This window comes from Periplaneta americana, chromosome 4, assembly GCF_040183065.1.
Source record: "Periplaneta americana isolate PAMFEO1 chromosome 4, P.americana_PAMFEO1_priV1, whole genome shotgun sequence".
NCBI lineage: Eukaryota > Metazoa > Arthropoda > Insecta > Blattodea > Blattidae > Periplaneta > Periplaneta americana.
Genome location: NC_091120.1, coordinates 109,776,920 through 109,843,587, shown reverse-complemented (window position 1 = coordinate 109,843,587; position 66,668 = coordinate 109,776,920). Strand labels below are relative to the sequence as shown.

The window sequence follows — 66,668 nt, the reverse complement described above, 5'->3', positions numbered from 1 at the left end:
CAATTAATCTCGATCATTCGTCATAATGAAAGCATATCGCACAGAATAGATTTTCCTGCAATATTTCGCATTATTACGTTAAATCTTAGTAAAATAAACTGCAGTAACAGAAACATTGCGTTCACAATACTCCTAAAAGTGAAATTTAATTAATTACCTTCTGCTTGTTTCTCTGTCATTAGAATCACGTCCAAAAATTCTAACCTTCCTGAAATTTTACACGTGAATTGGCTAAAGCCTAAAATCATATTATTATTATTATTATTATTATTATTATTATTATTATTATTATTATTATTAAAGTACTGGGTTTTCTCTCTTCAATTAAATACATTATAATGAATATTAATATTTATTAACCAGATCATTTTGTATAACATATTATGCTTACTTCTGTAAAATTCATGTTGGACAGTATACTGAGTGCTTCTCGGCTACCTCCAATGGGAGCCAATTAATAAAACAAAATAAAATTTAACTACGATATGATTTGCTTGGTGTTGACGTAAGACAGAGTAGTGCGCTCGGGAGTGAGTTCGATTTTCGCTTTCTCATAATCTAGTTCAGGCATATCAAGGACACGGGCAAGGTTACGAACAGTTGTCAGAGTGCACTGTTGCGAGCGATGTGGTTTGAGTGAGCGTAAAGCCACGTTTCCATTTTGCAACTGCGCAGGAATAATGAGAGACACACAACAGTTGTCAGTTAAAACTGCAGATTCTCTTGCGCACATCTCGTTTCTATTTGCGCACATATTCATTTTGGATAAGGAAATATCACAAAGGACTGGATTAATTAATTAATCTTGCTCAGGATAGGGACCAATGGCTTATGTGAGGGCGGCAATGGACCTCCGGGTTCCTTAAAAGCAAGTAAGTAATATCACAAAGGAAAGGATGAAACTAGAATCATGATTGAGGAAGTGAGCTGGCAGAAATATTACTTTTTTTTTTCAATTACGTGGATGTCAAGATCACATTTTGAAATTAAATTACAATTGATTGTAGCAGGAAGATTTTTTTTTTTCGTGAAGCAGTTTCAGCAATTACCACAATGGCCATGTGTGTAATGTTTTCAACCACTGGTTCCATATTTAAGATTCACTTTCAAATTGTCAGGTCCTACTATTTCACGCTATAAAATAAATTTTACCGACGATTGTGAAGGTTCTCTAAACTCAAGTAAAAGTAAGATTTTAAAATTATTATTATGTTACTAAATTAATTTATTTTGAAACATACCAATAAACTAAAATAAATAAGACAATAGAATAAAAGTCTTTTTTCTGCAATCAAGCTCCTTTTTTCAAAAGGAACCCAATAATTATATGGTTGAAATTATTTATGATTAATTGGATTACCGGGACAGAGTATAATACGTAACGATAGGGACAGGAGGGCAAATATACCATTACTTACTTACAAATGACTTTTAAGAAACCTGGAGGTTCATTACCGCCCTCACATAAGCCCACCATCGATCTCTACCGTGTTCAGGATTAATCCAGTCTCTAACATCATATTCCACCTTCCTCAAATCCATTTTAATATTATCCTCCCATCTACGTCTCGGCCTCCCAAAAAGTCTTTTCCCCTCTATATGCATTTCTAGATTCGCCCACATGTGCTACATGCCCTGCCCTTCTCAAACATCTGGATTTAATGTTCCTAATTATATCAGGTGAAGAATGAAATGCGTGCAGTTCTGCGTTGTGTAACTTTCTCCATTCTCCTGTAACTTCATCCCTCATAGCCCCAAATATTTTCATAAGACACCTTATTCTCAAACACCCTTAATCTCTGTTCCTCTCTCGAAGTGAGAGTCCAAGTTTCACAACCATACAGAACAACCGGTAACATAGCTATTTTTTTTAATTCTTACTTTGAGTTTTTTGAAAGCAGACTAGATGACAAAAGCTTCTCAACCGAATAATTTCTGACATTCCCCATTGCTCCAAGATATTTGAATTTTTTCACCTTTTCGAAGGATACATTTTCAATTTTTATATTTCTATTTCGTAGAATGTTCTGGTCACGAGACATAATTTTATTCATTGTCTTTTCGAGATTTACTTCCAAACCTAACTCTGTACTTGCTTCAAGTGAAATTAAAAATGAATGAATGAATTAGTAATTGAGTGAATAACTGAGTGAAAAAGTGGATAGATAAATAAATAAATAGATAAATAGATAAATAAATAAATAAATAGATAAATAGATAAATAAATAAATAAATAAATAAATAAATAAACAAGCAAAAAATAAATGACTAAGTAGACAAGCTAATGAACAAGTGAATAAATGCATAAATAAGTAAATAAGTGAATAATTAAGTGATTAAATAAATGAATAAATAATTAAGTGATCAAAGAAATGCATAAGGGAATATATATATATATGAATATATATGAAGAAATAAATATATGAATAAATAAATAAATAAATAAATAAATAAATAAATAAATAAATAACACTAGGGAACAACTGTTCTGCGTTAAAAGTGAAAGTTGGTTATTTGTATGGAAACGAATGCCCTGAGTTCGAAAATAACTTCGTTTTTTATGTATCACGTCTAGTTTTGTCTCGCAATTTCATTTTTTGAATGCGTATCGCCGCGCAGTATTTGCTATACATTAAGCCGAGGTGCCCCCTCGCTGATGGCACTAAAATCCACAACCAAATATTTTTGTTCTAATATTAATTCCAGAATGATGTTTCATCATCCCATGCCCATTTACCCCATTCCCTTTCTCATTTTCCCGGGAAGTTGTTTACAGAAAACCCTAACAATTATACAGTTCTTAAATCTCGTCGGTTGAGCAGTTGGCTTACTTCTGTGAACACGTATGAATTTTATTACAGTAGTGTCCTTGGAATCGTAGTGTAAAAGCGTGATTTAAAACCTGAATGTGGTGAGTATATCAAGAATGCGTAGGAGACAGTGTGTACAAAGTCCTCTGAAGTTTTGCTATATTTGTGGGTGTTATATGTTCAGAAATCTACGTCTCGGCCTCCCTAAAGATCTTTTTCCCTCCGGCCTCCCAACTAACATTCTATATGCACTTCTGGATTCACCCATACGTGCTACATGCCCTGCCCATCTCAAACTCTGGATTTAATGTTACTACGAGTAATTATATCAGGTCAAGAATACAATGCATGCAGCTCTGAGTTATGTAACTTTCTCCATTCTCCTGTAACTTCATTCCACTTAGCCCCAAATATTTTCCTAAGAACCATATTCTCCAACACCCTTAATCTCTGTTCTTCTCTCAAAGTGAGAGTCCAAGTTTCACAGCCATACAGAACAACCGGTAATATAACTGTTTTATAAATTCTGACTTTCAGATTTTTTTACAGCAGAGCAGATGACAAAAGCTTCTCAACCTAATAATAGCAGGCATTTCCCACATTTATTCTGCGTTTAATTTCCTCCCGAGTGTCATTTATATTTGTTACTGTTGCTCCAAGATATTTGAACTTTTCCACCTCTTCGAAGGATAAATCTCCAATTTTTATAGGTGCACTTCGTACAATATTCTGGTCACGAGACATAATCATATACTCAGTCTTTTCGGGATTTACTTCCAACCCTATCGCTTTACTTCCTCCAATTAGAATTTCCGCATTTTCCCTAATCGTTTGTGGATTTTCTCCTAACATATTGAGTCATCCGCATAGACAAGAAGCTGATGTAACCCGTTCAATTCGAATGACTACTCATTTATGAATAAATGCGCAGTAGGCTATGTCCTGACAACTTTTCAAAATGTTTATATATTGAGGAATTTTTATATAGAATTAAAATAATTAAAATTTATTTTGTTTTTATACATTTAGCCCAAAATCATTCGAGTTTGTCCTTATTCGTAAAAATTTAAATTTTCCACTTTTTTATGATTCACTCACCATTCACTCAATGTTCTGCACAAGAACATATCTTTCATTGCAAGTTCAGCTTTCTTCGATCTTTCCTATTTTCTGTCTTCCTTTTAGTCTCCTCATATGTTCCGAATATATTAATGTCGATTATCATATGAAATCTTCTTCTTCCTCGAACTCTTCTCCCGTTCATCATTTCTTCCAGTATATCCTTCAGTAGGCAGTTTATTCTCAGCCAGTGATGTGAAGTAATTGCTTTTATTTTCATTTATATACATTATTATCATAATGTATAGTGAACATATTTTCTATTAATATTCAATTGTATACTGTATGTATCTGTAACCAGTGTAAAGGCTATATGCCGCCCTTTTGTGAACCTCACGCGTGATGCAAGTCTCTGATGCAAGATTCTGCAAGTTTCGAACAAAGCATCGCCACGTTCAATGTGTCATCATCAATTGGTAGCTTCTAGAACATTTTGGAACGCGTGCAAAGATTTCATCATCGAATGTTCGAGAAGCCCAGAACAAAAGAGGCATGTGACTTGCCACACCCGAATTAAATCATATAAATAAGACTTGCATCTTGCTGGGAGGTATACTTGCATTTGCACTTCACCACTGTCAAGTTGGGCAGTGGGAAGCTCTGTATCAAATTATTAATTTCATTATATTATTCTCTTTGATTGCATCTTGTACTTCATTCAATTTTCATCGGAATCAAGGTTCCAACGAACCCTTCAACTACGTATCCCTATGTGGTTCCTGATCCAGTCATTACACCACATAAATCTGGTGGCAGCGTGCGGGGATACTCATCACGGAAATTGAAGCTGATTAACATCAACAAGCAAAGAGAATATTCTTTCAATTACTACGTCGTCGCTGGACATCATGATTGTTTCCTGAGCCAGATCAACGTCGACCCTGGTTGCGCTGGTTGTTCCAGTGTGATCGTCGCCTGGTTGTTCCTGTGTGACGCCTTCCTCTTCGGGATGCCCGTTACTCACCAAGGTTTCCGGTATCTCCAGACATCACTGATCCGCATAGAACCTCCCTGTTCGACTGCTAGTCGAAGATCCGAGGATCATCGCCAGAGTGCACCTGTCGACAACAAGTCCTTCACTTGGGTGAGTTATTCTATTAGTCCCGAGGGATATCAGTGATCCTTCTCGTTTTTCCTGTAATAGTGAATTAATTTTGAACAGAGAGTATCAGTTAGATCATGGCCGAGGTTAGAGTAGAAGGAGAAGATGTGACTGAACACGATCAAAGACTGCAAATACTAGAAGATCAGATAACAACCCTTCTGAGACAACAACGAATTTCCAATGAACTATCAGTGACTTCAGCAGCTAAATTGTTTGAAAAAGGTTTTTCAGGTGATCCGTCAACTCTGACTGAATTCTTAGATAATGTTGAGTCAGCTAAATCCTTAATTGATCCAGATCAAGAACCAATTTTAGTTAAATATATTTTGGCAAAATTCACAGGTGATGCTAGACGTACTTTAAATATACATGCAAATCATGAAACGACTTGGGCTGATATTAAGGAGAAATTGGAAGCACATTTTTCGGTGCAAAGAACTTTCATGCATTACACGACTCAATTATGTCAAGTTAGGCAAAAACCGATAGAAAGTATTACACAGTGGGGTGCTCGAGTTGAACAGTTGATACAGTCAACTCTAGACAGTACATCTCGTTTCATGGATTCATGGTCTGAAGGAGAACAAAAAGGGGGTCAAAAGATTATAATCAAATTAGGTAAAAATGTCTTTGGAAATGGAATCGGAAATGATTGTGTAAGAGAGGCAGTAAAAATGACATCAGAAAATATGTCTCTGAAAGAAGTAATAGATAAAGCAGTAGTAGAAGACTGTGATAGAAGATCTAACGTTAAAAAGGAGTTTAATGGTACCCACATACCAAGAAGGTTCCCACAAACCCACAATAAGATAAAGAGAGAACAAGTACATGTAGTGGATACAGTGCGGTGTTATAGATGTAATAGTATGGGGCATTATATGAAAGAGTGCAAAGTTCCAATATGTGACAAATGTAAAAGAGTAGGGCATGCAACAAGAGATTGTCAAGTTGGAAATAGAGGTAGAGGTATGAGAGGTAAAGGCAGAGGGAATATGGCAACAGGTACTAATGTTTCAAGTACGGAAAACTAAATCAAAACACTCCTGAGCAATCGAGGTTGTGTTGTTGTACAAGTATGGACTGCATTCAAGACAACAATTTTATGGTAAAGTTAGAAAATGAAAAAATATAAGGGGTATGTAATACACTAATTGATACCGGATCGGGTATATCATTAATAAGTAAAGACAAATTGAGAAATGAAGTTAGAATAGAAAGCGAAATGATAAAAGTTGTAGATGTGACAGGAAACATACTCAAAGAATAGAGGGATGGGTAGAGATGAATTTGAATAATGTAATGACTAGAGTGTATGTGATTTCAACTTTACCTAATTCTAATATTGACATGATTTTAGGAAGAGATTGGATAGAGCAGTCTTCCATATTGCGAGTACGAAAACATATGATTCCAAAGTTAAGTGAAACAGTTTGTTCATTCCCAACCAATGAAGTAGGTGTACGGTACTGTCCAAAACAGCAATTGTCAGAAAATACTTTTGTTGCGGAAAGCATAGTGAACTGTCAGAATAATCAATTTATGGTTAGTGTTATAAATATGTCTGAAAGTGAGGAAACTTTAACAGAAGTACCGTTATTGGAGAAATTGTTATGTGCTGGAAATTTTGAAACACAGAAAGGCCCAGATAGAAATCAAACGTTGAAACAAACATTAAGAATAAGTCACATAAACGAAGGGAAAGAAGACATTTTGCAATTGTGTTGTGATTACAATGATATATTATGTCTCCCAGGAGATAGATTAACAGAAAGTAAAAGTTTTACGCATTCGATTCCTACTCCCTGTATATATCCTAATAAACCGATAACTTAAAAAAATTATAGATTACCGAAGGCTCATCAGGATGAAGCTGAAAACAAGTAAAGATAATGTTAGAGCAAGATATTATTCGACCTAGTAAAAGTTCTTGGAATTTTCCATTATTAGTTGTGCCAAAAAAGATGGATGCATCGAATAAAAAGAAATGGCCTATTTGTATAGATTTCAGGCAGTTAAATGCGCAAACTGTAGGGGATAGATATCCACTCCCTAATATCACTGACTTATTGGATAAATTAGGAAGAGCAAGGTATTTTTCAGCCCTTGATTGCGCTAGTGGGTATTGGCAAATCCCGCTAAGTGAAGAAGATCAATGCAAAACCGCGTTTAGTACACAATCCTGACATTATGAATTTCGAAGGATGCCTTTTGGACTAAAGTCAGCTCCTGCGACTTTTCAGCGGATGATGATTACAATTTTGTTTCCTTTAATTGGTATACGATGCTGTGTTTATTTAGATGACGTCATAATTTGGGGCGAAACGTTAGAGGAATATAATAGTAGGTTAAAGGAAGTATTCAATATTTTTATAGAATATCAGATACAGATAGAACCAGATAAATGTGAATTTTTAAAAGAAGAATTAAAATATTTGCGACATAAAATTACTGAAGAAGGAATTCAACCAGATGAAGAAAAGATAAAAGTTATACAGCAATTTCCAAAAAAGAATCAAAAAGATATTAAATCATTTCTAGGCTTAGCCGGATATTATAGAAAATTTATGCAGGATTTCAGTAAATTAGTCAATCCTTTAAATACATTATTGAAAAAGAATACACCGTGGCAGTGGACAGAACGAGAAGAAAGTAGTTTTCGTGAATTGCAACAAAAATTAATGCAAGCGCCTGTTTTACAATTTCCAGATTTTTCTAAGCCGTTTGTTCTTACAACAGATGCTAGTAATGTAGCTATAGGTGCTATACTGAGTCAAGGAAAGATAGGACAAGATAGACCAATAAGTTATGCTTCTAGAACATTAAATGGTGCTGACTTAAACTACAGTACTACCGACAAGGAACTGTTAGCGATTATTTGGGCTTGCCAACATTTTCGTCCTTATCTTTTAGGAACTAAATTTACAATTGTAACAGATCACCAACCACTAAAATGGATGGTAAATGTTAAAGACCCAAGATCAAGAACATTAAGATGGTGGTTGTTATTAGAAGAATATGATTTTGAGTAATTCATAAGGCAGGAAAAAGAAATGTTAATGCGGACTGCCTCAGCAGATTAACGTTATTTGCAAAATTGGAAACAGACTCAATCGACGAAGATAGAAAAATGAAGCTAATAAAAGAACTGCATGAATGTCCTATAGGAGGTCATCAGGGAATACAAAGAACGTATGAGAGACTTAAACTTTTTTGCAATTGGCCAAATATGTTTCAAGATGTGAATGATTACATTAAAAAATGTAGAATTTGTCAACTAAATAAAATTCAAAAGCCAATTCCTAAAGCTCCTTTACAGATTACAGATACACCAAGAGAAGTATGGGAAAAAATAGCACTGGATATAGTAGGGCCCTTGACAATTTCCTTGGAAGGAAATAAATATATTCTCACTTGTCAGGACATGTTGAGTAAATACCTGATAGGAATACCAATGCAGGATATGACTACAGAGACAGTAGCTAAGAAATTTGTGGAACACATTATATTACAATTTGGAGTATGTGATGTTATTCTAACTGATCAGGGTAGTCAATTTATAAGTAAGTTATTTAATGAAATTTGTAAAGTGTTGAAAATTTCTAATATACATACAAGTGCTTATCATCCGGAATCAAACGGTAGTCTTGAAAGGTCACATGAAGTCATAGTGGAATATTTAAGATGTTATAGTAGTGGTAAACAGGATGAATGGGATAACTGGTTACCATTTGCCATATTCGCCTGCAATACTACGCCTCACACAAGTACTAAATATACACCATATGAGTTGATGTATGGTAGAATTATACAGTTGCCCAGTAGCCTAAAGGAAAAGGCTAGAGTTATATATAATTGTGATGACTACGTGAGTCAGTTTAGGCAGAGGATGCGCCTGACGTGGGAAGAGGCTAGGAATGCCTTAAAAGAAACTAAGGAAAAGAGAGCTCTCAATAAAGAAAATAACAGAAATATAAAAGTTGGTGATAAAGTTCTTCTGCAGAATGAACAAAGAAAGAAATTGGATCCTATGTGGGTAGGACCATATGAGGTAATAAAAGTAAATGATGTGAATCTAGATCTATGCAAAATAGGTGGTAGGTAAGAAGAAGCTTACCGTACATATAAATAGAGTAAAAGAGTTCAAAGAGTAAAATAGATCCTGTGTGGGTAGGATCACATGAGGCAACAAAGATAAATAGGTCTAATGTGAATATAGAGTTAATAAAGAAATGTGAGGCAACAAAGATAAATAGGTCTAATGTGAATATAGAGTTAATAAAGAAACAAAAAGTATACCCAGTGTGAACGGGTAAATAAAGAAGGTATCATTTGTAAAAGTATGAAATAAGTGCTGAAGTAAATTGGATTTAGGTGGTTATAATTTAATTATTCACAGTGTGAAAGGATAAATAAAGAATCCTTTGTAAAAGTATGAAATAAATGCTAAAAGTAGTTGAATTTAGGTGTTTATACATATATATAAGTAAAGATACATGGAGGAATTTAATTATTTTTTTTAGAGCGTCGCTCAGATGACTCTGTTAAAGACGTTACTAATCAGCGTGCTTTTTGCACACATGCAGTGCAACATCATCAGTAATGACGAAATAAAAGGAAATGCAAGTATATACTTTGATTATGTTCAAGACGTATGGTTTTCACCCCATACATGGGAAGTTGTAACATATATTGATATCAAACCTATTCAACACCTATATGAAACTTTAGAAACAGCTGTTCAGGTTATTGAAAAAGAATGTAAGGAATTAAAGATATTCACATGGTTTCATAAAACAGATTGTGAGCAGGGTATTGCGTATATTTTAGCAAAACGAACAAGTGTGTCCAGATTAAAGGAAACACTTGAGGAAATAATTGGTCCTGTTGAGAGTCGTTCAGAAAGAAATAAGAGATCTGTGTTAGGTTTCGTAGGAGAAATCTCGAGAATTTTATTTGGAACCGCAACCGAATCAGAAACTGATACATATAAGCAAAAAATGGATAAGATGCAGCAAGAACAATTAAACTTTTTACATATTAGTTCAGAACAACTAACACTTTTGAAATCAAGTTTAATCATGATTAATGAAACAACTACTGAACTTATGCTCAATCAAAAAGCTATTGAACAAAGTTTTAATATATTTTTAACTCAATTTCAGAGACATTGGGAAGGGAAAACCCATGAAGACAGTGCAATAGTGTCAATAAATTTAAAAATAAAACATGTAGAATTGGGTTATCAAGATTGTTTTGAATACTATGATTTATGAATTATGATGGCAACGAATGCTAGGTTGCGAATAATTCAACCACAAGTGGTAACTTATGAAAAGATTAAGAAACATTTACAGCAGACAATTCCGGTGGATGTGCAGCTACCGCCTTTTTCGTCCTCTCAAGTAGAACAGTTAATGAAAGCGACAATTTTCAAAACGGAGACATCGCTTGTATACATAGTAAAGATACCATTACTATCACGAGAAAAATTTAATTTATTTGAAATGATTCCTTTACCAGTTGTTATGCGTAACAACAAGACAGCAAAATTTCTACAACCACATACAAACTATCTTGCAGTAAATACTTTGAGAACCAAATCAGCATTTCTCACACAGTGACAAGTTGATAAATGTCAAACAGTAATTCAAAACATGATCTGTTCTGAGAACATACCTATTACGCATATAGGAAAAGATGAGTGCCTTACTAGTTTAATACATCCTACTACACAAAATTATTCAGAAGATTGTCAAAATTTGGAAGCATATATGTTGTTTACTGAAACCATTTGGATACCTCTTACTCATAGCAATGAATGGTTATATGTTACTTTACGAAAAGAAGATATTACAATTTTTTGTGACAATGAAGTAAAAACCAAGATAGCTTTGCATACCAGAGGTAAAATTATAATGTCAACTAATTATAAAGGACTCACCTCTGTCGGTATGTTATTTCCTTTACAACATACTACTGTAAATCATAAAATGAGTGATGTTATTCCTATTGCTCCTGTAAACATAGATTGTTGTTTAACACAGAATGAGGAAAAACTGGTATCAAATGTAAAAATGCATTTACCCTTTCCTAACATCCTATCATCAACAAGTGATTTAAAATACATGGGAATGAGAGTAGATGATATCCAGGATCAAATAAAGAAAGAGGAAGAAAAACTAAAGACTCAATCAATTTGGTATCGCTATTCTCCATGGTTTTACTCTAGTACTATTTTTGGTATAATGTTATTAATATGTATCTGCAGTTGCTGTTGTAGTAGTTGTCGAAAATGTGGTCTATGGGCCCTTCGACAATGTAAATGGAGAGAAACTTGTTCAGAATATAGAAAAGGTTGTGTTGCTTGTTGTCACCCCATTATCATTAGAAACAATCAGTATAACCAAAATACAAAGGGTGAATCGAGACAGAACAAGGATGATGTTTCAGATGAAGAACTGGAAACGGTTCAATTACAATTGAAGTATAAAGAAAACGTTACTGAAAATCTAGCACTTGACAGACTCAAAGCCCAATCATTGGAATCTTTAACCTCAAAAGAACACAATAAATACAAACCAAAATCAGGCTTGGATTGGGGGAAAGTAGAAGTTTAACTTCTTGAAGAATAGTCAAACTTTTTATAAGGGGGGAAATGTGAAGTAATTGCTTTTATTTTCATTTATATACATTATTATCATAATCTATAGTGAACATATTTTCTATTAATATTCAATTGTATACTGTATGTATCTGTAACCAGTGTAAAGGCTATATGCCGCCCTTTTGTGAACCTCACGCGTGATGCAAGTCTCTGATGCAAGATTCTGTAAGTTTCGAACAAAGCATCGCCACGTGTCAATGTGTCATCAACAATTGGTAGCTTCTAGAACATTTTGGAACGCGTGCAAAGATTTCATCATCGAATGTTCGAGAAGCCCAGAACAAAAGAGGCATGTGACTTGCCACACCCGAACTAAATCATATAAATAAGACTTGCATCTTGCTGGGAGGTATACTTGCATTTGCACTTCACCACTGTCAAGTTGGGCAGTGGGAAGCTCTGTATCAAATTATTAATTTCATTATATTATTCTCTTTGATTGCATCTTGTACTTCATTCAATTTTAATCGGAATCAAGGTTCCAACGAACCCTTCAACTCCGTATCCCTATGAGGTTCCTGATCCAGTCATTACACCACAGTGACCCAACCAATTCCTTTTCCTCTTCCTGATCAGCTTCAGCATCAAACCTTCTTCATCCACTATTTCCAACACAGCTTCATTTCTTATTCTGTCTATTCATTTCACACGTTCCATTATTCACCATATCCACATTTCAAATGCTTCTATTCACTTCTCTTTACTTCGTCGTAATGTCCATGTTTCTGCTCCATACAATGCCACAGTCTCTTCCTTAGTTCTTTTCCCAGAAGTTCTCATAAGATGCTCTTTTTTCTATTAAAAACTTCCTTGGCAATTGCTATTCTCATTTTGACTTCCTGGCAGCAGATCGTGTTCCTGTATATAGTACACCCAAAGTATTTGAAGCTGTCCACTTTCCCTACTGCCTCGTTTAGAAGTAGCAAGTTTACCTACCTTATTTTTCTTCCTATGACCATGGTCTTCGTCTTATTTCCATTTATCTTCATCTCATACCGTTCACAGCTATCACTTAGCTCCTGTAGCATATCCCTTAGTATCTCCTTCTCTTCTGCTATCAACGCCATATCATCAGCAAATCTTATTCATTCTATTCTTCTTCCTCCTACTACCATTCCTCTCATTTTTTTATGATTTAAAATATTCTCTATAATTAATTCTTCCTACGTCAGTCTTGCTGGAAACTATCCTCATAATTGAGTCTATGTGAGAATCTGTCCAACGTGATCTTCGCCTACTTTTGTTGAGACTCATTTGTGAAAAAAAAGCCGCTTGCTCGACTATTAGCACGGAGAGCGAAGTATTTATCGCGGGCTTATGCTGACTTGACTGATCTAGTTCATGTTAAAGAGGTTTTCTCCCCTGAAAATTTAATTTCAGTTCATATCTTTAGCTTCATATTTGGGTTACTTAACGATATAAATTAAAATATTCAAAATTTATATCCTAATAACTTTTAAATAATAGCAGTTCTGTCAAGGTAATTTTTTCTTGACCATACGTTCCGTCCCGTACTTTTCTCCATTGAAATATATTTTTCTCTCCTCTCTCTCAACTACTCTAACATGTTTTTATGCTAAAAAGAAGAAATGGAAAAATTGTTTTGTTTTTTATTTGTTCAGTTGTCAAAAAGAAAGTGGCCACACTCGTGAACAGCGAATATTTTCTAAGTCCACTTCGGGTCACGGCGATGTTACACATTGCATGTGCTTGTATAAGCAGTTTCGGACCTATAGAAGTATTCTTATCTGCGTCTAGTAGACCAGACGTAGAGTGCTTGCTTAATGATTCGAAGGTTGTGGGTTCGGGCCTTCTTCAAGTTTTCATTTTATTTTTAATCGTTCTTTAGCGATATAGCCTAAATAATATTCAAGTTATCATTTATATTCTGTTATCGGTCTTTATTGATATCAAGTTATTTATATTTTGTTATCGTTCTTTTAGCCATAGCGTAAATAATACTCAGGTTATAATTATTTGTATTCTGTTATCGTTCTTTAGAGTGATACAAATAATATTCAAGTCATCATTTGTATTCTGTTATCGTTCTTTAACGATATGAATAATATTAAAGTTTTTTATATTCTGTTATCGTTCTTTAGCGATATAAATAATATTCAAGTTATCATTTATATTCTGTTTTCGTTCTTTAGCTTTATAAATAATATTCAAGTTATTTATATTCTGTTATTGTTCTTTCGCGATATAAATAATCTGTATTTTATGTAAGTAATTATTATAATACAAATAACCATTTTGCTTTGTAAAATAGGTTATTTTATTTAAGTAATTAAATATATATTATATAAAATCTTATATTAATTAAACAAGGCTACATTTATCATTTATATTCTGTTATCGTTCTTTAGTGATACTGTATAAATAATATCCTAGTTATTTATATTTTTTATCGTTCTTTAGCGAATAAATAGTATTCAAGTTATAATTTATATTCAGTTATCGTTCTTTAGCGATATAAATAACATAAATTTAATATTGGGTTTGAAACAATACTGGTGTTAGTTTTTCTTTTTATATTATTACATTATACTATCTTGAACGACAATAAAATGAAAAGGAGTGACGAGGAATTGAAGCTGAGAAGTTGACATCTAAATTCCGACGTTCTTCCGCTGAGCTACGAAGGCACAAGTGTGGAAACATTGGTCCAATTCCCCTCCAAGATTTTCTGATGATTTGTAGAAGCTAGTCTAGGATGCGGGAGGCAAAGGCTAATTGGGATTTCCCGGTCTCTGATCGGGTCAAACATCCTGATAAAACTAATATTTAACCCTTGCGGTGTATTTCGGTGAAGTCCGGAGCGCCCAATTATTCAAATCCACTCTCCTCATCTCCACGCTTGGACTCCCTGGAATCTAATAAGATGCGAAAGAGACAGTGGTGTGCGGAAAGCAACGGGGAGTTACCGCATTTATCCTACCCAAGAAGAACTGCAAACATGTGCAAATGAAGCTTTTAATAGAAAAAGTAGCATCTTCTGCGGACCTCTGGAAAAAGAACTAAGGAAGAGACTAGTGAAGTGCTTTATGTGGAGTGTGGCATTGTATGGGGAAGAAACATGGATAATACGACGAAATGAAGAGAAACGAATAGAAGTATCTGAAATGTGGATGTGGAGAAGAACGGTGCGTGTGAAGTGGACAGACAGAATAAGAAACAAAGCTGTGTTGGAATAAGTGGATGAAGAAAGAATGATGTTGAAACTGATTAGAAGGAGAAAAAGGAATTGGTTGGGTCTCTGGTTGAGATGAATAATAGACGACATTAGGATATGTGGATCATATGCGGAGACTAAGAGGAAGGCAGAAACTAGGAAAGATTAGAGAATGCGGGTTTGCAATGAAAGACCTGCCCATGGGCAGAACCTTATGTATGTATGTTCAGAAAACCTGGAATGTCGTGTCTAAGAACAGTAGCTATTTGCAAAGACTAGTCGATTCCATGCCCACTCGATTGCAAGATGTGATCGAGATAAGGGGAAAATAGACCAAATATTGAATCGTGGCTTTTTGTTTTGTTTTTTGAACGCTTAATTGTTTGAATGTTCTAAGGCAGACGCTAGTAAGTTTGTTTTGTTTATGCCACGAAAGATATTTTTGTTGAGAATGAATTTTTTTCCATTTGCATCCGCAATGTCATAATGATAAAGTCATGGCATAATACAGTAATGAACCTGATGTTAATTACTAAAATAATCGTAAAAGAGAAAGGAGGAATTAGGCGTATGTATATTTTGTTTCTCTCTCTTAAAAACACAACAAAAAAGGAAAACATAAAAAGCACGAGGTTGTATTCGAACGCAGGACTTCACGAATACGAGGCCGGAACGCTACCATTACGCTATCAAGTAACACAAAGAATACTTTCATTATAACTGTAGATATCAGGTAACGTGGTCCAACAACATGTAACATCGCCTGTATCCAAATTATTGTAGCGAAGATACCCGAAAGGTACTTTGCTTCAAGAGAGAGGCCACTTTTTCTTTTGACAACTGTACAACAAAATTGATTTAAAAAAAGATCCCATGAAACTCGCACATTAGAGGCACGCTTGTCTTTACGAATCTTGGAGCGTGTATGTGCAGCATGACGGGTCTTTTAACCATCATTTTCGTAATTCTCCAGAAAATATATAAAACAGAAAGCATAATTTTCCATTGCTTCACTGACTTCTGAGTGATATATATATATATATATATATATATATATATATATATATATATATATATATATATATACTGATAAACACGTGGTTTTAATTTGCAGCCATAAAAATAATTTCAACATAAATATCGTTCAATACTTATCTGTACAGTAGCTATATTCTAACGCACTGTTGCAGCCCCCCAGTTGTTACAGGTATGACAGTCGAGAGATGCAGGACGCAATACTAGGGAAATATAGTATTTCCCTTGTAATTCGTCCTGGACGTCTTCCATGTTAAGTTGGCGTTAAAATAAACAGGTAAGTATCAAACGATTTTTATATATTGAATGCATTTGTGGCTGGAAACTATAATAATGTGTTTATTATTATATACATCACATAAAAGCCACTGAGTCGAAGGTAGTGTGTGCCTACTTTGGTGTAGCTTTTCTGGATAAATACGACTTAGAACCAATAAGACCTATGGGCAAAATTCTCGCTTCTCCATACGTTTCATTCAAATATTCTAGGTTCCCTTGCGCCATATAATCCCCATGACAGCACTGAGTAATAAACAAATTTTTGTAACACGAGACGAACGAAAAACAACAAAAATATCATAGAGGTCTACATGTAAAACAGAGACCTGGATTTAGCTGTTACCACTCTTGTCAGATAAAATGCAGTAAAATACTAAGTGTTCCATTGCTGTGGAAATGCCGGAGTAAAATTATTTGCAGATATTACAAGAATTGTGGCAGCGTTTCTTTAGTTAGTGCTTCTGTTAAATAATCGCTTTCTTTTGAAACTTACGTTATATTGCGCCTACACTGTAATCATATTATCTAATGATCTTGAAACAACTTCTGGCAGTTCTGAAAATTATGTTAGAGTAGTGTAAAACGACTCAGTGGATCGCTTTGTTAACCCTAGCTGGACCAAGCTTTTTTTGGTTACGCTGTGGACCAAAGGGGGTTAAAAGTATCCACCAGGAATAAATTGCACAAAAAATGTGAATATAATGCAAATAGATCAATTTTATAATTCTATTTGACATCTCTGTAATACAAATTAATTACTGGTGTGTTTATTTATTGATATAATTAAATTATTTTTATTGAAATGAAAAAAAAATAAGCAAAATATTGTAGCCATCACCTGTTAATTTCACTCAGAATCTTAGAAAATACATGACGCTACAGCCCATGAAGGTCCAAGACCGACGAGCCGGCTGCTGGCCTCACGTCCACAAGCCGAAGCAGAGGTGGACGATCAACCAACCAGAATGGAGGTATCATGTGGTTAGCACGAAGATCCCCCCAGCCATTATAACTGGTCTGAGAAACCAGATTTTCGCTATCGTAGCTCTCCAAGTGCATCACGATACTGGGTGGGGACCGGTCCCATACACTGGACGAAATTTCATGAGAAAATTTCTTCCCTCACGAGGACTCAAACCAACACGCATTCCGTAACGCGAGTCCTAGGCAGAATGCCTCGCGGGACCAGCATCTTATTACTACTACTGAAATAAAAAAATCTAATGTTTTCTTTCTATGAAGTTTACCTTCTAATTTCACTCATCATCACATTAGTTCTATTGAAATATAAGAAAGTAAAAAAACAAAAAGATAAAAATACTAAATCTTTGGTATGTTATGGTGTGTACCTGTTCAATCATCACGTACAGAACTGTAACACATTTTTTTTAAACAAAATATTGTATACTTGTTAATTTCACTCAGCATCTTATTGCTACTATGAAATAAAAAAATTGAAGTGTGTACTTTATATGATGTTTATCTTCTCATTTCACTCACCATCACATCAGTTCCATTAAAATCTTTTTCAGTCGAATGATTTGGAGTCTCACTTCTTTTCCTAAGTTTCCTCCCAAGAACAGCATCCTTGGCTGCTAATATGTTGTTTTGGAGCCCAGTTACGACTTCAGCCCATTGTTCAATTTGAGGTTTGATGAGGTCTAATCCTAACTGTTGGAGATAAAGACGTCGCCGGTTTGTCTTAGTACTGTTCCATTCAGGAAAGTTTATGGTGTACAATGCGTATGCATTTATGCAGGCAATACTGTATCTATCAAAGTGTAGAATACAGAGAGAGGCCATCGTCCGGTACTTCTTCTTGTACTGTATTTTCTCGCCATTTGGTCGATGGTGTCAACTGCCCATTTTGTTGAATTATAAAATAAATTAATGTCCGACTTCTTAGTTCCTTCATCAGAAACAGAAGCATCACAATGTTGAGATGATAGCATAATTAGGACCTTCTTTGGTTTTGGTATATGTGATATCAAAGTCACAGGTGTTTTTCCAGAGGATGAATTAGTAAAGACGAAGATGCTGGAATATAGTTCTCTTCCTTTTACAGACTTCAGCTCTTCTGGAATGTGCTTTCGGTTATTTTTCATAGTCCAAAATAAAGACAGATTCTAGTCACTGTAGAGGTCCTCCGCTAGATGAACAGATGTATAGTAACGGTCTGTTGTTACATCTCGGCCTATATTTTTGATAGTGGCAACAAGCCGTTTCACAGTCTCTTTAGGTCCTCTGTATTCAGAAGTTGTGCCTTCCTGCTTACCGGAATACACTTTCATGCTGTGAACGTATCTTTATTTACAGTCTGCAAGCATACTTTCCCGGCTTATCTTTCATGAAAACCCAGAAGGGTCAATTCCCTCTAAAAAGGGACAGCATTTCGTCAACAGTGGTATTTTTGTAAGCACAATAGAGTTGAAGAAAAATTTGCATTTAGGAGTTTGGAATATTTCATGCAAAGGGTCAAATTTGTCACTTTGTCTTCGAATTTCCCGTGTACCTTTATCATAAAATCTGATTATCCTCAGATAATCACAGAATCAGTTCCGGCTCATGACTGCAATATATGCTGATCTGCCAAGTTCTGCAGACCATAAATCATGATAGTCCAAGCATTGGCGCCTATCAATATCAGAATACTTAGAAACGCAAGAAATTCAGTCATTCAATATTATTCCTTCTTCCCTCTTCATTTGTGTGTTGTTTTTGAGACTATATATCATCATCCATGAATTTCATAAAGAATTCATATAAATTGTCTACTTTACCTCCTGGTCGTAGTTCCTGTTTGCCACGATTATATTAGCAATGGTTATTCGAGCAGGGCGAGGTGGATTGGGTATATACAACCTACCACTTTTTGCCAAATATGTAACTACATTGCGAACATAATCGAATCGTCAGTTGTACGTATCACTTTCACCTTCGTTTACATTTATCTCTTCAAAATCATGCACTGTGTCTTCATTTTCACTTACATTGTCATCTTCACTTTGATCATAATTTTCCTCCTTTCCTTCTTCAGTACCAACACTTAGGTTTTTATCACTCATAGTTTCTGGATATTTATATTATCATACAACTAACACTGCTCACAGATCAAGAGCAACTGAATTACTAAAAACGTTACCTGCTATCAATAATGGTAAAACATGTTCTTATGTATTATACAGGCACTATTGTTGTCGATATTTAAATTTAAAACGTTATGACAGCACCATAATTAATCGTTGATTAAAAATTTGGTATATTAAAAAATAGTTACATGCTGGACCAAGGGGGATTAGGTTGTTTCCACATAGATTTTCATAAAATAAATAAGGCAGATCAATTGAAAATATTTTTGTTTTCTTATAGATTCATAAAATTTGAAGTTTTTCTGACAAAATCATGGAATATGAACTTCAAAATAATATTATTGCAATTTTAATAGCCAAATTAAAACTGTGTGGACACAAAATGATCCCCCTTGGTCCATGGATGGTCGTGCATATCCAAAAATCAATAATAGATAATTCTTCGAATTTAGTTATTTTGATTTTCAGTTAATATTAGGAGACTTCTGGGTTTATATATTGCCCCTCGGTCTAGGTCCATTTCAGGATTTTATTTGGCGTTTTAATTTAATGCATACCTCATATTAGTTTGTTAATTTAATTAATATGTAATAAAGATTTTTTTAATTTGTAATTCTGGCAGCCAATACTACAAGAAAAGATGTAATTACGTAATTGTAGCTTTTAATAAAATCTAATAATAAGTATAATTGAATACGGTATTTCAAGCAGGATTCAACAGACACTTTTTTTAATTTTTCATTTTATCCTGATTTTGTGTTCATAATATGGAGGTTCATCTGTGTATGGAAAGTACGACCCGACATTCTATTCGGAACACTATGCAAATGGCGACTAAAAATGCCGGATATTTCATGAAGGGCCCCACTATCGTAATAAGCCCGTTATTGAACTATTTGATTTACGAATGGAATCGTTCTTGAACTCTAACGAGTACAATACTTTTTCTGAAATGAAGTAGTTTCAATGATTTTTCATTATATAGAAAATAGCATACCTCAAACTGTAAAACGACTGCACGTTTTCACTGATGGTAGTCGAAGGCAAAATCAAAATATAATCATCGTTATTGAACTCTAACGAGTACAATTCTTTAGCTATAATGAAGTAGTTCAGTCACTTCCAACTCAATGCTCTGTGACGTCATAGCGAGCTTCTCTCGTTCTCCGTAGCAATCCAGGTAGAATTTCGGAGTCCACACCTGTGGAGTAACGGACAGCGCGACTGGCGTCCAAACCAGGTGCCTGGGTTCAATTCCCGGTCGGGGCAAGTTACCTGGTTGATATTTTTCCGGGGTTTTCCCTGAACTCATTATGAGCAAATCCTAGGTAACTTTCGGTGTTGGACTCCGGACTCATTTCACCGTCATTGTCACCTTCATCTCATTCAAACGCTAAATAACCTAAGCTTTTGATAAAGCGTCGTAAACTAACCTACTAAAAAAAAGACTTACTGAGCACACCGCAACGCCAGCTCATATCGAAGCAGTGGTGTATGGCAAACCAATTTAACTTCGCGTTTACAGTACCTAATAATAATATATCAGTTTCTTAGGAACGAGATAGCCTACGTACACGCTACTATACTTAAATAATTTTGGTACCTTTCTCATATATATATTTAATGTACTCTAAGTTCATGTGGACTTATTTTTAGACTGCACGCTTGGCCTTTTATTAAAAACCCTTTCTGTCAAGACAAGCTAAATGCAGTTATTTCGTAGGTAGACACATTTTACTTATGTAGAATGTCACCTGTCGTAACCTAGATATCAAAACTACACGTCTTTAAATAATTTTATAACTTATTTTCTAGGTTGAAGATATAAATGAAAATACACGTAATTGCACCAATCCTGAAATTTGTGCAAAGTTTCCCAAAATAACTGTTTTTGTTAGAAGTGAAGTTGAGTTATCAGCTCACAATCAATAGGAAAGAAAGATTGAGGGAATTAAAATGGCTTAAAAAACTGCATGTACAAAGTAAAGTATCTTCATTGTCATCTGTAGGAGAAAATAGTCGTGATTCTCAACTTGCGGGTGAAAATAGTGACAAATTAAAAATTTATGTAATAAGTTTTTAACTACCGTAAAGATTTAGCACACATTGTGAAAATTCAAATGGATTTACGGGTTCGTAACAAGAAAAGACTGTGATACCGAGAGGAAATGAAAACTGTGGCTCTAACGATGTTTTTCAATTCTAATATTTATAAGTTTATGCAGTCCTACAATTGTCAACAACGTGCTTAAGACAAATGACAGAAAAATGGCAGTACTCTCCTGTCCCAAATGAATTTATATTTTCTGGTCTAAAGATTAAAGTGAGTAATTTAAGTGACATAGAGAAATATTGCCGTAATTTTAGATGAAATGTCATTTTTTACTTCTTATCGAATGATATAATAGTAGGATTAGGTAATACAGGCACTGTACGATGAAATGTGTACTCTATGTTCGGCATGAACGGGTAGGTCTACAATGTAGATTCCACATATTTGTAGTTGCCTCATAAATTAATGGGAATTTAAAAAATGAGACAAAAGGCATTGCTCGTTTAACTATGGTATTCCTTGCATACCTTATATTATATGATAATATGTAAATATAATTAGTATCATTATTATTATGCTGCTGCTACTGCTATTACTACTACTACTACTACTACTACTACTACTACTACTACTACTACTACTACTACTACTACTACCACCACTACCACTACTACTCCTGCTGCTGCTGTATTTTGTTTCTATTATATATAGTAAGTCTAATTCTGTTCCATATACTATTTCATTTTTGTATTTCTTTATATTACTTATATATATATGTATGTATATATATATATATATATATATATATATATATATATATATATATATATATATATATATAGCAGGCCTGGCTACCAGCATGGGTTCATAATAATCAAAGGAACCGATATCTACTTTCCTTTCTGTATATTACTTATTCTCTACATTATACTATTAGACCTATACATTCAACTAGAGCTAGTAGCTCTGACAATCCACGACCCGCCACAGCTCCGAGCTCGGCTCTGACTGTTTCTCCGGGCCTCTTCTCCCAGAGGAAAAGCGTGCTCCGACGTCACAACTCGTTCAGTTGGAAATTACTGAAGTACTTTCAATGCTTTATCATTAAGTTATATAGAAAATAGCAACCTCAAACTGTAAAACGACTGCATGTTTTCACTAATGGTAGTCGAAGGCAGAATCAAAATATAACGATTTTGAGATTTTGGCAGTCATTTGTAATAAATGGGGGGTTCACAAAAGTTCTTCACTATCTCCTTGAAAGGGGACATAGTTACCTGCCTTGTGATAGACACTTTGGCGTGAATGAGAGAAATTTAAGGAAAATAGAAGGAGCTGAAACTTCAATAGAAAAACAAAATCTGTACAAAGCAACTAACAACACATTGTTAGCTTCAGAATACTAACGATTTAAAAAAAAATGCCTACTTCTGAATAGTTCATTCTATATTTGTAATATTTTTTTACCTTTAAAACTAAAGAAAAATTGTATTTTACAAACAACTTCTAATTAGTGTGACTCTGAAAATATTGAGATTAGGACAAATGTTTTTATGACATTTTTGCTCAGAATGTCTTTGGAAATAATCTCCGCAAGTGACGATAAATCCTCGTGAATCACCCTGTATAGGAGAGTTGATAGAAGAGAGTTATTCTGTTGTAAGAGTGGGAAGGGACATTACTAAAGAACTTTAGTGGAGCACTTACATACTATTATAAACAAAATTGAAGGTAAGAAGTTTATGGTAAGTACATATTTTTTATGTTCGATGTAAATCACAAAACTACAATGAAGGCACATACGACGTTGAATGCATTGCTCACTGATTAGTTTAAGGTGGCGAAACCAAACATAAAAGCCTTAAGTACACCTCAGAACTTGTTTATGTAAGTGACTTTCCTGTGAAAGCTCTAAACTTGAGGGATGTTTTGAATCGTACGCAGTATTTATATGTTGAAAATAAACCTTATTATTTACAGCTAAAATGTGACAATACAAGCACTGACCCATAAGTTGGTTTGACAGTGAGTCTGATTAGGATCTGTGATATTTATTGTTGAATTTCTGAACTCAAGACTTAATAATATACTGTTAAAGTAGGCAGTTTGTGTTAAGTTTCACAAAGTAGATGTCGTTTCAGTATGAAATAGTTCAACAACGGTCTTACTAAAATGTTTAATTATCTGCAGAAAAAGTGGTAAAATAATGTTTTTTGTCTTTCCTGAAAAAAAATAGATTTTCTGAAATTAGGCCCTTCTTGGAATACCGTACTCAATTTCATCTAGCTATCAAAATTTAATATTCCAGCAATGGCTGCCAATAAAGAAACATTCTCTCTCGATTAGATATGGCAGTAACTGGCCTACAATTACATTACGAGATTTTACATAATGATGGTAAATTACTAAATATGACATAATAAAACTAATGGAAGTCAATTTTTTACATTTATAATTTTATAATGAATGGAAGTAGTCAAGTTGTCCTATTCCGTTAACTGTGTATGAAGAAACACGCTTTTGTTTTGTATGCAACATAGGAAAAGCCAACTGCGTAGCTCGTTCGTCTGAGGCGGTTCCCTACCGATCCGGAATTGCGATCGGGTGGGGGTTCGATTCCCGTTTGGGCTGATTACCTAGTTTGGGTTTTTCCCCGAGGTTTTCTCCAACCTTAAGGCGAATGTCTGGTAATCTATGGTGAATCCTCAGCTTAATCTCTCCAAATGTCATCTCGCTATAATCAATTCCATCCACGATAAATAACTGAGTAATTGATACAGCGTTATTAATAACCAAAATAATAGGGAACGTAGGAACAATTACAAACGCCTCAAGTTATCATTGACAGTTTAGCGAACCAGAGCTGTTTTGGATGCCTTGTTATTTGTAGCGCAGCTGATGTATCATTAAAACAAGAAATAATTCCACTTCTTTATTTATAACAAATTATTTTGAAAATTATCCCTCACATGTACAATGTTGTAATATAATTGAGATATGTTGTTCTATAATAATTTATGTACTCTTATTCAAAATAATATTTTCGTAACGGAATTTTTCATGATAAATCTACCAATGCACTAACTGATATTTGATATTCAATATAATCATAATATAGTTAAACATTGTTACTTTTTCCAGTTGTCTCGAGGAAACATAGCATTAGTCATTCATATGCATTTTTCGAAGAAAGAGTTTAATCTTTATTTTACAATATTTCTTGATGTTGGTCTCATCATGGGAAACAAAAATAATAAAGAAATAAATTGTTATAATTAATAACTTGTACACACAATAGTTTCCATGTTCAATTTACAGAGAATTTTATCGACTTAAAATTCCAGTATTTGCATTGATCCAGCTTAAGAATTGTGTTATTGAATTGAAAAATTGTCGGTAAGGTGCGACGTTACAACGAGTAGTCCATATCGGCAATCCTATCAGTTCTTCATTAGCTACTAACGGGCTACCAGATGTGGCTTCGCAAATTGCATTTTCGACCTCCACTATTTCACCACATAACATGCGTCCCATAATACTTTGGTATCCTTCGTAAATCCCATAGCATGCAGTGGACTGCAAAAGTGTTACATTATAAGAGGTAGAATATCCAACAACAAGAGTTAATGATCCTGCAGGTGGCAGTGATCTAGCCAGGGGAATTGCCATTACTGATGAACCGAGGTTGAAGGGTTGAGTCACCTGAAAATTACAAGATACGTAATTCAGTTATTAAGTAACTAAAAATGCTTTGATGTATTCTGTAAATATTAAATGTTAGAAGGTAATATTTTCAACGAGATATTACACTTTCTCTTTTTGAGTATACAAAATTCCATTTTTCATTTCGATATTACACCCATAATCATATTCCTACAGATATAAGTAGTTAGTCAAACTCCTCATAGATTTTCTCAGCTTTCTTGGCTTCTGGAAGTGTATCATATGAAGGTGATGTTTGGTTTGACATTAACAGAGTGTAAGGAGTATAATTGCCATAATTGTAACTAATGATTATTCTTGTCATAAGGAAGAAAACTGCCCTCATTTTTTTATAATTGCAATATTTAACAGATTATTAAAGTTTATTATACTATACGTTTGATAACTATGCTGGATGGGGAGGAGGGAGTTTACAAGTACACAGTACAGCTCAAACAGGTAAAGACATACCGGTACAAAATAGATGCTCTGTTCTAATGCAGAGGAGGACCAAGACAACGGTTGTTTACATAAAACGAGCAGGAAATACAAACTTTCAATCTCATTAACAGAACATTATGGTAAATTTCCATTTCATTTAACAATATTGCTCCATTTGTATTGTACGTCTAAAAAAGAAACAATAATGGCTTACTGCAAAAAAATCACACGAACTATTTTTTTCAAATGCAGCACTTCAAGCTCTCCCGCTCCTATAAAGAAGTACCATTTTTAAACTAATTTCTGGTTCTGTGATTTTCGTAGCGGGATAAGAGACTCCTAGTTTCTAATATTTATTGAGAAACCGCTACAAAAGGTTGCCGATTAGGTAACTTTGCGGAAAACGTTGGCTGACTTGAGTTACGACGACTTTCTCCATAAATTAAAAACATATGATATTCCTAAACTGTGAATGATATTGTAAGTTGTTTTTCGAATACCCTATACTGAACTGTTATCGGCTCGGCAGTAGACCTATGGACAGGGAGCTGAACTCAGCTGACATGTACGTACACTTAGCGGCAAAAAGAATCGGCCGAATCTTGGTCGATAGAAATGCAAAGTTCTATAGCGCGGTTCACTCCTGTAAACGTAACCCACTGCAAGGCATTCCTGTGGTGTCTCTTCATTGAATGTAGTCCGTCTGTAATGTAGTAAACCTTGCGAGTAGTGTGTGGCCCAGTGGTAAGATGTCTGACATCCGTACCAGAGGTTGTGAATTCGCCTCCCGGTACGGTAAAATTACAATTTTTTATTTTGATTTTTACTTAATTTATTAGTTTAAATGTGAAATGGCATTTGTTAAGAAACTTATGCCTGCCTTGTAAAAATATTATTGCCCATCACCTGTGGGCTATTAATAGCTGAGACCTGGCCTGTATAAACAAAAATACTTGTTTCACATCCTAAAAAACCGGACGCATATCAAACACAAATAAATAATTAAATTAACAAAAACAAACAATTTGTTAATATATTAACAAAAAAAGACCTGTGTTGGGGACTAGTATCTCATCCACAAACCACCTCCATCTCCTCTCACGCGTCTAGAACTCAGTCCCACAATTCCTCAGGTGTCCGTGCGAGTAGTTGTTCTGCGCAATTAGAGCGTAGGATCCTTTTGACTGCAGCCCACAAATTTTGAATCGGATTCATATCTGATAAACTTGGAGACCAGTCGACTGGGTCGACATCACGCCTCCTCGTAAACCATCTTTGAATCCGGTTGGCGGTGTGTATCGGACGATTATCCTTCTGGAAGAAAAGTGTTCCTTCTGGATATCGTTTTCGAGCGGAAGGGATCATTACATTTGCCAAAATGTGCTCGTAGACTTCTGCCGTAAACCGCCCGTGGATGCGTTCCATAAGTCCTGTCCCATCGTACGACATCCACCCCCAACACGCGACCCTCACGCGACCCGACTTGTTAATTCGTCTCACGAATCGTTCATCGTATCGGTGGCCATTCATACAATAAACTAGGGCAGTACTATCGTTGTTATCGGAGAAAATTACTTCGTCCGAGAAAATGACATTTCTCTAATCGAAGTCCTATCGGAGAGTAGCATACGCAGAATGCTACTGGAGACAATTACCTGGTCGGAGAAAATGACATTTTTCCAATCGAAGTCCTGTAGGAGAGTAGCATACGCAGAATAACGTTTGCGAACCAAGGCAATGAGTTATTGTTTCTGTGCCATCTTCAAGCGTAATGACGAGACATAACGTTGTATTAACAGATAGCAGTATTGCTTGAAAGAGAGAGGGAGGTTTATTATTTATTAGAGTTTGGGCATATTCTAAGAGATATCGCCACATAATTATAGCTTTGCAAGAAACATATGATTGCAAACTTGTAATTAAAAAAAGAAGATTTGGGGGAGATTCGAACCTTGAGCTACTACTATCAACTTGTTCAATAGACCAATGCCGTAACTACGTACGCTACTGTGTCTGTTCATGTCAGTTCGGTATGATACGTGGTTTTCCTGTTCATATTCTCTCCGGTTGATTTTGTATTTAAAAATTTTATTATTATTTCACTCTTCAAGGGCCCTGATGTATCTAGAATCAACCCGCCATTCGATTTTATTACATATTTTAGACTCTTAAACAAAATACAGCAAATTTAAATGGTTTAATTATGTGTTACCTAGTAAACTACGGCTTTGACGAGACGAGCATGCGGAATGTTAATGTCTCTGGAACTTAGAAATTGTCGGCTGGCCCATTCTTTTTGCCGCTAAGTGTACGTCTGTGCAGAGTACTGCCTGCTCAATATGTTGCCACGTCTCTCACGCCAGAATATTAACAAATTTCAGCATACATTATTATTTAATTTCACGAAAACGTAATACAACACACAAATATTTATTCAAACTAATATTAACTCTTTGCAAGATACACCTACTGGTGTAATTGTTTTACTAATTTTACTAATGATATAAGCAGTATAACGCGATTAAAATGAGAAAAATAAATATTTTTTTCTGGGAAAACTATCAAGTTTTGACCCTATGTTGTATAAACTTTTTTGATCCTGTAGACCTTCCCCGGCGGCTGTGAAAAGGATGGCACTTATACTCCTTACAACCTGTATAATGAGTAAGAATAGACCGTCCCCGGCGACTGTGAAATGGACAGCACTTATACTCCTTACAACCTGTATAATGAATAAGAATAGACCGTCCCCGGCGACTGTGAAAAGGACAGCTCTTATACTCCTTTCAACCTGTATAATGAATAAGAATAGATCGTCCCCGGAGACTGTGAAAAGGACAGCACTTATACTCCTTACAACCTGTATAATGAGTAAGAATATACTTAGTATCATAATTCTAATATAATATTCTCTCTGAATTTATCAATAAACAACACTAATAAATTTTCTGAAAGTAAGGATAAAATTGATTCGTAAAATTAAGTGTTAAATGAATATAATAAATTGTAGAGGAGTATTAAACAAATAATTTAAGACTTAAAATTACTTAACAGAGCTCATGAGTGATGCTTGTTGATGTATCTTGGTTGATGTATCTTGTAAGTGCCAGTCCTATATTCAAACAGTTGACTAAACGACAACAATATGACTAAAAGACTTAATCGAAATTGGAGTAAAAGATTTAATTTGATGTACTAGATACATGTTCCGAAAGTTTGCAATGTTAAGCTTTAAATTGTTAATTCAAAACCTGAACAACATTATGAAAGCCAAGGAGAGCTTTTTGAAAGACGGATTGAAAATTATATTATAACAAACTATAATATAATCCGAAAGATATGATTAAAAGTAATGACTATGACGACGATTATGGTGACGACAGCAATAAAGTATTAGCATTCTACTCTTCTATTCTGATATCTGAATGACTTGACATTCAAACAAAGGAATAGAACAAGTTTTCTCGAGGTTTTTTGTTTCTTTAGCTACATTTTATTAATTCAGAATTTCCCATTGTCTAGAAATTTAATTTAATTTATTGTTTTTCGATAATTTTTCCTGATTCATTGTTTCACTACTTTGTTCAGCGGTTTACCTGAGTTTCATTTGTTGTTTGAATGGGGAAGGGTTCGCCCAATACAACTTATTGACACTACTTTGAGAAAATTGTCAGTATCAGAAAACAAAGCAAGATAGCCATCGGTCTACTCAGGCGCGTTTGCCTGAAGATATGAAGTTGCCCTCGGGCGTGGGTTCGATTAACGATTGGGCTGATTACCTGGTTGGGATTTTTCCGAGGTTTTCCCCAACCGAAAGACGAATATCAGGTAATCTAAAAAGACAAAGCGGGAAGAACGCTTCATGTCACATGTCTTTCATGTTGAGATAAATCCCGATATGAATCATTCTTCCCTCTGGAGACCAATTTTCAAAGCGGATTTTAGTAAGATTCTGATCGTTTTTCCGTTTTGTGTTTTAGGCACGTGATACTGTTCGTCCTAAGCCACTAAAAGCAAGATGGCAGTTTCGGATCCTTTTGTACCGAAAGTGAACGTGAAGAGTTTTTCAGTTTGATCATAATAGACCGTAGTAAAAATATACTGTAATTAACATAACGGACAAATGGGTTTCATTACTTCTATTAATTTACCAATAGCCCTCCTATTCCTATATTCATACCATTGCATCACAAACTTTGGAACAATGATAGATATTGATACGGGAAAGATAAAGTATTATAAACTTGTTAACGATATACTACTGTATCTCCTTTTTTATATTGATTGTATGATTATATTTCCCATTCTCTTCTTTGTAATTATATTCTTTATTCTGTATATTTAAATAAATAAATAAATAAATAAAAATAAATATTAATGTAAGGGGAAAACTTGCCTTAAGAGTAAAAGTTTTCCTCATATAGCTTCGCATACACATTTCCTAATTTTTGAACCGATCAATGAACCAAGTATTCGAAATAAGGAACTGTCAAGTGTGTAACATTTTTCGTCGTGTTTTCAGCTAATTTAAATGAATTGAATTTGTTTGAAAGGGCGTAAGTAATGATTTTTGACATTTTCATTTTTATCGTAGTTTCGAAAGTGCATTGACAAACCCATTGTTTTACTTGAAATGACGCGAAGAACATTGTTTGTTGGGTTGTTAGAGACAAGTTAAAATCACAATTTGTTTTAATTGGTCAGTAATCAATGACGTGCATCGTTTTAAAACTACTCAAATGGCAGTGGTGACTCAGTGCGAACAGCTAAAAACAACATTATAAAAATACTGCTGTTTCTGAAGGAAGATGGAACAAACAAAGAATGAGATAATCAATTTTGAAATGTGTACCCTTTTCCACTTTGAGTATAAAGATGACAGAGTTGGATACAACATAGTACCAAGTAGCATCAATGAATTAGTAAGCCACGCATTCTTCATGACACTTCAGCGAGAATCTGTTTTTCCACCAACAGTTCCAGTCTACCCAGCAGGAAATGTGCCAATAAAATAGAAGTGCAAGACTTGGAAAAAATGAAGCAATAGGCCCTACATCTGAAGTGAGCATATACCATTTTATGAAGAACTTTTCAGCTGACCTACAGACTAATGCAACGTACGATGACTGCAACGTACATCCGAAGTGAGAAGACTGATTTCTCTTCATAATTCATGATAATTTCCTATTTTTTAATTTAAGTTTTAATAAATTATACATTGTTTGTTGATTGTGTATGATTTCCATTAAATTAATTCAAGAATAGCACGAAAATATCTGTATAATATTTGATTTTACTTGTTACTAAATTGATTTCTTTAAGGGCGGCTTTTTCCATATTTTAAATCTCAAAATCTTAAGTATCCGCATAATGCGTACAATTACTTTAAAAACCAACGAAGTAAATCTAGACTATTAGCCCACATATCCGGAATTATGTATTTCCAAATAGTTTTCCTCTAACATCGTTATTTTTTAATGTCTCACAAATTTCCATTTCCTGACTTACGCCCTTTAAAAATAACCGATTTAAATGTATCTAGTCTCTATTTCCGTACTATAATCGCTGACGTAACTCCTTGTACCTTGTCCCTTAGTATCTTTCCTCTTCTGGTTAACGCCATATCATCAGCAGTCTTATGCACATTTTTCTTTATTCTACCATCACTCCTCTCATGTATATATGTACAGACGGACTTGTTTCATAACATGGTATCGAGAAAATATTGTTATCTCATCAGATGTAGTTGAAATGTGTGTCTAAAGTAATAGTAGTAACAGACTTACTTCTTAAATTGTTATTATTGCGCTAAGTATGGCGTTAATAAGAAAACTGGAGAATAATGTAGAAGGAAAGTTGTACAGATTTTTGAACAAAAAATATAAAAACATTTTCTAATGTACAGTTTTCGAACATACAGCAAAGCAATAAAAGAACTATTTGTGAATGGATCTGGTAAATTTTGGTGAGCTACTAGCAGAAATATATATCAGAATTAAAATGAGACTTAATATTGAAATGAGAGTTTGTTGCTGCTGAACGATGACTTGCGATTTTAGTGAAATATTAAATTTAGCTACTGGATATATTAATAAAGGTTTTAAGGTTGCCATTGATGTTTCTTCTTAGCAGCTGGACGCAATGATGTCCTGTGCAATGTGCTATTGTGTGTCATTAAACGAACGGAAATATAGATTAAATGTTATGGGAGCCCAGTTTACAACTATAGTTATTGATACAAATTAAAAATGCAGTATGAATAGTAAATACGTCATATGTAAAATACAGATGTCTTTGAATAAATCAAACTTGGACTACATTGAGTGAAACTATCATACATCCAATACAAAAATGTCAAATTTAATAAATGTAAATCTAATTAAACGAAGTTGATCTGTCGACCTCGACACTCATATTTTTAATTTTATGTAATCTCGAAGGCTACACAGACATAACCGAATGTAGTCATGCAATGGGCGATGAGGTAGTGATAAAACATACTCGTTGGACTTGCAAGATAATGACATTTGTGCCGCGATACCTGCTGAGAGAGCATTATTTGAGTTCATTTATTATATACATAACCACAAAGGTTCAGAATTTTATAACGAGGACAGTTCCTTGGCATATTTCTCCAAAGTTACCTCAATATATAGTGTTATTAAAAACTTACGCAGGATTTAAACTGTAATTTTGTTGAAAGGTACTCAATATATTACATTTTCTTATGAAATAATTGTTTATTTCCAGATGAACTATGTTTTAATTGTTTAATTGTTTCATTATTGCTACTATAACCAGTAAAATAAACGAACAGGAATTCAAGTTGTTCTTGAGTGAGTTATCGGAAAATAATGCTCTTGCCTCCATAAGCGCGGATTAGCATTATTCAGTGTTATTACGAATGATATAGAGATTGTTCCATGCACTGAGAAGATTCACAACTCCAAATTAGAGCTGGAGACGGAGCGAGTAGAACTGTTGAGTAAAGGCTGGTTCACAATAAACCGGAAACGAAAACGACAACGAGAACGAGAACGGAAATAATGTTAAAATAAGTGTATTTAAATGTGAGAATTCACAATTAACTCTTGTGAACGCTCACATTTAAATGCAGTTATTTCAACATTATTTCCGTTATCGTTTTTGTTGTCGTTTCCGTTCCCGATTTATTGTGAACCAGCCTTTACTCGGTTCTATCGGTTTATGTGCTTGGCAGCGGAACACCGAAGTTACTCGGTTAACCGTAGCCGTTACCGGTCAGTTCAAACGCTCAAGCAGAGTTTTACTTAATTCTAACAGACAACAACGTAGGTACTGTTGTATATAAATATTTCCTGCTGCAGGATAAATTATTTCCTTATCCCCAAGGCGGGCTGAAAAGCCTCTAGTATTGAAGAGGAGTTCATACTATTATATGACCTGTCAAGTGGGCCTAATGAACATTGACAGTCTGAACATATTACTGTACATAATAATAATAATAATAATAATAATAATAATAATAATATTAAAGTCAAGGATAACAGAGAGAGTATGGAATTGAACGAGTTACATCAGCTCCTTGTTTATGCGGATTACGTGACTATATTAGGAGAAAATCCACAAAAAATTAGGGAAAACACGGGAATTTTACTTGAAGCAAGTAAAGAGATAGGTGTGAAAGTAAATCACGAAAAGACAAAATATATGATTATCTCTCGTGACCAGAATATTGTACGAAATGAAAATATAAAAGTTGGAAATTTATCCTTTGAAGAGCTGGAAAAATTCAAATATCTTGGAGCAACAGTAACAAATATAAATGACACTCGGGAGGAAATTAAACGCACAATAAATATGGGAAATGCGTTTTATTATTCGGTTGAGAAGCTTTTATCATCCAGTCTGCTGTCAAAAAATCTGAAAGTTAGAATTTATAAAACAATTATACTACCAGTTTTTCTATTTGTTGTGAAACTTGGACTCTCACTTTGAGAGAGGAACAGAAGTTAAGTGTATTTGAGAATAAGATGCTTAGGAAAATATTTGGAGCTAAGAGGAATGAAGTTACAGGAGAATGGAGAATGTTACATAACGCAGAAGTGCATGCATTTTATTCTTCACCTGACATAATCAGGAACATTAAATCCAGACGTTTATGATTATAGAGACTGGATTAACCTTGCTCAGGATAGGGAACGATGGCGGGTTTATGTGAGGGGGGCAATGAACCTCCGGGTTCCTTAAAAGCCATAAGTATTATTATTACTATTGTTATTATTATTATTATTATTATTATTATTATTATCATTATATTAAAGTTTTTGATTAATATTAAAATATGTTAAAAAAGGAAGTGCATTATATTTTTCTTCTATTTGTGTTTATTGGATTTGTGTTACCTCATCAGTCATCATTTTATTTGTATTTATTTCTACGAAATATGTTACCTAAGTACTTTAATTTGTCAATAATATTACTCTTCACCAAAGAGAACATGGTTGCATTGAAGGCAAGTAATGTTATAAAATAAATAAACATTATGTTCTTCAGTTTAAAATTCCATGTTTTACTGATTATTTATCCACTTTCCATAATACTAAATAATTCTGTTTTTTATTTTTAAGTGTTTTAGGCAGCGCTTCATGGAGTCCGTTTCTTTCTATCTTCTTTTTACTTAGCTGCAGTGTTTAACGTTTACCTCACATGTTAATTTGTTAGTTGTTAGTATTATACATTATTTTATCAATTTTATTTCGTCTGTCATATAGGCTGAAAGTTAAATAGGCCTTTCATACAAAATAACTCCGCAAATAATTGTAATGACGCAAATGAAATTTGCAACCGTCTTTTTGAAGTGAAGAGAAGCACTTTTTTCTCAGCAATTGGCAAAGCGAAAGCGCTTTACTGCAACGCTTTTAAAACACGCTTGGTTTCACTTTCAAAGTACGTTCTAAATTCGACTCAATCTATCTAAATTTTAAATCTGCCGCCACAAATTTGTACTCGGTTGTACACGGTACGTACTCGGTTCAACCGAGTAATGACGTCACAGTAACTGCTCCGAACCCAACCGCTCCGTCCCCAGCCCTACTCCAAATGGATTGAGGTAAGGACTCTGCGTATGGATGCTTGTAAAAATTGTTGCGGTAGACCGAAGTCCGTGAGAAAATGAAGTGAATGCTGCAATCGTTTCACAAGATGTACAGACAGAATATTGTATGTATTAATAAATAAGTAGAGAACGCATTTGGCGTTTGTAAACTGCAAGGTTAATTGCAACATCGGCTATTATGACTAGAGGCGAGAATTTCATGCACTATAAAATCTCAAAATATTCATGCATTCATGCATTACCAAACTATGAAATATGCACGATCAAGCGAAAAATACATTAAGATATATAGAGTTTCTTTTTTGTCCAAATGTTATTTCGCTTAACTTTTTTGCACAGTTAACAACCTAACAACATTTGTAAATTGGTTTCTGCGAGATTCCTGTGCTTGTAAGTCGATATATTTTTGTAGATAGAGAATGACCTTTCTACATCGCAAGAAGTTACAGTTTTAAACTTGAATGAACATATTTGTGACAGTGTCAGGTCAAATTCTTCATTCAAGTTTTCGCCAGAAATAACCTTCACTCAACAAAACAATCCGTCGTCCGGGTTAGCATTTATGTCCCTGTCTAATTAGTTTTTCGCCGATATACCAAACTTTCCCACTGACATAACTGTAGGATCTATGGAATTTTTGTCAGATTCTTTCCTTTTTTTGGATTCTTGCAATATGTGAAACAGATGCAACGTACTGGTCGACTTGAAATTTTTTAGTACATTTCATATGAAATTATAATAGACCTTATGGTTACCTAGATACGATTTAAAACCGACATTGTAATTTAATTAATTATTTTAAAGAAGTTTTGTAATTTATTACAAAGAACAACTGCCATATACAATTTCGGAAACAGAATAGCATTGCTTAACTCTTTACTGCAACAATCACAAAATACGATATCCCCATCTGATCTAAAAGTCCTTTCCTTTAATCCACTGTGCAAAGAGTACACTTTTGGAATCATTAATTGGAAGTATATTAGAACCACATTAACACACGCAAACAGAATAAACAAACATATTAACCACTTACGAGGTTCACACATGCAAACACAGTTTAGCGAATGATATCAATTTTAGTACTGAAAAAGGAAGAAAATTTACAACCTCCCTGAAAGACAGTGCTTTTGACCTAAATTATTTGCGGTACTTTCCTTCAGTCCTCTATATTTCCTCTCTACAATTTTCAAAATATTCAACGGAATAAATCCATTTATGACACTCAATGTAGAGGGGGTCCTCGGTGAAGTGTTGTAAAAGTGAACTTCCGTCCAGGAAAATGTCATATAACATCTTATTGTGAAAATCTTAACATTTTATTTCATTTTTCTGTTACTTAGATTTTCTCTTCTTCATTCCTGATTCATGAAGCTAAAATAAGGGTCATAGAAACTGAGAATCCGAGGTGTCCACTCAAAACCATTACAACTTGCATTTAAACTGAATGTAATGTATATTATATCCATTGGTAAGCATAAAAATTGCTTAAATATGCATTTTGCATGTTTTTATCCTCAAAAAGGCCAAAAGATTCAAATATGCACGGAAAAAGTATACATATTTGGAATCGTAAAGTAATGAAATGGATAAGTACTGAGTTTGAGCTATGTCCTATGTTCCTATAAAAACATGTATTTGCATGGAATTCTCGTCTCTAGTTATGACCATGAGCAACACGTCAGGCGGAGCAGTGTGCTATCTTCATACAGCCAGAACTACAGCTAAACGTGTCGATACAGTCGTTTGTGGTACATATTTTTATGTTCCGTGAATCTACTTTAAAATATTAAACCATCTATTTCTTACATTTCGCATTAAGTTACTACGTTTATTTACAATATGTACAATTCAGTGTGTCACAAATTATAATACACATATTTACAATGAATATACAGTTGACCACAAAAAGAAAATGTATGTCATCTTACTTTGATCTGTTTTCCCTTTTTTCATGGTTGCACTCGTTGCAATGAAGAACAATATATTTAATCAGGAATTGAGAGCTGAACTCCTTACGATATTCAATTATGAAGTGTTTATACTACGAAAAACTTCCCTTTACAATGCATGATGTGGCAGGGAAGAATTAAAAATATGATACTTACCGATGCATCATTATTTTATTCTATTTCGCAACAGAGTATCCAATATAATTTCTTAAAATTACTGAACAAAACAACATGAAATTAAAGAAATTATACTTATGGGCATAATAAAATAATTCTTCTCTCGCTATAATTGTCAGTAGAGAAGTGTTGAGGTCCAAACTCTTCAATAAATAACTGCAACTTCAAATGCCGAGACTTACTTGCTTTCGGCATATCTTCCCGATGTTTAGGTATAAAGGTAAATAAATGTTACAAAATTAAGTAAATAAGTACGGAAGTAAGGAAATGTTGCACGTAGCCCAGATGTACGAATAAAGAAATGAATGTGAAAAACTAAGAAAGGAAATTAAGAAATATGCCAACAAGTGTAGAAGTACGAAAGTAACGTCATCAATGCACTGTGTGTAGTAAACTTGCATTCTCTCAATATGCACCCATTTGCGTTTTTTAGTAATAAGCAGTGTGAATCAATTTGCGAGGCGATAATGGATTAACTACACAACAGTGTGGTGTATTGTAAGAAATTAGTTTATACCTGAATAAACCACACCCTTTTATGAACAAACTGTACTATTACAATTTTCCTATAACTTCTCAACAAAGAACAATTTCACATCTTTCGTGAATTTTGAATAACCCTATGAAAAATGCCATTCTTTATTCCAGAAAAGGAAAGTTGATTCTTCTCCTTGGGTGTATGTTAACAATTATATCCACGATTGTTTAATTAACTACTTATCCATATTTTTTACACTGATAACGACATTAATTACCGCACTCAGCTCTAACATAATATCGCACATTAATATAATACATAATTCTCTATTTTTTGGAGAAAGACACACAAACATTATATTGCTTATTTATTTACATTGCACTTATAATTATAAATTAGGACCAGATGTCAAACTTTGTAAAGAATTTCCACTGATAATACCCAATGCTTGATTAGTATTAAAGTCTGCGTTTCTTTTTCGACGTTCTCATATTTTTATAATAGAGATGTTATTTTTCTTCATACAATCGCAACAATTCACGAAGTGCTCATACACCAATTTGTGTGTGTGCGTGCGTGCGTGCGTGCGTGTGTGCCTGCGTGCGTACGTGCGTGTTTCTCTCTCTCTCGATTTTTTTTTTTGGTAAAAGAGATGAAATGCAGTAAATTGGGGAAACTTTGGCAATTTTTTCGTTATTTTAGAAGCTTACTGAGTACAACAGGATTAGACTTTTCGGTATTGTACCGTGTCCTGGAACTTGACATATCCAGCGTTTCGGAACTACGTAAAAGTAAGGGCAGATAAGTAATAGTCTCCTGCAATGTTTTAACATGAGAGAAGTGATCAAGACATTACACACTTCATTTTATATCGCATGAAAGACTAATCGCAACATATAAATCAAATATTCATATGAATGAGGTCTCGCCCACCTCATTGAATATTACACGACTAGTGTGAACTAGTCAGTTGTATTATTACTGATAAATACGAGAAAAATTCGTACCGGCACCGGGAATCGAACACAGGACCTCTCAGCTCTGCACGCTGAACGCTCTTTCCAACTGAGCCACGCCGGGACACGATCCACGGCGCCGGCCGAACCCCTCTCGTAGTCTATTTTACGGCCTTACTACCTGCATTTAAGACGATACACGTCATATGTATGTAGGAGCGCATATTAAATGACTTAGTGGCCGTATTCAACATCAGTTTGATGAAAACTGCTAACAGTTTATATATATCAAATATTCATATGAATGAGGTCTCGCCCACCTCATTGAATATTACACGACTAGTGTGAACTAGTCAGTTGTATTATTACTGATAAATACGAGAAAAATTCGTACCGGCACCGGGAATCGAACACAGGACCTCTCAGCTCTGCGCGCTGAGCGCTCTTACCAACTGAGCCGGAGCCGTGGATCGTGTCCCGGCATGGCTCAGTTGGTAAGAGCGCTCAGCGCGCGGAGCTGAGAGGTCCTGGGTTCGATTCCCGGTGCCGGTACGAATTTTTCTCGTATTTATCAGTAATAATCGCAACATCTATGCTGATATCCTATCCAGTTTAAAAAAATGAAGAGGTGGGAGTGGATGACAGCGAATATTTTTATTACAAGGCGGAACAAACATGACATCCTTCCTTCTGCAGAGAGGACATCGGTGAATATCGAACTGCGCCATACTCGACAAACTTGAACCGAACATAGAGTCAGTAATGTACGACGCTAAGAGGTAGAGCATAGGGAATTTTTACTCTGTTGGGCTTGTTGGGCCTCGCCTCAACTTGCCTATATATCTAGTTCCGAAATTTTGGAGATGTTAAGTTCCAGGACATAGTCCAATACCCAAAAACCCGATTGTGATCACATTCACCCTGAATGCCAAAAATCACATATTTATTGACTACTTATAGAAATAATCGTTTTTGAAAGGAATTGATTTTGACACTAAAACCTTCATTATACATACATACATACATACATACATACATACATACATACATACATACAGTCGACCTGGTTGGCGAGTTGGTATAGCGCTGGCCTTCTATGACCAAGGTTGCGGGTTCGATCCCGGGCCAGGTCGATGGCATTTAAGTGTGCTTAAATGCAACAGGCTCATGTTAGTAGATTAACTGGCATGTAAAAGAACTCCTGTGGGACAAAATTCCGGCACATCCGGCGACGCTGATATAACCTCTGCAGTTGCAAGCGTCGTTGTATAAAACATACATACATACGTACGTACATACATGCATGCATGCATGCATGCATACATACATACATACATACATACATACATACATACATACATACATACATACATACATACATACATACATTATTCTGGCTATGAGCAGGTCTTTCACTACAAACCCAGCTTTCTCCAATCATTCCTCTTTTCTGGCTTCCTCTTAGTCTCCGCACATGATTCACATATCTTCTTCTGCACCGAACTCTTCTCCCGTTCACCATTCCTTCCAGTGCATCATTCAATAGACAGTTTCTTCTCCGCCAGTGACCCAATCAATTCCTTTTCCTCTTCCTGATCAGTTTCAGTATCATTCTTTCTTGACCCACTCTTTCCAAAGCAGCTTCATTTCTTATTCTGTCTGTCCACTTCACACGTTCCATTTTTCTCCATATCCACAGTTAACATGCTTGTAGTCGCTCCTTTTCACTTCGTCGTAATGTCCATGTTTCTGCCCCATACAATGCCACACTCCATACAAAGCACTTCACTAGTCTCTTCCTTAGTTCTTTTTCCAGAGCTCCGAAGAAAATGCTCCTTATTCTATTAAAAGCTTCCTTGGTCATTGCTATCCTCCTTTTGATTTACCTGGCAGCAGCTCATGTTTGTCCAGTTTATTGTACACCCCAAGTATTTGAAGGTGTTCACTTATTCTACTTCAGTGATGTGAAAACAAGCACATTATTCCGATCTTGATGTTGTACATGGGCATCAAGCACTAAGTATGGAAGGAGGAAGAATTATGTTTATAAATAAGCAGCCTGTTGGATTACGAAAACAGTGATGTACAAACTTCAAACGGAACATGAAATTTTATGTCGTTATTTTTATATGGCTTCTTTCTGTGTGATATTTTCTATATAAAAGAAAAGTACTAGTACCAATTTCTTAATATTGTAGTTGTATTTTAAACGTTAATATAATAAAGAATAAGAAGAAATATTCACATAAAGTCCATAGTAGTACAACTATACTGTACTGAAACATCATTTATGAAGAAAGTGATATCCCAAAGAAAGAGATTGAGTATGACATGATAAGTTGGAACTGATATTGATGACGTCTTTAGCCTTGTAAAAGAATTCAATAAACTAATCAAAACAGTATTATACTACAAAGCAAAGTTACTTAGGTATATATATATATATATATATATATATATATATACCTAAGTAACTTTGCTTTGTAGTATAATATTGTTTTGATTAGTTTATTGAATTATATATATGTATATATATATACATATATATATATGTTTTAACTGTAACTAATATTACATAACAAAGCTCTTATCGCATTATGCTTTTAAGACGATGTTGGTGTGCAACTACCTATGATCAGAATATTAAATTATTTTTTCGAAATCTGATGTAGGTATAGAGCTTGGGCGCATATGTTTTGTTTATGATATAACAATAGTTGCTTTGTTAATTCATTTCCTTACAACTATTCTCCATGCTAATATTTTAAAAAGTTTCAAAATACTTACTTCAGTAATACGTATTTACGATATGTTAGATTTACGAAAACATAGTTTCAGTACCTGTAAGGCTACTAAATAAACATATCTGAAAATTTTACTTTTCTGTAGAAAAAAAGTTGAGAAAATATTCCTTTTGAATAAAAAAGCAAACTTGTGAAAAATGAACATTGAAATTAAAACTTATATTCTTATAATGCACTTACACTTCTCAGATAATCTAAAAATTAACATCGATGCAGTTTTAATAAGTTCTCTTCCCTTTATCCATTGAATCAATGCTGGCCATTCCTGTATAGAGCACGACCAAGCGATATATTCTACATCTTTCGTCTGTCTCTTTCCTTTCCGTTGTAAAGTGCTCAGGCTCTCATGAGCTCTAAAGCGCGAGCTTGCGTCTGTGGGCATCAGTTGACATGACTGCTCTACTGCCTCATTTAGAATTGGCAAGTTTATCTTTGTTATTTTTGTTGCGACAACCATGGTCTTCGAACCTTCCTTGGTATTCCCCATTAATTTTATTTTTTCTTCTATTTGTATTTATCTTTTTTAAATGTTTTTACTGCTAATTTTGCACTGTGAACGGGTAACTTTGGTGGGTTAATTTTTTAAGTTTGTTTGAGAATAATGTGTTCAGTAGAGATAAGTTTGACGTGCAAATACTACGTTTTCTTAAATATTTATCCCTGAGGTACCTACTATTTAAGCATTTTCTCACAGTTACTGAGGCGCAATATACAATACAAGTGGAAATATTGTTTTTGAGGCATTATGAACGTAAAGTGTTCCAAAAATGATATTACACAATAATAATAATAATAATAATAATAATAATAATAATAATAATAATAATAATAATAATAATAATATTATTATTATTATTATTATTAATTCAGAATGAAAGAGCAAACACACTGTATACGTAGCAAGATCTGTAATACTTTCATTACAAATTCCATATACCCATGGAAAACACAACACACACTGAACCCAATCGGGATCTTTATGATCATCTTAAAGACACGAACTTCTTGTGTTCAAGAAGTTGAATATTTTCACACTAGTTGAACCATGTGGACACAAATTCTGTTTCAGAATAATTATTGATACATTTTACCCTCCTCCTCTTTTGGGTTTCTGATATTTGCATATGAATTCCTGCAGCATCTCTGGAACACACTTATCAAGTGATATGTAATTTCTCCTTCTCCGGTATCAGGAATTGTTTCTAAAACCACTGATAGATTAATAGAATAAGCCCAGAAATATTATTACCAAAAGTCTCCCGATGAATACCAATGTTACCCCTGCTTGCCAAAGTTCCCCCTTTTTACGGTAACAGTTGAAGCTACTTCTGCAATATTTGATGCAATGCTTTCTTCAGAATCACGCATTTCAGCTAAAGAATTATTATGTTTTACTTGTAGCTAAACGTTCATCAATTATTGTAAATAAACACTGTTACATTGCAATGGCACTCAATGACTTATTACACTCATGGAGTTCAAGGTTTAGCCTACATCGAATGATACTTTTATATACAAATATTTACAATAAATCACTATTTAAAAATAAACATTATTAAACGAAAGTGGATAAAATATTACACGCCACTAGTGGGATGTGTACTGATTATTATTGCTCTCATGTAATTAAAGAATTCTGTTAATGCCTCGCTCGTCAAAGCACTCAAACGGTAATAATGCATTTATCACACTAATTTCATAAAAACTATTATCTATGTGTTTTTAAATTGTGAAATTTATCAATATTAAATAAAAACTAAAATCGAAATTGCTGTCAATGACAGTGGAATTTTTAAGACGGTCAGCGAGACATTCATAATTATATAAGATTATGAACACAGTTATAAAGAGATTAGAATTTTTATGTAATATCTAATAGCGAAATATAATACGTAAATATGCAGTAAAAGACAATAAAATATGTAGCCTAGCTGAATTATAAAAAGCCGTAAAAATATGCAACATCTTGTAAGTAGGACCTATACCAAAATATTTTATTAAGTAACATTTATCAGGTTTAAAATGTGATGGCATAGAGATTGATGGATTGCTTGTATTTCTTTGTTGCATGATATATGTTTTTAAACATTTCAACATTTTCTGTCGTCACTGATTGCCGCTTGTCGGAATATCCTTGTAGGCAAGAAAAACTCTTTTAATGATCCAAGTTGACTCTGACGCATATTTTAAGAGAGAAATTTTATTTCAGTAGATGGAGCACTGACAATTCCGTGGATTTCGCAACGACCATCGAAATACACAAATTCTTACAAAATTCCATTCTTGAACTGTAGGATTCTGTATCTGTGATACAAGTACTCGCTTCTCCGAAAAACTCTGTTTACTTTTCGCATGAAGTTCTTCCTATATATATATATATATATATATATATATATATATATATATTGATCCAATTGTAATTTCATAAAACGTTCCAAATGCCGTTGAAAGTTTGACACATTGTAACTTTATTGTCGATTGTGCAGGAATTGTTGATCGTAGCCCACGATTTTTATTTTATAGGCAGCAGAGGCGCAACAGATTTTATAGCAACAATTTGGATGGAAAAAGTGAAAAACCTGGGAACGTAACTTAACTGTTAAGACTTCTACTTTTAAAACATTACAGGACAAGAATGACAGTCGTAAGCCTGATTTGACTGATAAAGTAAATTTTGGGCAGACGTTTTTTTTATTCAATAAAAAGACCAGTGTTTCTTTATATCTTTTCAAAATTCTCCAAAAAAACGCATCCTAAATATATTGCATCCTCGCAAATATCCGAGTGGATTTTGTACTTTCTTATATTTCATTCGGATATAACTTTTGCCTGTAACATCCACCAAAACTGTGTTAAGTAATTAATTCAATAAATTGTTTAATTAATAGACATTTCAGTAGAAAACAAGAAAATATGTAACATTGCTGAATTACAAATAATATATGAAGTGAAAAATCAAATTATAATAATACTAATATTGTGATGGTTAATGTTTATATTCTCTGAGAACGTAAATGCCAAGGAATAACCTATACGACGTTTAAGGAGTTCATTGAGTATGTACAGCTGTCAAAAGAAAAAAAGTAACCGCAGTCTTGAACAGTGAATATTTTTAAGTCCACTTCGGATCACGGTGATGTTACACAATGCTCGCGCTTGTAGCAGTGGTTTCAGAACTATGGAGTCATTCGATATCTACGTCCCGTGGAGTAGCGATAAAGTGCTCGCTTAATGGTTCGAAAGTTGTGAGTTCGAGCCTTGTTCATTTTATCATTTTATTTTATAATTATTTAGCGATATAAATAATATTCAAGTTAACGTTTGTATTCTGCTACCGTTCTTTAACGATATACATAATATTCAATTTATCATTTATATTGTTATCGTTCTTCAGCGTTATAAATAGTATTCAAGTTATCATTTATATTCTGTTATCGTTCTTTAGCAACATAAATATTTTTCAAGTTATTATTTGTATTCTGCTATCCTTCCTTAGCGATATAAATAATATCCAACTTATCATTTATTTATTTTTATTTTATTGGGTTATTTTACGACGCTTTATCAACATCTAGGTTATTTAGCGTCTGAATGATATGGAGGTGATAATGCCGGTGAAATGAGTCCGGGGTCCAGCACCGAAAGTTACCCAGCATTTGCTTGTATTAGGTTAAGGGAAAACCCCGGAAAAAACCTCAACCAGGTAACTTGCCCCGACAGGGATTCGAACCCGGGCCACCTGGTTTCGCAGCCAGACGCGCTGACCGTTACTCCACAGGTGTGGACCTTATCATTTATATTCTGTTATAGTTCTTTAGCGTTATAAATAATATTCAACTTATCATTTATATGCTGTTATCGTTCTTTAGCTATATAAATAATATTAGCCACCGGCGTGGCTCAGTCGGTTAAGGCGCTTGCCTGCCGGTCTCAAGTTGCGTTCGGGCGCGGGTTCGATCCCCGCTTGGGCTGATTATCTGGTTGGGTTTTTTCCGAGGTTTTCCCCAACCGTAATGTGAATGCAAGGTAATATATGGCGAATCCTCGGCCTCATCTCCCCAAATATCACCTCGCTATCACCAATCTCATCGACGCTAAATAACCTAGTAGTTGAAACAGCGTCGTTAAATAGCCAACTAAAATAAAAAATAAATAATATTCAAGTAATCATTTATATTCTGTTATAGTTCTTTAGTGTTATAAATAATATTAAACTCATTTATATTCTGTTATCGTTCTTTGGCGATATAAATAATATTCACCTTATCATTTATATACTGTTATAGTTCTTTAGCGTTATACATAATATTCAAGTTATCATTTATATTCCATTATTGTTATGTAGCGATATAAATAATATTAAAGTTACCATTTATATTCTGTTATCGTTCTTTAGCTATATAAATAATATTCAAGTCATCATTTATATTCTGTTATAGTTCTTTAGCGTTATAAATAATATTCAATTTATCATTTATATTCTGTTATAGTTCTTTAGCGATTTAAATAACATTAAAGTTATCATTTATATACTGTTATAGTTCTTTAGCGTTATACATAATATTCAAGTTATCATTTATATTCCATTATCGTTATTTAGCGATAAAAATAATATTCAAGTTACCATTTATATTCTGTTATCTTTCTTTAGCGATATAAATAACATTCAAGTTATATTTATATTCTGTTATGTTGTTTCGTGATATAAATAATTCAAATATGAAGTTATATTTGGAAAAATACAGTTGTATAATTCGAGTATTAGTTTTTTCTTCTTATATTATTATACTATACAGTAACACAATAAAATGAAAAGGAACAACGAGCATTTGAGCCTGAGACGTTGATATCTGAATTCAGACGTTCTTCCAACTGAGCCATGGGGGCACAAGTAAAGAAGCATAATAATATGCAGAGAAATTGGCCCAATCCCCCTTCAAGACTTCCTGATGATTTGTGGAAGCTCGTCCAGGACATGGCCAGTCGACTGCAAAGTGTGATTGAGATAGGAGGAAGATGAACTAAATATTGAATCGTGGCTTTTAGTTTGGTTTATTAACTTTGAATTGTTTGAATTTTCTAAGGCAGAAGCCAGTATGCTTGTTTTATTTATGCCACGGAAGATATTTTGTTGAGTATAACATTTTTCTTCTTTTCTTTCCATTAGCAGCCATAATCTCATAGCAAATAATAAAGTCATGACATAATGCATTTATGAACCTGATGTTAATTAGGCCTACTAAAACAATCATAAAAGAGACAGCAGCAATTATATTTTCTGTGTATCTTAAAAAGAAAGAAAATACCATAAAAAGCATTTGGTGGTGTTCGAACGCACGACCTCACGAATACCGGCCCGGACTGCTACCATTACACTACAAGTGTAACACGTACAATACTTTAATTATCATTGAATACATTTTATTCAGTTTCCTCCAAGTGAAGGCTGCCTAGAAGACAAAGCTTACCACAAAATTGTTGAATGGAGAAGGAAAAGGAAAAGAAATAACACAATTATAAATAATTGAAAACGACTAAACAAAACATCATTAATTCCAGAAGAAACATAAAATAACTGTATATAACAGACATCGCCTATCTCCGAATTGTAGCGGAGATACCCGAAGGGTACTTATCTAGATAGCGGCCACCTTTTCATTTGATAGCTTTGTATGTGAGAAGAATGCAAAAGGAATAGTCACATAGAAAGGTATTTAAATGGAGTGAATCTGAGAGAAAACACTAAAATTTGCCTCAAAACTCGTGGATGCAAGTGTTGAGGTTAGAGGTGAGAGAAAGAGGACTGAAAGAATTGTAATGTATGGATAAGTGTGTGTGGAGAACAAGACTTTAGACACGGAAGGGAGTGTATACATTGTGATTTAGTATATTATTGAATCTCCAGAGACAAAGAAACCCTACTTCACCATAAGGTATATAAGGATTATACTATAGTTTGATACACAGGTAGAAATATATATAGCATAAATAGTACACTACGAGAATAATTAATACAATATTAATTCTACAAAATCTTATAAATATCATAAGTATTATCTGCAATGACTAACCTATAAATACTTTATGTACAAATGGCTATCTCCAATCTAACAATATATTGTAAAATGCTTTTCAAAAATAGTAACAGAAAATTAATTAATTGCAAGGAATAATCTCATTGGCGGACGAAACGTTAGCCAAATGTCTAGAACAGGTGTTTTCCACGCTGGTAATCTGGATTCGAATCCAGTTGGAGTTCAAGTGATATTTGTGGTGTACAAATACGGTGCCTAGCATTCCAACATTGCACCACGGTTGTATGTACGACGCCCACCGTCCACCATGATGCACAAGGAGTAACACTTAAAGCGGCGGCGAAAGGATTACAGCGCTGGCGCGTCACTCCTTGATAAGGACGATTAGGTGAAAGGCGGTGAGTCAAGTACCCACCTTTTAAACAAAAAGTAATATCATTCGCGATACTTTGAAGAACAGAATTTTTTCGGAACGCACAAAACGTATGAGAAAGTACGTGTCAATTTAATGATAATCGTGTTTTCTTTCTACAACTAGATAAGAAGACGATAATCAAGATGCGAAAGGAGTCGAGAAAAGCTTTCAAGGACAAAGTGATGCAATTAAGAGTAACTCAACACTTGTTTCTGTGAAGTGTTTATAGAATTCTACAAATATCGATTAAAATAAAGTGACATTTTCTCCAGTCATTCTATTTTGTGCTATCTGGTGTTATCACTACGGAAACCAATGTTCGAATAAGGGCAGATACTGTGGAATTCGTGAATAACAAAGCTATTCAGCTAAGGTACCACGTGAAATTCTGTTTTTCCTACCAACCCTATATCACCACTGATTCATAATCGTTAGATTATATCTAATACATCTTACTAACTCTCTACATTTTTACTTAATGCGGGAGGTATTACACCATTGGCCTACAAACATTTAGTGAAATTCATTTTTTTATAGCTCAGCTACTATAAAAGGTAAATGAACGAAACTTTTCATGCTTATATTATTATAAAATAGCAAACAATTACCTGTGAAAATATCAAATTCGCATAATTATTTTTACAATCGTAAGGCATTTACATAAAAATACACAATTAATTAAATACCTGCATGATTCTTTTACAGAAATATCCTAAAGACCTACATCAGAAACATAGTGTAGGATGTTTTTTACCTATTTCGTCAGGAAATATATTTTTCTTAACTGACAATTTTAGAACATTTAGTATTGAAGTTAACGATTAAAAATATATTTCTTGAAGGAATAGGTAAAAGAGTCTAGGTTCTAGATATTATACTACAGGTAATTATTAGCTATTTTAATATTATGAATAGTGTATATTAAGCGTGAAAAGTTTTATTGATTTAGATTTTATAGTAGCTGAGATGTAAAAAAAAATTAAATTGACTAAATTTTTACAGGCCAATGGTGTACCTTCTCCCTTAAACTCAATCATTTCTTTAAAAAGTGAATTTGTAATTGCGACAAAGATCTTGCAGAGCTGCTGCGCCTAAATTTAATATTATCAATTCTGTTTTATGACTGAAGGATTGTAAGAATACCAAATATTTTACAGTAATGAATGTAATGTGAAAAATATTAACACAGTCCTCATTTCAACAATGTAAGCTTATTGTAATCGTGCTAATTTTAAAATATTCTAATATATTTAGCGATTTGTTTACAATGAAATGAAACGAAAAATATATGTTTGGAAGACCATCTTGCACTTACTGTAAACATATTCAATAAGAGGTTTTTCCTGCTGTTCTGAATTCACTATTACTCAGACACCAATGAATCTACATCTCTCTTTATTAGAATTTTATGCATTATTCTATTTGGAAATGTTCGATTTCACTTCTTATTGAATACTTTATTGCACTTCTTACATAATCAGATACTGTACACTTACCCTTACAACAGCGATATCATAGTCCCATGTGACGCTATTATACGAGGGGTGGATAATTTTCTGTGCAATCTGACGGACTTCCCCACTGATTCCTCCATGAATGGTTATGCTATATGGTGCGAAGCTTTGGATAATAAAATCATTATTGAAATTATATCTCAAATGTACGATATACCCTATTTCTAGTCCCCCATTTCTCTCACTGCTGCTTGTTTCTGTTGGCTGAAAAGAAGGTATTCTTTGTGGTTCACAGGCTCTATGATCAGTAGTTAATTACACAGGGTGAAAGTGAAATAACCCTGCAGATTGAAAGGGACGATAAGGTATACTTAAATGAATAGAAACCCATATTACGTTCTGTGATTAAATGCACAGTTAATAATTATGAAATTAAGTGTGAAAGTTACAGCAACATCGTCGCTAACACACTGCTCTTTCTTCTCGTAATATAAATGTCAGAGATCAACGGACTCAGGTATGTCCCCCAGATAAACCTCTTCCTCTCTTATTACAACATTGCGATCTGTTCACAACGTTTATTGGCTTTAAATGAGTGGTTTTTATATAAAATTTACACGAAAACCGTCCACACTAATAAAATATGCCAGAGGGATAAATAATTCTTTTTTATATTTTCCATCGATATGGACAAAAATCAAGATCCTACTCGCAACAGTCACCAAATAAGATGGCATTAAAGATTTGGAAAGGGAAATAACATTTCTGAGAAAACTATGAACTCAACAACAATATGATTAAACTTTCTTGTTACATATAACACAAGCTATTCGCTCTGAAAATCTACAGGGTTATTTCACTTCCACCCTGTATACATTATGATAGTATTAAATTATGAACTTTTACTCGACTAAGATGTGTTGATTATCGTCAGTCTCTATCGTTATGCTATGTAGTATGGAGTACTGTACAGTGGCTATAGGATATCTCCGAGCCTGAAGACCGTTACGATAACAATTTCGATTACTGAAAATGGACTTGTGGGAGTAAGGGATGGGTCTGGCTACATTATCAATGTAAAAACAAATCCTTTACGCCTCTGAAATTAAAAACATCCGCTCACTGTCATTGTCAGACTCGATTACTTCACTGAGACAGATGAGCAACTTAAGATAGTGGTGAGTAGTCAATGTTTTCATTTGTAACATTCACGCATAACTGTACGCATTACAGAATTATTTGTTTCTCCTTATCTCGCCCTCCTTTCTTTCGCCAGGCAAGAAGATATTTTGCGTACAATGTAATTCGTTACAATAAGAAGCGCTTTTATTTAATTACGACTGTTGTGTATAAATCAATTATTTAAAAAGTGCAAAGGGAATTTCGAAGAGAATAAAAATTTGCTGAATGTAATCAAAGTCATGTGGCCCGCCAGATTGTCCGATTTAAATCCGTGCGATTTTCTTTATGAGAAAAATTGAAACACTTGCATTAATCCGCATAAAATTGAAGAATTAAAACACAATATTCGGGCTGAGATAGGTAGAATTGCATAGAATGAAGTAATATTCCAAAACTTACTCAAAAGGTGTCAATTGCGTCTGATGTTCCTCATGAATTTAGCAATTAGGAGGCGAAAACGCAAATTTAAAATTTTCTAAAGTATTCGAGAAACCACTTTGCAAGCGAATTGTTGGTTTTTTTTGGAGCAAAGTAATAATTCCACGAAAAATCAACATGGTTTCATTAAGGGAAAATTTGCGAAGTCTGCTTGCGTTTAGTTTGTTACTTGTTATTAAAATATTTAAACAAAAAATTGTAGTTGGACTGTTTTCTTTTTACATATTATGTGGCTTAGACTATAGTGAGCATGCCTTCCTTATATGAAAATTATAAAATTTAGGAATTCGAGAGTCGGTTGCTGACATATCACCTCATCTCAAAAATCATACTCTGTTGGTCAAAATAAATGATAAAGTTTCCTGAGAACAGCCACTGAATATCAGTGTGCCCCAGGGATCTGTTCTTGTTTCCTTGCTATACTTTTTATTTTTGTTAATGAATTAGAATATTAAATTGAGTTTGTTCGCTTATTAATGCATGTTGATGTTTCCTTGGCTATATGGTAAAGGTTGGTAATATTGTGATGCTAATATTATTATGATAACACTTCTTGAGAACTTTCTATAATTTTACTGAGCTAGAGAAGGACCGGTTTTGTGCAGAAACTTGTCCACGAACATTCCCTTAATACGTTGATGCAAAAGACTGATTTTCCTCTCGCTCAGTAAAATTATAAAAAATTCTGAAAGAGAATTATATTATTAGTATCACAGTATTACCAACCTTTAGCCTATCAGACAACTAACGGGATACTTTAAATATCAAAGTCATAAAGGTCATGGAAACTTTTAGAATCTGGTGTGACATTAACATTCTCATAATGAACGTTGACAAGACAGATTATTTTTCCACAAAAGTGGTGTCTTTTTCTAGTTCTCAGTTAACTACTGCACCTGCATGTAAATTCTTGAGCATAATTCTCGATGATAATTTCTGTTGGAATCCTTATCTTGACCATGTCCCTAAAAATCTAAAGAAAATTTGTTATGCTGTAAGATGTTTGAAACAAACTCTTGATCATACAAACTTGTTATCTGCATATTCGCAATCTGTCTTATCTTATGATATAATTCTCAGGGGCAATGTAAATAGTATTCAGAAGGTTTTCATTATTCGGATGCGAATTTTACGAATTATTTTCAATGTAAAACCAAAGGAGTATCTTAGAGACATTTTTAGAAAATTTAAAATTTAAACCATTACTACTTTATTTGTTTATAAATCAGCTGTCTTTTATAAAAACAATACCGAAATGTTTAAATTAAATAAAGACGTTCATATGTATTATACCAAAAAAAAGAGAAATGAAATTAATACTACATAACATACTATTATTCAAAGCCTCCCGTTGTTTCTGTACGTTACATTGTAAATAAATTACGACCTGACGTATGGCAAATCTGCAATATGAAGAAGTTTAAGAAGATGCTAAAACACTATTTGTTTTCACATTTTTTCCTCACTTCATTTTATTCATTGGCATGTCCATCTGTATAGGTGAGGGGGCGAGATCTGGCATGTGAGCTGTGCGAGAAGGGAAAGAATGAGATATCAAAAAGAGGTTCCTTTCAGGTTGGTTAATATTATACGAATCTACTGACACGGAAGTTCATCTAAGACTAAAACTTAACTCTCCCCCCCCCCCGTGCTCATTAGTGATATAGCCACGGCACATGATAAAGTCACAGGACAGATCTTTCCTCCTACATTTTATGGCAGCTGATAATAGTAAATAATATGATATGATTTTTATGTAGAGCGTTGTCAGACTACCATACGAAAGTGAGGATATAGTCCACAACGACAAAATTTCACAAAAGAGCGTATTAAATGTTTCAGAGTCCAATGCTGTTAGGTGCGGTATCATAATTTCTTCAGCGTATAGGCCTAATTAACGTAATTAGTTAGTAAATTTACAATATTTTATTAGGCCTAGTAGTTTCACAATATGTGTAAGAAATGAACTCACATATAAAACATTTTTATTAAAAGTGTAGCTTTGGACTGTCTCATTCTTACCACTTCATATTTTAGAGGTAGGAGAGATTCTTTATGTTCAAGGACAGGACACTTAACTTGCTATTATTTGCCCCGACTCTACGAACGTGACTCATGAAATAACTAGTGACGAGAAGCATAGATACCGTACTTACGATGAAAGAGTAATGGAACGGAGAAAAATTCTCTCCGGCATGCATGGAAATATCATATGTACTTCGGTACATTGAAATAATATATGATATACCGTACTTAGTTTGTCAGAAAGGGTACCGGTACGAGTGAATTTTTTGGATGGGTTTTGTTTTCATACTCTGCCGTCAAATGGTTTCCGTTATCAGAATCTTCTTGTTTACTTTCAATCAATTGTTCCGCTGGCATATAACTATAGTCCCGTCGCTCTAATTTCCGGCAGCCAATTACGTTGCAAGTCGGCTACATTTAAACGTGTGCGTCTTGTGATTCACTGATGAAGATGTAAAGCATTTCCTAAGGCTGGATAAATACTTAAAATACAATCGCCCGCCATTTTGGCTCTTTCGTTGGCGTTCGCAGAAAGCACACGAGGACGTTATTTGCCGCTCAATTATTTGCTGAATTACAGTGCGTTTGATTTATTATCATAGGAGCTACGACATGATAATGTTTAACGGTGTGGCAAATAGATCTCTCGTCTGGTAGCTCGGCAACGAAAGAACAAAAATGGCGAACGATGCTACCTACCTAGACTTTATAGAACCTTGACTTCCTAAGACGTAAGCAAAGAGGAGGAGTCACGCCGGGAATAACAGCGTCGCGACTATAGTGTGGGCGATTGTAATAGGGATTCTGTAGTCACATTTATATACAGTGCCTTTCCTGTTCGTTGTGGCCGGCGTACGGTGGCTCGAGAATCGGCCAGTCAAGCTGGAAGACTCCTGGCCAAACGGATATAATATTACCGCAACAGATTCTCTTTCTTACAGTTACAATTACAACGAAAATAGGCACGTACCTTATGATAAGAGATATTGGAAATTTTGTCCTCCTATATAAAAATATTTCTGACATGTATTCAAGAAATGACCATTCACACGCATGAGTTGATCTTCCGAATTTGAGTCAATTTCTAGCCTGGTGATTTCTTTCAGTTCTTCCAATGTATGGGTGTTTCTTGCATACTCTTAATATTTTTCAAGTTCTTCCTTGGATAAAAACCGTATACAGTCATAGCTGTGACTCCCACCGGTAGGCGTACAAAGCCTTGCGCACATATTGTGACCTTTGTAGAAGCAGTCTCACTGAAGCCATTGTTGTGTTGTGAGGATATTATATCCGTTTTTCCGCGAATCGCAGCTTGACTGGACGCTCCGCGACACACCGAACAGGAAATGGACTATGTATAGTCCAACTAACTTTCCAGTAAGGATAAATTAAAGAAATGGAAGAAAAACTTTAAATTAAAGTGAAAAAATCAATGGCAATATCTTTTAAAGAGTTTGCTACGTTTCACAAGATTCCGTAGAAAATATCAGTCCAAGTGGCCGATGCGAAGAATGTTTTGAGTTGCAGACCAGGAAGGAAATGTCCTTTATGAAGAATTTTCGACTGGAGTCTACTTAGCAAGAAATTGCTATGCGAATTCTGAAGTATTTGTGACCTAAAATAATAATAATAATAATAATAATAATAATAATAATAATAATAATAATAATGATAATAATAATAATAAATAATAACACAATCTGAAGAACAGCAGTTTATGTTGTATTCGTCTTAAAGTTTATAAGACATATATTCTCGGAAATGGATATAAATTACATTTAGGAAAGATCTTCAATATATTAATCAAGTGTTGGATGTCTTCGTATTAGAAGATATTTCGTTTACATATCTGAACAATTTATACAATGTTTTGTCTGTATGTTATATTGTATGAACTGTTTTTATGATTACCGTAAACGTTATCACTAGGAACCGTACTTTGTTCCAGGAGACTGCAAGATTAAGCATTACTGGAGTCTTAAGTAAACGACGCACTAGCGTCTATTATAGCAAGCGAAGTACTTGACTGACGGACGGCTCGGGCGAGATTTGTGTCGTAAAGTGGAGCAGAACAAAACATGGACCACTGCAACAATTACACTAATATTTACAATTTACAATATTATTTACACTACTACACTAGAATTCGCTATTTTTAATAATTACACTGTAGTAAAGAATGTTGGCTTACATTGGTCAAACATTATTTACACTATTAAACTTATGCACCATGTTGTGTATTGTAATGCAAGTTATTTCGTTTCATAATACTTTAACATATTTGTACATTGTATAGACTACAATAGTGTAAATAATATTTGATGAATATAAGTCTTCATTCTTTATGATAGTGTAAATAGTTAAAATAGCGTATTTTAGTTTACATAGCGCAAAGGGCTGTAGACATTTACTACTTTCAAAAGCTGATTGTCAGAAAGACTAATTTTCGTCTATAGATTACGACCCACTTTGAAATATTACTTTCGTGGAATAATTATTTTTAATATATAAATTTCCCTTCATTATGTTGATCATTCCTTCGATTCAAATTGTCTTATTTAACATATTATTATAATTGTTTAATCCTTAGATTTAGATGTAACTAAACACATAAATATTTTACTCATTATTATTATTATTATTATTATTATTATTATTATTATTATTATTATTATTATTATCATTATCATCATCATCAAAATTATCAGTAGCACCAAGTAACAGTAGCAGCAGCAGTATACTTACTTACTTACTTAATTACTAACTTACTTACTTACTGGCTTTTAAGGAACCCGGAGGTTTATTGCTGCCCTCACATAAGCCCGCCATTGGTCCCTATCCTGAGCAAGATTAATCCAGTCTCTACCATCATATCCCATCTCCCTCAAATCCATTTTAATATTATCTTCCCATCTACGTCTCGGCCTCCCCAAAGGTATTTTTCCCTCCGGCCACCCAACTAACAATCTATATCCATTTCTGGATTCTCCCATACGTGCTACATGACCTGCCCATCTCAAACGTCTGGATTTAATGTTCCTAATTATGTTAGGTGAAGGATACAATGCGTGCAGTTCTGCGTTGTGTAACTTTCTCCATTCTCCTGTAACTTCATCCCTCTTAGCCCCAAATATTTTCCTAAGAACCTTATTCTCAAACACCCTTAACCTATGTTCCTCTCTCAAAGTGAGAGTCCAAGTTTCACAGCCATACAGAACAACCGGTAATATAACTGTATTATAATTTCTAACTTTCAGATTTTTTGACAGCAGGCTAGATGACAAAAGCTTCTCAACCGAATAATAACACGCATTTCCCATATTTATTCTGCGTTTAATTTCCTCCCGAGTGTCATTTATATTTGTTACTGTTGCTCCAAGATATTTGAATTTTTCCACCTCTTCGAAGGATAAATCTCCAACTTTTATAGTTCCATTTCGTACAATATTCTGATCACGAGACATAATCATATACTTAGTCTTTTCGGGATTTACTTCCAACCCTTTCGCTTTACTTACTTCAAGTAGAATTTCCGCGTTTTCCCTAATCGTTTGTGGATTTTCTCCTAACATATTCACGTCATCCGCATAAACAAGAAGCTGATGTAACCCGTTCAATTCCAAACCCTGCCTATTATCCTGAACTTTCCTAATGGCATATTCTAGAGCGAAGTTAAAAGGTAAAGGTGATAGTGCATCTCCCTGCTTTAGCCCGCAGTGAATTGGAAAAGCATCAGATAGAAACTGGCCTATACGGAGTCTGCTGTAAGTTTCATTAAGACACATTTTAATTAATCGAACTAGTTTCTTGGGAATACCAAATTCAATAAGAATATTATATAAAACTTCTCTCTTAACCGAGTCATACGCCACTTTGAAATCTATGGATAACTGATGTACGATACCCTCAGCAGTAGAAAATATTCCATTGTTTTCTCTATTGGTGTTATTTATATCTTGTATGTATTTTTGTACTGATTGAGTGGAAGGGAAGATATTATGGCCTTAACTCTGCGAGTAAAAATAAGTGAAATAAATAAATGAACAATTAATTTAAATTGAATCACTAAATATGAAAAGGGAATAATTACCAGATTTGGCAAAAATGAGTTAAGACTGTAGTCATCCTAATTTAGGTAGCCTATGCTCTTTCATTCTGCATGAAAAGGGATCAGGTCTCGCATTTCCTTTGTCTAGATTTCAACACTTTAGTTTTCATGTTTAATTTGAAAAGGAGCTTAGTCTACGACTTGTTCCTTTCTCAGAAGAAATTCAAGTTTGTTGTTCCTGTCATTTGGAGGAAAAATATGTAACATGAGTAAAATGACGTCAAAGATGAAAGTAGTGCTTCATCAAGTCCTGCTAAACGCAATAAATGTGTTGTAAACAGCGATCACTACAAGCAAAATTAAATAAAAATGGCTAAAGTCAGGGGTTTATGCAATAACCAATAGCTTTCAATGTTTCTATATTTTATACTCTACTATTGTTCATAAATTGGCACACAATAACGCTTTTGATTTCAATAATAGAGATAACGATGCATTTTGTTTAATATTTTTACAGTATATTTCGTTAAATATGAAAGGGGAACAAGTCCTCACACATTTTTTTCATTTATGTAATAACCGACATCGTTCAATGTTTATATGTGTTACACTCTACTATTGTTCATAAATTGGCATACAATACAGCTTTTGATTTCAATAATAAAGATAACGATACATTTTGTTTAATATTTCTGCAACATATATTTCGTTAGATTTGAAAGAGGAACAATATCACACACAAAAATTGTTTTATAGGGAAGAATAAATTGAGAAATACACATTTTTTACGTAAATATGTTGTGTACTCATGATTGGTTCATAGAAATATTTTCGATGCAATTTGTTTATATTTCGTTGTGTGCAGAAGTTATTTGTGTTTTTTTTTTCAAAACTAACTGAAGGTGACTTATTCTCTTTTCGTATTTACTGATTCAATTATAGGAAAGATTATCGTACTATCAATCTTCCTCTATAGAATGCATTTTCAACAGTCTTCAGAGTCTAGTATTAAATCATGAATAGAACGTCAACTGCATCACAAACAAGATACAAGTGTTTCCTGATAGTATCTGTTCCATGCGCCAAATAATGACGTCACGCCAATATAGTCTATGGACAACTACCCTTATCTCGTACGCCCTAGGACAGAATACGGTCCCTAGTTATCACAATAGTAAATTCCTCGATTCATGTAACTCGTATGTGACTTGCATTGTATCGAACATGGTCAAAATGAAGCTGAAATTCTTATTTAACCTGGCTACGAATTCAGAAACTATTACATAATTGAATTAAATATTTTTATTTCTATTTTAATTCCCTCATTTCCTTGAATTTAACTCAGATAATGTCAATTTAGATATTTTAAGAATATTTTTAGCTAACAAGAAGCGATAGTGAAATAACTCACCTAGAAACACAATGGGCAGCTGTAAGAATCCAGTTTTCACTGATTATGGAACCGCTGCAAAACACTTCTCCAGAATAGATGAGAATGGCCTGAAACGTTACAGAGTTACACCATTCTTTTCAATTGGCTACGTCTTCCGTTTTTAAATCAATTTATAAAATGGAATATTTTATTACGTCATAATGAAAGTAAATTGCTTAAGCTATCATCATCATCATCATTATCATCATCAATCATAATTACCAACTTGGTCCTTAAGCCTATTCCGTTTACACGTCTGTCCTACTAGGAAGAGCAGTTCGAAATCAGATTGTCAGAAAGACCCAAGACCATTATGTAAGACTACTCAAGAATGGAGACAAACCGAAGTCAATGACAAGAATATGGATCTTGAATTCCCACACCACTCTTAAAGAGACAATATATAAACTTTGCAATTGAATAATACAGGGTAAAACATGATAAACACCGAATAATTTCGAGGGAAAAATTGTTTCGAAGCCGGATATCGAATCACATCTTGAAATGAATGAATATTATTTAATTAATTATTTAATTAATTATGGGTACGTAGGTGACTCTGTCAGACAATTTAATCAATATAATGGGTAATTGAGTGATCAAATAATCCAATAATTAAATGAGTGATTAAATAATGAAGTAGGCTACGTATTGAAAGTAAATAAAATATAAGTAGAGGAAATGAATAAATGTAATATGTGTAAAAATTAGATAAGCAAATAAAATAAATAATAAAATAAAATAAATAAGTTAGAAAGTAGGTTACAAAAAGTATTGCGAAAATACTGGTACGAATGTACAAATTACACATACATCTAAACATTAAACCTAAGTATATAATTTTCTGAAGTTTTAAAATATGATTGTTATAATTATATTCACATAAAATACTTAAAATACTTAACGTGAAATGGATATAATCTGTTTGAAGGTTCAGTTGTACCACCAACAATACGGCCATCCTTCATTGAATATTTTTGTTCAGTTAAATTTCCTGAAATAATAAGTAATTTATTTATATCTCAAATATTCACTTCAAGCAAAACTGGTCGAATATATATATATATATATATATATATATATATATATATATATATATATATATATATATATGTATATATGTGTATGTGTGTACATATATTGTACTTGAATAAATATATAAAGTATGAAGTCACTTATCTTGAGTTACAGTTTAACATTTTGTTATAATAGTGCTATGCTTATTTCTCTGGGTTTCTGATATTATAAAATTATATTTTATTTAAGTAGAGTATTGATAGCTGAAAAGAGCGTGTGTAATGCTCTAATAGAGAGACTCTTCACGCGCTGATCCGTTATCATTGTCTGTCATTTTGTAAAATATTTTATGATTAATAATTAAACTTACCCAAACAGTAAAGAGAAAAGAAACAAATCGCAGTTAATATCCGTAGCATGGTGCTACTGTTACGGAAAGAAAATTTGGTAATTGACACAAAATTCGAACATATGATACAATAAACTTATTAATGTATTATACCCTTCTTATTTACTGTTCATGTTTTTTAATAACATTATTATCTTATCACTTTGTGTGAAATTCGTGATTGAAATCACAGAGATACCTAATGCTTTATAGCTATCTTCTTGAAGTATGCTTCTTAAGTTCGAAATTGAAACTAGTACACTTAAGATAACAATATCAGATTTACTGTGAAGATAATAACGTATGCGTCAAACATAGATTATATCTTCCTGCATCATGAAGGTTACGAAAATACTTGATAAACTGATCGTATTAATTGTAACTGCTAGGGCTAAGCCTAATAGAAATAATAAATTTGACACATAAAAATTAATATATCAGAAAACCGCTTATCTTCTTAACACAATCAAAAACTACTTTCGAAATTTCGAGAAATCAAGAAAAGAGTGTATCATAATTTCTAACCTCAGCAGAAATTAAAAGAATAAAGATTTAAGGAATAATCGGCTATAAATTTCGTCGTGTAAGTTCTTAAAATAACATATAAATACACGTTTAACAAGCTAGATTAACATTGCACACATTACAGATGAGGTAAATACCTGCGGGGAAAAAGGAAAGACTGTAACACGATTTTTTATAAAAGTAACTTCTCTTTAATGCAGAACGATTATGTGCGCCATAGAAATAGTGTCTATTGATTTAATATTGACCAAAATGATATTTTACTAGTCACATTTCAGTTGTCAACAGCTGTGCAGGAGAAAAAATTGTAAAATTGTAATCAGTCTGTAGCAATCAGAAGGTTGTAATGTACAATGTAAGCAATTATTAGAAGCTTTTTGTACATAAATAAACATTCACGTTCATTTCAGAAAATTAAGCACTTTTTCACGCAATTTTTTTCAATTCGACACATTGTTATACCTACATATACTCTGGGATGCAAATTAAAAATAGAAACATTTAGGCCTAAGAATGTCTGGCAGAAATTGAATTTCTTTCTGGATTGCAAAATTTAGAATTTTCATTTGAAACATTTTTGCTACGTTTGTGTGTTCCTTTATGGGATGTGTAACATCATTTTTAAGTTTATTCGGACGGTTTTCATGCTTTCTTCTACCATCATCTCATATACAGTGGCTAGTCAACTAAAAATTTTAATTCCTGTTGACACTGCAATAATTATGGTAGCTGATGTAAAGTAAGATTTGCTATATTTAATATTTCCTTGGAGCTTTTGCAAATATCTGGGAACAATTTTATAGAATATAATTCGACAGATTACATTTGGTTCAAAATATTCTCTGCTTTGCCTACAGTTCTACAGTGTGGAAACAGTCATAATGTCTTACAGCCATGGCATTCAGCGAATGTGGTCAAATTTTCTCAATGGAGAACCAGAGTAACACTTGCAACAGTTCTTGTAAGTTTGTATAGTCTGCTTTTTTGTATGATAAGAAACCGAGTGCATTCGTGGAAGAGAAAAGGGATCTCATTTCTATGTGCCAGTACATTCCAAAAAAAAAGTACGGGAAGTTTTATTATAACTTGAAAAGAGATTAGGTGATTTTTTCTGCACTGAAACGAATAAAATAACGAAATATACCATTAATGTTTAATGTTGAGAAATAATTAATTAGTTTTGGTAATTAGAATACCATAATAGTTTGTATTGGTGACTTTGGGGCAGTGTGCAAAAAGAGTAACAACATAAGACAAATAAAAGAGTTTAACTTAAAATGTAAGCAACTATTTCAACCTTTCTGAAAGGGAAACATACTTAACTTAGTTTAGAAAATGAAGCACATTTCATTTTTTTTAAGTTCAACATATTGTTATATCTACATATACTGTGGCAGGGCTGGGCACTTATACCTCAGTCGAGTCACTTCATACCAGCCCTTAACTTCCCACTCCAACATCCGCGGCTGAGACAGTAATGTTTTGGCCCGATACGGGTGGACAGGAAGGTAAACATTGCTCAGTGACGGATTGTATAAGGCAGGTTTAACAGCTTTTACAACTTTTCGACTCTCGTTTGTCGCCTCGAATCCACCACTGATTCACAGTGCTTTACTGTGCGTTTGTTTATAAAGGTGGTGTAAGAGAAAATGACATAGGCCCAGGGCTGTATTATGGAATGCAAAGAAAATGTTGAAAACATATTCAAGTGAAATTCAAGCAGGAATTTAATTTTTTCATTTCTTGCAAATTTACTACTTAAATATAAAACCCTTTTTCCCGCAGGTATTTAAATGTAAAAAAGAATGGAGCGACCACTTAAAAATACTTGTCAATAATTTGATAGGAATATTAGAACCGAATATTAAGAAATTGCCTACTGGTATACCCACAGTTTCTAAACACGTGATATGACCACAAATGTTAAAGAGTGTATAAATAAACTTAATGAGAAAAAGTACCAAGAAGTTCTTGAGTGATAGAGACATTATTTTTATTATGGAGATGGAGAGGCCATGCATAAGATTACATGTGAATTAATGTGTTTGGTTAGGATTTTTAATGAGAATTGAAAAGGACTAATTTGAACGATTGATATCTTAAGATTTAGTGAAGTATAAAATGATTGAGAAATGTCATGGAAGTAGAGCGCCATGCTTCAGTGGCTATGTCTCTTGCAGTAGCGTGGTCGGCATCACGTTCCAACAGCCTTGTAGCCCCAGGAAATACCTAAAACTGAATTTTATAGAAGGCTGAGTATATACCGGCTCCGTTCTGAAAGTTAGTCTCCATATAGTATTGAACTCCAGAGCTTACAGTTGGCAGGCAGTAACTTTATCTGTACTTATAATTTAGCCTATGACATCCCTTGAGGACTAAGGCCTCCTGATCATAGGCAGGGTAGCTCTGATTCACTCTTTAGGTGAGCTAGTCTAGAGATTGTTTGACTTTGTTCTCTTGTTCATCGTCTCTAATGTTGGGTATGAAGCACTTTCACTGGTTTACGATCACTATTCACTGATTCTGCCGCGCACTTTGCATCATTTCACTATTCACATATTCATTCGCGTTGCTGCTGGCACTTTAGAACACATTTCACTTTTCACCAATTTATTGATGTTTCCTTCGACAGTTTTTTCCACGTGATCTGTGTTTTGAACGCCTCGTCCATTGCTTCCCCGCTCTCTGTGTGAATGTATCCGCCCATCTGGTTCTCTGTCTTCCTGCACTCAGCTTCCCTATCCTGGAGTCCCACATGGTCACTCTGTATGTCCACTGGGTGTCACAAATCTGTACTATGTGGCTGCAATTATTGTAATAGATGAAATTCTTAATGCTGTTGTATTATTAAAAATAACTTTAGAGTGTCTATCAATTTATATGAGCTGATACATTTATTAAACTAACAACTATTAATTAGAAACTGTGTCAATTATTCAAACTGAATGTGCTACAATTCTGTGACTAGTTTTGGCGTGTTGTTCGCCATTAAGAAATATTCTAGTGTGGTTTCACGCATGCACTTTTTTTTTTTTCGTTGTGGAGCATGTGTGAATAATAATGATTGGTAGTATTGTGTTGAACGGGATGAGAGTTAAAATTTCACATACGTGTTAAAAGTTTGTGTGTCACGAATTTATATACAGAGTTAGTCAGGAACCACTTCAGTTCATATTGTCTCTATCCTAGATATGTTGACCCTCTTCAGCAAGGCACATATTCAGAAGATGTTCCCAGTTTTTCGGGATACTGAGGATTATGGCGACTGTGGAATGACATCAATCCCAATTGGACGGATTCGTCCAAAATGTAGGGTGCCGAGAATATGATGGTGTGGTGTGGAATTTACGATGGGAGGATGATTGTTTCATTTTTTTCTAAGGTACACTGACAGCCGCCGAGGAATACAAGACTCTCTAAGAAGAATAATTTCTGCTTTACAGGGAGCTTCATCTGAAAGACTAGATTTGCATAATATATACGTTACTGTGTACGTTAACAGAAAACCACAATTCCAAGTCACACAGAGATTGTGTGCACTCGTTGTGGGTCTCGGCGTTTCGTCAGCCCACGCGAGTTGTGTGGATATAAAGGGAAAAGTTGAGACGGTGTCGGGTGGAGTTCCCGGGTAGCTCAGTGATAGAGCGTTGGTACGTTCAACCAGAGGTCCCGGGATCGATACCCGGCCCCGGAACAATTTTTCCCTTGAAATTATTCAAATCTGCTTTACAGGGAGCTTCACCTGAAAGACTAGATTTGCATCTCTTAGAAGAGTTGTTTGTTTTGCCATCAGTTCAAAATGAGGACGGCAAATTCCATACAGTGCGTCGGCAGGATGGTGCCCCGACGCATTATAGATTAATCATGCAAGTGGCTAGATGACTAGTTTCCGGGGAGGTGGATAGGTCCGAGAGGCCCCGATGAGTGGCCCGCGAGATCTCTTGACCTCCCACCAATGGATTACTACCTATAGAGTCACCTAAAGGCAATGATTTACTCTACCAAAGGAGGATAATGGAATATGCCGCGCAAATAAATCCTGCCATAGTCCACAGTGACATGAACAACTGGGAGCGTCGTCTGAATATGTACCTTGCTCAAGAGGATCACCACATTGAACATATATAGGCAATACAAGCTGAAATGAATAATACTATGGTTCTTTACTTTTGACTCATTCTTTATATTTTAAGTTCTTCACTAAATTACTAATTAAATAGAGAATATTTCATGAAGTGTAGCTTATTCCATTCCATATTCAGAATAGCTATACCACATTGCTTCTACTTTTAGTACGTTTTACAAATGGCTTTTAGAGAACCAGGAGGTACATTACTGCCCTCAAATAAGCCAGCAATCGGTCCCTATCCTGAGCAAGATTAATCCTGTTCCTATCATCATACCCCGCCTCCCTCAAATCCATTTTAATATTAATCTCCAATCTACGACTCTGCCTCCTTAAAGGTCTTTTTCTCTCCGGCCTCCCAACTAACACTCTGTATGCATTTCTGGATTCACAGGTGACTTATCTCCTTTAAAAATGAATGAAACTATTATCCCTTACAGTGATAGAGTAAAATATCTAGGAATTTATATGGACAAAAACTTAAGTTGGAATATTCAAATCACACATGTAAAATATTTTTTATGAAAATTCACATACTAAAAAGAATTCGAAATTTCCTCCGGTTCCTTCTCAAGAAGAATTTAGTGCAGTCGCTCTTGATGCCTCATTTTCATTACTGTGACACTCTCTACACTGACCTTAACATGGGACTGACAGACAGACTACAGCGTGTTCATAATGCATGTGTTCGATTTATTTGCAACGTCCGTAGATCTGATCGTATCAGACCTTCACTAAATATGCTATCCTGGGTCCGTCTCAAAGAGCGAAGAACTATTCACTCTCTCACTTTACTCTTCAATATTCTTCAAACCACTAATCCTAGCTACTTAGCTTCTCGTTTTCAACATTTGTCCTCATATCACGAAATAGATACTCGCTCACAACACCATATCACAATCTCAATTCCTAAACACAGAACATCCTTCTACTCTTCATCTTTCACTGTCTCTGCAGCTCATCTCTGGAACACTCTACCACAACATGTCAGAGACTATCGGACATTGCCTATGTGGTTTCAAGAATAAATTAAAATTGCACTTCTTGAATTAGATTCCTTTCAGTTATAAGCCCTTTTCTCTGCGATAGTTTTGTAAAAGTATAGGCTATATATTTCTTTTCCTTCCTTTCCCCATACTATTCTCTTTAGCAGCTGATGAATTTATTATCATAGCCTTGTTATTGTGAATCTTATTTAATTTTCGTATTTATTTTCTTTTTTATTATTACTTTATTACATTCCATTTTGTTATATTCTTCCTTATGTTTTTCCATATTAAGCATTTGTACTAAATTAGTTGCTTTCACTATATTCCAATATATTTTCCTTTCTTTTTTTCTATTATGTTATTATTTTCATGTTGTTTAGTGTAGATTTTATTATGCTACTATTATTATTTTTTTGTAATATGTTAGTATTCTGTTCTTTAACTTTTTGTTAAATTTTAACTGCTTGTATACTTTGTGACCTGTTAGAGTGTAAGAGAAGGCCCTATGGCCTTAACTCTTCCAGTATAAATAAAGAATTTTTATTATTGTAAATAAAGAAATTATTACTATTATTATTGTTTTATTATTATTATTATTATTATTATTATTATTATTATTATTATTATTATTATTATTATTGTTATTATTATTATTGTTATGATCCTATTTATTTTGAATTTTTAGTATGTCAATGGCATCACAATGTAAAGGTAATATAAATAATATAAAAATCGTAACATAAGTGGTTTAGCTGCAGTGAAGGGGGATGTTTGGGGGACGTTATCATGTGTATTCAAAAATAAAAATATATAATATTGTTATATATTTTCTAAAAATGAAACAATTATATCATTTTAAAGAGGAATGTGCATATTTAAAATGAATGATGGATTATTAAATATAATATTTTAGGATGCACGTATGGGTGTATCCAGAAATGCATATAGAGTGTTAGTTGGGAGCCGTAGGTAAAAAGACCTTTAGGGAAACCGAGACGTAGATGGGAGGATAACATAAAAATGGATTTTAGGGAGGTGGGATATGATAGTAGAGACTAGATTAATGTTGCTCAGGATAGGGTCATCCGATGGCGGGCTTATGCGAGGGCTGAAATGAACCTCCGGGTTCCTTAAAAGCCATTTGTAAGTAAGGAAGTAAATATTTTAAGATAAGAGTGAACAATAACGTTGAAACAAATAAGTATTTACATTTTCAAAGACAACACTTTTTATGATTTGACTTTTTGTTTCGTACAATATGAACACATTGCCAATGGTACAATTTAAATTTAATGACGGTATCAGCCGAACTGTGGTTGTTACTGAATTATAAAAATAAATGTCAAAAGTTTCATGCCACGGGATGCAACGGACTGGAGACAAGGTCACGGATAACGATGTGTGTGTGTTCCACACTTGTTATCTACTGTAAACAGGAAGTCGCGCGGCTTTGCAACTGGATGTCAGTTGATTGATAGTACAGTTTTGTGTTGTATTGAAGTGTTTCAGAATATCTAAAATTGTGACAAAGTTTATTGCTTTATGGTTTTGCAATCCTTTCGGTTTTCAGAAGCATACTAGACAAATAGGAGAAATATGACAAATTTTTGGCCTAATCTCGCCAAATATCATCCCGCTATCACCAGTTCCATCGACGC

The 66,668-nt window shown here is 34.1% G+C and overlaps 1 protein-coding gene and 1 non-coding gene across 2 annotated transcripts; one reads left to right on the top strand and one right to left on the bottom strand.

Moving 5' to 3' along the window:
• Positions 1-24,248: 24,248 nt before the first annotated feature.
• LOC138698107 (serine protease 1-like) lies at positions 24,249-59,519 on the bottom strand. The gene is made up of 5 exons (XM_069823837.1): positions 59,353-59,519; positions 58,871-58,959; positions 57,945-58,033; positions 48,883-49,006; positions 24,249-25,031 (listed from the first exon to the last, which is right to left on the bottom strand). The coding sequence occupies exons 1-5, from the start codon at positions 59,399-59,401 to the stop codon at positions 24,654-24,656; spliced, it is 729 nt and encodes a 242-aa protein (XP_069679938.1). The 5' UTR covers positions 59,402-59,519; the 3' UTR covers positions 24,249-24,653.
• TRNAR-GCG (transfer RNA arginine (anticodon GCG)) lies at positions 38,609-38,684 on the top strand. Its single transcript has one exon. It is a non-coding gene; the product is annotated as a tRNA-Arg (tRNA).
• Positions 59,520-66,668: the final 7,149 nt, after the last annotated feature.

What these genes read in the sequence shown, in the direction of transcription:
- LOC138698107 (XM_069823837.1), bottom strand. Translation starts at nt 59,401, where the DNA reads ATGCTACGGATATTAACTGCGATTTGTTTCTTTTCTCTTTACTGTTTG. An exon ending in CTTTTCTCTTTACTGTTTGG is followed by an intron (nt 58,960 to 59,352) that starts GTAAGTTTAATT and finishes TTATTATTTCAG; the next exon opens with GAAATTTAACTGAACAAAAA. An exon ending in ATGATATCGCTGTTGTAAGG is followed by an intron (nt 25,032 to 48,882) that starts GTAAGTGTACAG and finishes TGTAATTTTCAG; the next exon opens with GTGACTCAACCCTTCAACCT.